Below are 60948 nucleotides of genomic sequence, written 5' to 3' on the forward strand. Positions count from 1 at the left end.
TTATTTGTGTTTAATTCATGGCCTGTTTTATCCTGCAGGATGAATCTTACCAAAGACGGCTATCTGCTTTCTCAAATGGACATCCAGCAATACGTGGCCATCGAAATTATCGCAAACTTCAACGCAGTTAAGAAGTTGACCAATGATATTGAACTTGTTGTCATAGCATTGCGAGGTGTGTGATGGAATGTAAACAGCTTTTTTATCAAATCTTGATTAAATTAGTTGTAAAAAGTGATGTGTGTGCCGTGCTTGCTTGGAGAATAGGATCAATGTCACTGACATTGCTTTCCTTTGATGTTTTCCTTTTAATGAAGATCCTTAAAATTTGACTTTTCTCTCCTTGACACTAGGTTCTTCTATGGTTGAAATTGACGAGAGTGGAGAGAAAGTGCGACCCAAGAAGAAACGAGACACAATTATTCTTCGGGAAAAACCTGACTTCGCTGATGGCTCGCTAACGGATAAAATATTTTTGCATTAACAATTTCCATTGTGGTGAAAAGAGCTGTTTTGAATTTGTGCCATCAAAAGACTCTGTAACAGTTCACATGCATATAAAGTTCAATTAGCCTACTGCACTTTTGATGTAAATTCTTACTTAGAAATGTAAAATTACCTTCGTGGCTCAGTGTGCCCAGTGTTGTCCAGTTAAATTATCAAGTAATTAAACTTCGGATCAATAAATGATAGCTAGCTGCCTTCCCAAGTGATGGCACTAAAAGGAAGCACAAATTTTTGGTAATATATTTATGATGTTAGTTATGATGGTCTAAATTTTTATTAAAAGCTAAAATAACTATTTCTGATATGCACTTGAGAAAAGCTTGAATAACAAGAGGGAAACGATGGTTTTGTCGTTTTTAGAATGTTTCGGGTTTTGAACTTCAACTAAAGTAACATCCCCCTGGTTTACATTGCAACAAACATCGTACTTCTATTGGAATTGCTTTCGCCTTTGATATAACCTAAGAAAGAATGTTCATAGGAAACAGATTAAAGTTCATCTATCCATCTTATTCTTATGCCAATACTGTTGACTCTCGTCCTTAAGAAACTTGTTGTGGATTGTTCCAAAAAAATCGCTTGTAAATCAGAAATTATTTGACATTTTGTTGTGCCTTCAGCAACTACTGATATTATCTTCTAAGATTGGTCATACAACACTGACCATGAAAAGTCTGACTGAGTTGTAAGCTAATAAAATTGTTCTTTTTGTTTTCAGCACGTCATGGGTATATTTGATGGAGGACAAGCTAAGTGTTTATCTTGTGAGTTTACCGGCAACGGCAACTGGTGTATTTTCTTTGAAACAAAGGACGACGCACTTGCAGCGAGTCGATGTTTGCGTGAAAATGTCAGGGAATTCATGGGAAAGCCGATCATGGTGAGTCACAAAACCAATCATAGTGAGTGGCGTAACGGAGCATGGTAAGTCACCTCAGGAACTGTATTGTTACGTAGCTATTCATTGTGAGTGACATAGCCAATCATGGTATACATTACAACATAGCGTAGTTGCAATAATCTGGAATTGATGAGATCGTGTGAGTCGAAGCTGGAATTTACTGCAGCAAAGTGGCCTGTCGATAATCATAGTCATTGTTTTTTCATCATCAACTGGTCATGCAATTGGTGTCAGATGACGCAGCTGATGGTGTGATCATCATTGGTCTGCTTAGAATGTTCGAGAATTTCAAAATAATCTGTTCAGCCCTGAAGAATACACAACTGCAGTAACTAAGAAACTGTGTTATTTTTCCCAGGAGCACATTGAGCTTGAAACTCACCACCTGAACACGTCCGGATACCACCGTCCACAACAGACCCACCAGAACCAAGGCACTCTAAACCCCATCGCTAATCCTTTCACGCTCAACAAAGATGGGTACGTCACACCACACGTCCGTTACATTTTAGTGTTGCAGGCAACTATTGAATTTGCGAATGAATTGTAATGAGCAAGTGAAACGTTGTTTACTGTATTATAAATGTGTGTTTAAGAATACGGTTGCGTTGGGATTGTCTGTGGTGGGCAGTGCAATGAACAACATGTTCTAATTGTGACATGTGTCGCTTAACTGTGGTAAAGAATCTAACAGGTTGTTGAGAGCATAAGAAAAAATTGCAACTCAGTGTTTTGACTATTAGGATGACCTTGTTACCTGTTGTGTTCAAAATGGTGTTGAAAAAAATAATTGCATGTGTTTCTAGAACACTGTCTGCGCAAGAAAGAAAATATCCTGTGGGCGAGAAAGAAGCCTTAGCATGCTTTTGAGCATGTGAAAAGTGGCGTACGTATTTGTGGGGTAGGCATTTTAAACTACAAACTGACCACAAAGCTTTAACACTACTACAGTTTACTGGTTCACACAGAGCATTCATGCGTTTTCAAAGATGGAACGCCCGATTGATCCACTTCGATTACACCATTGAATACAAGGTGATATAGGCTACGATAGAAGACGATATAGATAACATGATCAAACATTTTGCTGAAATTATTTGTGTTTAATTCATGGCCTGTTTTATCCTGCAGGATGAAACTTACCAAAGATGGCTATCTGCTTTCTCAAATGGACATCCAGCAATACGTGGCCATCGAAATTATAGCAAACTTCAACGCAGTTAAGAAGTTGACCAGTGATATTGAACGCGTTGTCATAGCATTGCGAGGTGTGTGATGGAATGTAAACAGCTTTTTTTTATCAAATCTTGATTAAATTAGTTGTAAAAAGTGATGTGTGTGCCGTGCTTGCTTGGAGAATAGGATCAATGTCACTGACATTGCTTTCGTTTGATGTTTTCCTTTTAATGATGATCCTTATAATTTGACTTTTCTCTCCTTGACACTAGGTTCTCCTATGGTTGAAATTGACGAGAGTGGAGAGAAAGTGCAACCCAAGAAGAAACGAGACACAATTATTCTTCGGGAAGTACCTGACTTCGCTGATGGCTCGCTAACGGATAAAATATTTTTGCATTAACAATTTCCATTGTTGTAAAAAGAGCTGTTTTGAATTTGTGCCATCAAAAGACTCTGTAACTGTTCACATGCATATAAAGTTCAATTAGCCTACTGCACTTTTGATGTAAATTCTTACTTAGAAATGTAAAATTACCTTCGTGGACCAGTGTGCCCATTGTTGTCCGGTTAAACTATTAAGTAATTAAACCTCGGATCAATAAAGAATAGCTAACTGCCTTCCCAAGTGATGGCACTGAAAGGAAGCGCAATGTTTTAGTAATATATTTATGATGTTAGTTATGATGCAAACAAAAATAATAGTACACTTCTAAATTTTTATTAAAAGCTAAAATAACTATTTCTGATATGCGCTTGAGTACAGCTTGGATAACAAGAGGGAAACGATAGTTTTGATGCTTTGGGTTTTGAACTTTAACTAGAGCATTCCCTCTTGGTTTACATTGCAACAAACATCGTACTTCTATTGCAATTGCTTTCGTCTCTTTGATATAACCTAAGAAAGAATGTGCATAGGAAACAGATTAAAGTTTATCTATCCAGCTTATTCTTATGCCAATACCGTTGACTCTCGTCCTTAATAAACGTGTTGTGCATTGTTACAAAAAATTCGCTTGTAAATCAGAAATTAATTGACATTTTGTTGTGCCTTCAGCAACTATTGATATTATCTTCTAAGATTGGTCATACAACACTGACCATGAAAAATCTGACTGAGTTGTAAGCTAATAAAATTGTTCTTTTTGTTTTCAGCACGTCATGGGTATATTTGATGGAGGACAAGTTAAGTGTTTATCTTGTGAGTTTACCGGCAACGGCAATTCAATTCAATTCAATTCAATTTATTTTTCTTTGTCAGAACGCAAAAAGAAATGATATTGTAAAAAAGAAATACAGTAACAAAACCAACAAAAGGAAAAGGTGGCAAAACCTTAATGGTTTAAGACGTGCATAAACAGATCGAATATTGCGGTATTTGCATCGATAAGTATAGTGGTGGTGTATTTTCTGGTGTATTTTCTTCGAAACAGAGGACGACGCACTTGCAGCAGCGTGTCGATATTTGAGTGAAAATGTCAGGGAATTCATGGGAAAGCCGATCATGGTGAGTCACAAAATCAATCATAGTGAGTGGCGTAACGGAGCATGGTAAGTTACCTAAGGAACTGTATTGTTACGTAGCTATTCATTGTGAGTGACGTAGCCAATCATGGTATACAATATACATTATAACATAGCGTAGTTGCAATAATCTGGAATTGATGAGATCTTGTGAGTCGAAGCTGGAATTTACTGCAGCAAAGTGGCCTGTCGATAATCATAGTCATTGTTTTTTCATCATCAACTGGTCATGCAATTGGTGTCAGATGGCGCAGCTGATGGTGTGATCATCATTGGTCTACTTAGAATGTTCGAGAATTTAAAAATAATCTGTTCAGCCCTGAAGAATACACAACTGCAGTAAGTAAGAAACTATGTTATTTTTCCCAGGAGCACATTGAGCTTGAAACTCACCACCTGAACACGTCCGGATACCACTTGCCACAACAGACCCACCAGAACCAAGGCACTCTAAACCCCATCGCTAATCTTTTCACCCCCAACAATGGTGGTTACGTCACACCACACGTCCGTTACTTTTTAGTGTTGCAGGCAACTATTGAATTTGTAAATGAGTAATGAGCAAGTGAAACGTTGTTTACTGTATTATAAATGTGTGTTTACGAATACGGCTGCGTTGGGATTGTCTGTGGTGGGCAGTGCAAAGAACAACATGTTCTAATTGTGACATGTGTCGCTTAACTGTGGTAAAGATCCTATCTGGTTGTTGAGAGCATAAGAAAAAATCTAGACTCACACAGTCTTTTGACTATTAGGTTGGCCTTGTTACCTGTTGTGTCCAAAATGGAGCTGAAAAAAATAATTGCATGTGTTTCTAGAACACTGTCTGCGCAAGAAAGAAAATATTCTGTGGGCGAGAAAGAAGCCTTAGCATACGTTTCAGCATGTGAAAAGTGGCGTACGTATTTGTGGGGTAGGCATTTTAAACTACGAACTGACCACAAAGCTTTAACACTACTAAACTTTGCTGGTTCACAAAGAGTAATCATGTGTATTCAAAGATGGAACGCTTGATTGATCCACTTCGATTACACCATTGAATACAAGGTGATATAGGCTACGATAGAAGAAGATATAGATAACATGATCAAACATTTTGTTGAAATTATTTGTGTTTAATTCATGGCCTGTTTTATCCTGCAGGATGAATCTTACCAAAGATGGCTATCTGCTTTCTCAAATGGACAGCCAGCAATACGTGCCCATCGAAATTATAGCAAACTTCAACGCAGTTAAGAAGTTGACCAGTGATATTGAACGTGTTGTCATAGCATTGCGAGGTGTGTGATGGAATGTAAACAGCTTTTTTATCAAATCTTGATTAAATTAGTTGTAAAAAGTGATGTGTGTGCCGTGCTTGCTTGGAGAATAGGATCAATGTCACTGACATTGCTTTCCTTTGATGTTTTTCTTTTAATGATGATCCTTACAATTTGACTTTTCTCTCCTTGACACTAGGTTCTTCTATGGTTGAAATCGACGAGAGTGGAGAGAAAGTGTGACCCAAGAAGAAACGAGACACAATTATTCTTCGGGAAAAACTTGACTTCGCTGATGGCTCGCTAATGGATAAAATATTTTTGCCTTAACAATTTCCATTGTGGTGAAAAGAGCTGTTTTGAATTTGTGCCATCAAAAGACTCTGTAACTGTTCACATGCATATAAAGTTCAATTAGCCTACTGCACTTTTGATGTAAATTCTTACTTAGAAATGGAAAATTACCTTCGTGGCTCAGTGTGCCCATTTTTTTCCGGTTAAACTATCAAGTAATTAAACCTCGGATCAATAAAGGATAGCTAACTGCCTTCCCAAGTGATGGCACTGAAAGGAAGCACAAATTTTTAGTAATATATTTATGATGTTAGTTATGATGCAAACAAAAATAATAGTACATGTCTAAATTTTTATTAAAAGCTAAAACAACTATTTCTGATATGCGCTTGAGAAAAGCTTGGATAACAAGAGGGAAACGATGGTTTTGTCGTTTTTAGAATGTTTCGGGTTTTGAACTTCAACTAAAGTAACATCCCCCTGGTTTACATTGCAACAAACATCGTACTTCTATTGGAATTGCTTTCGCCTTTGATATAACTTAAGAAAGAATGTTCATAGGAAACAGATTAAAGTTCATCTATCCATCTTATTCTTATGCCAATACTGTTGACTCTCGTCCTTAAGAAACTTGTTGTGCATTGTTCCAAAAAATTCGCTTGTAAATCAGAAATTAATTGACATTTTGTTGTGCCTTCAGCAACTATTGATGTTATCTTCTAAGATTGGTCATACAACACTGACCATGAAAAATCTGACTGAGTTGTAAGCTAATAAAATTGTTCTTTTTGTTTTCAGCACGTCATGGGTATATTTGATGGAGGACAAGCTAAGTGTTTATCTTGTGAGTTTACCGGCAACGGCAACTGGTGTATTTTCTTCGAAACAAAGGACGACGCACTTGCAGCGAGTCGATATTTGCGTGAAAATGTCAGGGAATTCATGGGAAAGCCGATCATGGTGAGTCACAAAACTAATCATAGTGAGTTGCGTAACGGAGCATGGTAAGTTACCTAAGGAACTGTATTGTTACGTAGCTATTCATTGTGAGTGACGTAGCCAATCATGGTATACAATATACATTACAACATAGCGTAGTTGCAATAATCTGGAATTGATGAGATCGTGTGAGTCGAAGCTGGAATTTACTGCAGCAAAGTGGCCTGTCGATAATCATAGTCATTGTTTTTTCATCATCAACTGGTCATGCAATTGGTGTCAGATGACGCAGCTGATGGTGTGATCATCATTGGTCTACTTAGAATGTTCGAGAATTTAAAAATATTCTGTTCAGCCCTGAAGAATACACAACTGCAGTAAATAAGAAACTGTGTTATTTTTCCCAGGAGCACATTGAGCTTGAAACTCACCACCTGAACACGTCCGGATACCACCTGCCACAACCGACCCACCAGAACCAAGGCACTCTAAACCCCATCGCTAATCATTTCACGCCCAGCAATGGTGGTTACGTCACACCACAAGTCCGTTACTTTCGATTATACCTTTGAATACAAGGTGATATTGGCTACGATAGAAGACGATATACTGTAGATAACATAATCAAACATTTTGCTGAAATTATTTGTGTTTAATTCATGGCCTGTTTTATCCTGCAGGAAGAATCTTACCAAAGATGGCTATCTGCTTTCTCAAATGGACAGCCAGCAATACGTGCCCATCGAAATTATCGCAAACTTCAACGCAGTTAAGAAGTTGACCAGTGATATTGAACGTGTTGTCATTGCATTGCGAGATGTGTGATGGAATGTAAACAGCTTTTTTATCAAATCTTGATTAAATTAGTTGTAAAATGTGATGCGTGTGCCGTGCTTGCTTGGAGAATAGGATCAATGTCACTGACATTGCTTTCGTTTGATGTTTTCCTTTTAATGATGATCCTTAAAGTTTGACTTTTCTCTCCTTGACACTAGGTTCTCCTATGGTTGAAATTGACGAGAGTGGAGAGAAAGTGCAACCCAAGAAGAAACGAGACACAATTATTCTTCGGGAAGTACCTGACTTCGCTGATGGCTCGCTAATGGATAAAATATTTTAGCATTAACAATTTCCATTGTTGTGAAAAGAACTGTTTTGAATTTGTGCCATCAAAAGACTCTGTAACTGTTCACATGCATATAAAGTTTAAATGGCCTACTGCACTTTTGACGTAAATTCCTACTTAGAAATGTAAAATTACTTTCGTGGCCCAGTGTGCCCATTGTTGTCCGGTTAAACTATCAAGTAATTAAACCTCGGATCAATAAAGGATAGCTAGCTGCCTTCCCAAGTGATGGCACCGAAAGGAAGCACAACTTTAGTAATATATTTAGATTGTTAGTTATGATGCAAACAAAAATAATCGTACAGGTCTAAATTTTTATTAAAAGCTAAAATAACTATTTCTGATATGCGCTTGAGTACAGCTTGGATAACAAGAGGGAAACGATGGTTTTGTCGTTTTTAGAATGTTTCGGGTTTTAAACTTCAACTACAGCATTTCCCCGTGGTTTACATTGCAACAAACATCGTACTTCTGTTGGAATTACTTTCGTCTTTGATATAAGCTAAAAAGAATGTTCATAGGAAACAGATTAAAATTTGTCTATCCAGCTTCTTCTTATGCCAATAGGCCTATAGTTGATTCTCGTCCTTCAAAAACGGACTGTGCATTGTTGCAAAGAATACGCTTGTAGATCTGAAATTAATTGACATTTTGTTGTGCTTTCAGCAACTATTCATATTGTCTTCTAAGATTGGTCATGCAACACTGACCATGAAAAATCTAACTGAGTTGCAAGCTAATAAAATTGTTCTTTTTGTTTTCAGCATGTCATGGGTATATTTGATGGAGGACAAGCTATGTTTATCTTGTGAGTTTGGCGGCAACGGCAACTGGTGTATTTTCTTCGAAACGGAAGATGACGCACTTGCAGCTTGTCGGTATTTGCGTGAGAAAATCATGGAATTCATGGGAAAGCCGATCATGGCAAGTCACAAAGCCAATCACAGTGAGTTATTAGCTTACACCTAGCTTACTTTAGTGTTGCAGGCCACTATTGAATGTGTAAATGGATTGTGATGAGAAACTGAAACGTTGTTTAACGCAAGTTAAATGTGTGTTTAAGCACACGGCTGGGTTGGAATTGTCTGCGTTGGGCAGTGCAAGGAACAACATAGTTATACGGTACTAAGTTTGACATGAGTCGCTAAACTGTGGCAAAGAACCTGTTGGGTTGTTGAGTGCATAAGGAAAGAAGTGAGACTCAGATAGTGGTTTGACTATTAGGTTGACAATTGTTACCATCGCATTGATTGTGTCAATTGGCTTCCTATCTATAAAGCATAAACAAAATTAATTCTGATATCATGGGGCTTAGTTTAGCTTTAAAGTTATTGCAGAGGTAGGCTATTCACTTCTCAAAAAAATGAGTTATTTATTAGTTTTTTAAAACCACGTCTTGATCTGTGTCCATGCAGCAATGAGGTGTGCAGGAATTTAGTGTTTTAGACTTAAACTTGCATTTATTTAGGTAACTATCAAACCGCCGGATTACTTTCATCCTCAAAAAGTTGTGCTCTCCCCCAAGCCCCCATTTAGTAGTACAGCCTATCCGGGCGTTGGCTTTCCCTCATTCTTGACCCAGATGTCCATTCCCAACGTCGCCACAGTGATCTCTAATGGAGAAGCTCCCTATCCAGCAGCAGCCAACACATCATTGAATAGGTTTCCTGCAGCTCCATGGCAAGGAGTCAATTTCTATTCACCACAAGCCCCACAACACCCTTCCACCGTGTGGGTAAGTTATTTGTTAATTTACAAGTTGTTCCGTAATCACACTGATATGAATTACTTTTGCAATTAAGAATACCTTGGTACATTGGAAAACCCCTTCAATATGTTTTACGATTGTTTTAAGTAACCTTAGAATTTTATGCACAATGACGCATGACTTTTGGTCATATATTTTTACTGCTACACTCGAATTTTAATACTTACACATCAACAACTTTAAATATGTATGTATGCGTTTACAAGATTGGTATTGCAGGCTCCACAATTCAACCAACAATCACTCCAGATTCAACATGATACCATTGATCCACCACAGTACCACCGTGGACATGCTGACAACAACAAGTTTGCAAATCCTGCCAAATAATCTGGCGTCAGATTCATCTGATTCAGTCGTTCTAGCAAGCGGACGTATTTTTTTTTCTCTGATAAAGCGACCGCATGGTTTGCTAGCTTCTCTAACAGCACGACAAGGAAAACAATTAGAAAGCTACAAGCATTGTGCCATGTCGCAAAAAAGCAGGAAATTTAACACAGAGCAAGGCTCATTTGAACGTATTTTAAAATGCTGGAGAATTTTGAGAACAAGTTCACCCAAAAACTTGAAGAAATCGAAAGTAGACTATCGGAGCAGGTTAGGATTCAAATGGAGTCTATACTAGAGAAACTGAACAGAACTGCTACTGCCCTAGAAGTTAGAATTTCCGGCCAAGATTCACAAATTAAAGCGTTAGAAAACTCAAATCAAGCTCTAGAACTCGAACTCAATCAATTTAAAGAAAAAAGTAGAAGAAACTTTAGCTAAGGAGCATTACGAAAAACGGCTGAACATATCCACGGAATCGAAGGAGATAAAGGCGGAAAGAAACACCAAACAACAGAAATCGTCAAACAACTTTTAGAAAACACCCTTGATTGTAATAATGTTGAACTGCTGGACTGCCACAGACTGGGCTCTAAACAAACTTCAAGTAAGTCTAACCAACGACCAATCATATTCAAAATTTCTAGTGTGTTGGTAAAAGATAAAATCTTTAAGTCACTAAAAGTTCAAGAGTTATAATCAACTACATAACTGTAAAATATTCTTCACTGACCATCTTCCGAAACAAATATACTTAAAAAAAAAAAAATTGCTCCCACGATTAAAGGAAGCTAAAGAAAATAATGAAAGCTTCAAGTGGGTTACCTCGCCAGGTGATATAAATCTTTATATCAACGGTAAGCTTGTTGATGTTTAGTGTACCTAAGATGTGTGTTTAGTGTATAAGACATGTAACATCCACTCAATTGCATCCCATAGCAAAATTAGTTTGTGAAACTAAGTAAGTGTGTTTCGCCTTGGTTTTGAGAACCCTTCCGGCGCTTGCAAGCACTGATTGTTTCCTTCGGTGCCGTAGGCATTGTTGGATTCCTTCGGTGCTCCGGGCATTAGTTTTCTTTTGGTGTTTGTGGGCACTGGTTGATTCTGTCTTGCTTTAAGTGTAGAAGCAATGAAAATCATTGACATTATGTTTGTAAAATAGTTTCCTTTGAATACTCCGGACATTTCATTCAACGGCCTAGTTTTGTAGACACGAATGTGTAGGCTACTATACTTCTTTATGTTCCATTACCCTGGCATGAATAGCCTATGCATACTTGCCTGCGAACTGTGATTAACGTCTGCTCTCTCTGTGTTGATTTTTGTTACTGGTAACATTTAATTTTTTACAAAACCTTATCATTTGTTTGCTTGTTATTTGTCCAATGTCTTTCACTCATGCATCTGCGTGGATTATTAGTGATAATTCAATTCAACATTTGGCCTTCCGCGATGCCACGTGATGCTATTCTTTTGCGTGCTCTTCATATCTTGAATAAACCCTGCGTGCTGATTACCGCGTCAAACTGTGCTGATCCACATATCTCGTAATTAACTGTACCAATAATGACATTTCAGAGACCCATGTGTCCTCGAGTCGGGCTGCTGCTCTTGATTCAGACGCAGAAAATGCGTTCTACCTATGCGATTCTCTTAATCGGTCACTAACTCGCAACTTCAATAACTGCGAATACCACAACATCAACTCTCCTACTTTTGAGACAATTCGTAGTGCATCATTATTTGTTATTCATGTAAATATCAGGTCATTACAAAAAAAATTTGACTCTTTGTACGATTTTCTTGCTAACTTTGACAAACTTCCTGATGTTATTTGCATAACTGAAACTCGTATTAAAGTCACTCCTCTGTCAAATATTACGCTACCTGGGTACGAGTATAAATACGTTAACTCCATTACTTCTGCAGGCGGAGTTTTTACGCATTAGACAAATATAATATCACACCCTTGAAACCTTTTGAAGTGCCTTGTGTTGACTGTGAAAGCTTATTTGTTAACATGAGTAACACCACAACAAGCGCTAACATGAAAATTGGCGTAGTATACCGTCACCCAAACACCAATATCCAACGTTTTGTTGATGCTCTGGACAGTGTGCTAAGTAACTTAAACAAAATGAATCAAACCTACTATATATTAGGTGATTTCAATATCAATATTTTAAATGACGTTCTCCCTTCACCGGTCACAAATTATCTAAATATGCTAAACAGCAATGGTACTTGCCTTATAATTACTCAGCCTAAAAGAGTTACTGATAAATCGTTAACACTAATTGATCACATTTTATCGAACGATGTTTCTCATTCCGTATTACCTGGAATAATTAAGTCTGACATCTTTGATCATTACCCTACTTTTTGTATAATTTCCCATGTTGAAAACTCGCATCAACACAAACCTCGTTTCTACAGAGACAAGCGTAACCTTGATTCGGTTTCCTTCATTGAGGACTTGAATTCCCAACTAGGCACGTTTCTGTTGGGTACTAAATCATTACAACTTCAGGAACTGGATTATAAATATAGCGAACTATTACAGATTTAAAAAAACGCAATTGACAAATACGCTCCACTGAAAAAAATGTCAAGGAAAATGTGCAAGTTAAAAAGGAAGCCGTGGATTACCAGTGGGTTGTTTACTTCAATTAAAAATAAGCAAAAAATGTACCAATCGCACTACCTGAAAGGGAATCAAACAGACAGGCTAGAGTACAAAAAATACGCATATTAGCTCACTAAATTGAAATACATTTCCAAGCAAAATTATATACATTCGGAAATTGAACTGAACAAATCTTCTCCACGTAAAGTTTGGGAAGTCATTAACTCACTGCTGCCAAATAAACAAAAATCAAAGCAAACAATCAATTCCATTAATATTGATGGAGTGTCATCAAACAAACCCATCGAAATGGCAAACCAATTCAATAAATTCTTCTGCAACGTTGGAAAAGAGATCTCTGACAGCGTTCCACATGCCAACGATAACAATTTCACATCCTACCTTACAAACCACGTTCCTTCTTCTATTTTTTCTTGAACCAACGACTGGCGAAGAAGTACTCAAAGAAATCCGAGCTCTAAAACCCAACAAAGCAACTGGCTACGATGACATTTCAGCATATTTCATACAGATCGCCTCCGTGATTATTGCCCTGCCCTTCTCAAATCTTATTAACTATTCCTTTCAGTTCGGTATTTTCCCTGAGGTAAATAATTATATACCTATCTCCCTTTTATCGTCTTTCGAAAAAATTTTGGAAAAGCTCATATATAAAAGGGTCTCTTCCTTTCTAGACAAACATTCTGTCCTTGCTCCAACGCAATTTGGATTTCGGTCTGGCTCCTCTACTTCATATGCCGCTATTGATATTATTAGTGCCACCTATGAACACGTAAAAAGCAACCTGTACACAGGATTGGTTCTCTTGGATCTCAAAAAAGCCTTTGACACGGTATACCATCCCATTCTACTATACAAACTCAACCACTATGGAATCCGAGGTACAGCAAACGATTTATTCTCCTCCTACCTAAAAGACAGAATGCAGTATGTCGCGATTAATGAACAGGAATCTGAACAGAGATGCATAACACACGGTGTACCTCAGGGTTCAACGCTGGGTCCACTACTGTTTTTATTGTACGTAAACGACTTACCAAACTGCACGTCTTCTGTTCCAAGACTTTTCGCAGACGATACCTGCCTGGTAATTAACGCTCCTAATCCAACCTACTTAGAAAAGGAAATATCGTCTGAATTACTTATCAAGAACTGGATTAATGCCAATAAATTAGTTATCAATCCTTCCAAATCAAATGTCATTGTGATCCCTCCTAAAAAATGCAGCTACCCAGAAGATATCAATGTACTTTATAATTGTGCTCAGATCGAACAAGTTAAGTTTGCCAAATACCTTGGCATTATTTTTGACAATGGTCTAAATTTTGAACCTCATATTAATATGCTCCACAAGAAACTTTCTATATCTGTAGGGATATTGTCGAAACTCAAATACATTCTTCCAAATAAAGCATTATTACAATTATACTACGCACTGGTACATTCTCATATCGTATATGGGATAACGATTTGGGGTTCATGCTGCAAGACACAAATGAACAAGCTTAGCACCTTACAAAATAAGGCTGTCAGAATAGTAGCAGGTGGCAGGTTGTCTGATCATATCACACCTTTCTATAAGAAACTTAACATACTTAAACTTAAAGATTTTCACGAACACGAAATTGCTAAATTCATGTATAAATTTGATACGGATGTATTGCCTCTGCCTTTCGCACACTACTTTGAAAAAACCAAACTCATGTATAATGCACGTCTTAGTAGACACTCTTCCAATGATTGTTATTTTGTCCCACGTTACGCCTCATCCCTACTCCAGCGCAGCATTAAATATGCCGGAGTGAAAGTCTGGAACTCCTTACCAACGAGCTTGCGCAAATTGTCATTTTATTCTTTTAAAAAACATCACAAAAATTCACTTATCGCCAAATATTAGCACGATTAATTTTGTATTACCTCCATGCTACCGATGGACTACTAAACATATTTCTCTGTGACTATTATCTAACTCCTTGACTCAATTTTCGTTATTGAATTATTCTTATCGCAATTTTAGAACTTCTATTAGAATCTGGGGTATCTGCTTGACTCGAAGACCCATGGTCTCTTCGCAGATTCGCGTTGCTGAAAATTCCTTTTTTTATTGCTGTATTTATTGTATTATATTTACCTACAACGAAATAAAATCAATCAATCAATCAATGTTCTACGGTTGAAATTGACGAGAGTGGAGAGAAAGTGCGACCCAAGAAGAAACGAGACACAATTATTCTTCGGGAAGTACCTGACTTCGCTAATGGCTCGGTAACGGATAAAATATTTTTGCATTAACAATTTCCATTGTTGTAAAAAGAGCTGTTTTGAATTTGTGCCATCAAAGACTCTGTAACTGTTCACATGCATATAAAGTTCAATTAGCCTACTGCACTTTTGATGTAAATTCTTACTTAGAAATGTAAAATTACCTTCGTGGCCTAGTGTGCCCATTGTTGTCCGGTTAAACTATCAAGCAATTAAACCTCGGATCAATAAAGGATAGCTAACTGCCTTCCCAAGTGATGGCACAGAAAGGAAGCACAATTTTTTAGTAATATATTAGTAGAGTTGAGTGAAAAATTTGTTTTCTTTCAAATCAAAAAGTCTAGTTTACCAAAATTTGGTGTTGACCCCGAAAACACCTTCAAACACAATTTTGGGTCGGTGCCCCCCAGGGGGTGCAGGCACACCTTGTGTTCAGCAATGAGAAAAAATTTGATGTCCAGCATCATTTTAACAGTCAGAATGATCGTGTTTGATCAAGAGATGGTGACGTTGATCCTCGGGTAGTCACTCGAAGACAAAGGGACGGCATCAGTGCTGGCGTGGGCGCAGTCAACGAATCAAGAAGGAGTCTATGGATTTTGTGACCAAGAAGTGAAATTGAACCAAGAAAATTACCGAAATGATATTCTTGAGGGTTCGTTGTTGCCTTGGGCAAAGAAACACTTCAATAAACGGAATTGGTCATTTCAACAAGATTCTGCCCCTTCACGGAGCAAAGAGAACACAAAACTGGCTTTCAGTCAATGTGCGGTACTTCATTTCCAAAGAAGAATGGCCTCCTTCATCCCTAGACCTGAACCCCTTAAACTTTGACATCTGGTCTTACTTGGAGAGCAAGGTTTTGACTAAACACCACCAAAGTAGACCAACCACCTGTTGTGTTGAAAATGTTAGGAAAATTTCTGTTTTATCAATTGACACCCAGAAACTTGTTTGGACAAATAGGCCTTTGAAATCGCTTTTTGATATTACCAGTAAATGTTCTCCAGCTATTTTAATTGGTACACCTGGTGATTGGAAATCATTCAAAAACAATCAAATGACAAAAGAAAGGCTAATTGGGTTTGTGAAAAAATGCCTATAGGAAAAGGTGGTTAATAGTGAAGATTCCATGGATAATGAAAAGATACTGAAAATAGACAATGTTGTTAGAGCATTTGCGACAAGCATGACAGCTTCGTTGAAGGTGATTAAATACGATTTGATTTGTCTTTTGATTAATATTGGATGTTTTGTTGGTTCTTTTTCTCGGACATGTTGTTTTGTGCAAATTAAACATATCTGCTACCTTAATATTCATTTTACTTTAGATATCACCGTTTGCATTTTATGGTAAAAGGTTGTTAAATTATGAGTTTTTGAAATACTTTATGCCTTTAAATTTAGGCCAAGGAAGCTAGGAAGATGTCAATTTAGTTATTTTTAATAACCAGACAAACTTAAAACTCTCTTACACATATACAACTGTTCAACAAAGACCTTACCAAAAACAACAGTATGAATAGGTCGCGCGACGTTTTATAGCTAAAAATGTGAATATTTTCAAGTTAAGTGTGGAACCTCAAAAATTAATTTATTGTCAAAAATCTTTAGAGCCTTTTAGTATCACCATTTCCATCTGTAGAACATATTATTGCCATACTTTTGGAAAAACGTTACACCCTAGTACGCATTTACACCGTACTAATAAAATATCAACTGAAAATACAAAAATCGACCAAATTTAAAGTAAATTTACGACTAAAATTACATTATTGCAAATATGACCACTTTATAGTGCTTTTAGTGAAAATACTTCTCTTAAAGGTAATATCAACTTGTATCTTCTGATGATTTTGAGTTATTAACCGAATTTCTATCGTCTGTGGTTAATGAGATATTAACTTTTTTATAAAATTGGGGTTTTTTGAACTTTAATGCCTGCACCCCCTGGGGGTTGCAGGCATTGACAATTGACATTTTGTTGTGCCTTTAGCAACTACTGATATTATCTTCTAAGATTGGTCATACAACACTGACCATGAAAAATCTGACTGAATTGTAAGCGAATAAAATTGTTCTTTTTGTTTTCAGCATGTCATGGGTATATTTAATGGAGGACCAGCTAAGTGTTTATCTTGTGAGTTTACCGGCAACGGCAACTGGTGTATTTTCTTCGAAACAGAGGACGACGCACTTGCAGCGTGTCGATATTTGCGTGAAAATGTCAGGGAAATCATGGGAAAGCCGATCATGGTGAGTCACAAAACCAATCATAGTGAGTTGCGTAACGGAGCATGGTAAGTTACCTAAGGAACTGTATTGTTACGTAGCTATTCATTGTGAGTGACATAGCCAATCATGGTACACAATATACATTACAACATAGCGTAGTTACAAAATCTCATCTATTCCAGATTATTGCGAGTCGAAACTGGAATTTACTGCAGCTAAATGGCCTGTCGATAATCATAGTCATTGTTTTTTCATCATCAACTGGTCATGCAATTGGCATCAGATGACGCAGCTGATGGTGTGATCATCATTGGTCTACTTAGAATGTTCGAGAATTTCAAAATAATCTGTTCAGCTCTGACGAATACACAACTGTAGTAACTAAGAAACTGTGTTATTTTTCCCAGGAGCACATTGAGCTTGAAACTCACCACCTGAACACGTCCGGATACCACCTGCCACAACAGACCCGCCAGAACCAAGGCACTCTAAACCCCATCGCTAATCGTTTCACGCCCAACAACGGTGGTTACGTCACACCGCAAGTCCGTTACTTTTTAGTGTTGCAGGCAACTATTGAATTTGAAAATGAATTGTAATGAGCAAGTGAAACGTTGTATACCGTATTATAAATGTGTGTTTAAGAATACGGCTGCGTTGGGATTGTCTGTGGTGGGCAGTGCAAGGAACAACATATTCTAATTGTGACATGTGTCGCTTAACTGTGGTAAAGAACCTATCAGTTTGTTGAGAGGATAATGAAAGAATTGCGACTCAGTGTTTTGACTATTAGGTTGGCCTTGTTACCAGTTGTGTCCAAAATGGAGTTGAAAAAAACAATTGCATGTGTTTCTAGAACACTGTCTGCGCAAGAAAGAAAATATCCTGTGGGCGAGAAAGAAGCCTTAGCATGCGTTTGGGCATGTGAAAAGTGGCGTACGTATTTGTGGGGTAGGCATTTTAAACTACGAACTGACCACAAAGCTTTAAGACTACTAAACTTTGCTGGTTCACACAGAGCATCCATGTGTATTCAAAGATGGAACGCCCGATTGATCCACTACGATTACACCATTGAATACAAGGTGATATAGGCTACAATAGAAGACGATATAGATAACATGATCAAGCATTTGCTGAAATTATTTGTGTTTAATTCATGGCCTGTTTTATCCTGCAGGAAGAATCTCATCAAAGATGGGTATCTGCTTTCTCAAATGGACATCCAGCTATACGTGCCCATCGAAATTATCGCAAACTTCAACGCAGTTAAGAAGTTGACCAGTGATATTGAACGTGTTGTCATAGCATTGCGAGATGTGTGATGGAATGTAAACAGCTTTTTTATCAAATCTTGATTAAATTAGTTGTAAAAAGTGATGTGTGTGCCGTGCTTGCTTGGAGAATAGGATCAATGTCACTGACATTGCTTTCCTTTGATGTTTTCCTTTTAATGATGATCCTTAAAGTTTGACATTTCTCTCCTTGACACTAGGTTCTTCTATGGTTGAAATTGACGAGAGTGGAGAGAAAGTGCAACCCAAGAAGAAACGAGACACAATTATTCTTCGGGAAGTACCTGACTTCGCTGATGGCTCGGTAATGGATAAAATATTTTAGCATTAACAATTTCCATTGTTGTAAAAAGAGCTGTTCTGAATTTGTGCCATCAAAAGACTTTGTAACTGTTCACATGCATATAAAGTTTAATTAGCCTACTGCACTTTTGATGTAAATTCTTACTTAGAAATGTAAAATTACCTTCGTGGCCCAGTGTGCCCATTGTTGTCCGGTTAAACTATCAAGTAATTAAACCTCGGATCAATAAAGGATAGCTAACTGCCTTCCCAAGTGATGGCACTGAAAGGAAGCACAACGTTTTAGTAATATAATTATGATGTTAGTTATAATGCAAAGAAATCGTACACTTCTAAATTTTTATTAAAAGCTATAATAACTAATTCTGATATGCGCTTGAGTACAGCTTGGATAACAAGATTAGTCTTTTGATATGTCTTTTGATTAAGTCTTTTGACTATTAAGTTGGCCTTGTTACCTGTTGTGTCCAAAATGGAGTTGAAAAAAATAATTGCATGTGTTTCTAGAACACTGTCTGCACAAGAAAATATCCTGTGGGCGAGAAAGAAGCCTTAGCATGCGTTTGGGCATGTGAAAAGTGGCGTAGGCCTACGTATTTGTGGTGTAGGCATTTTAAATTACAAACTGACCACAAAGCTTTAACACTACTACAGTTTACTGGTTCACACAGAGCATCCATGCGTATTCAAAGATGGAACGCCCGATTGATCCACTACGATTACACCATTGAATACCAGCCAGTAGTGTAGACCTTGTTGGTGCAGCACTATATGAACTGCGTATATAAACTCTATATCCTTGTGTTGTGTTTATTGCTGTGCATTTCATGTATTACTGTATTGTTGATTAATGTCTTAGGCTCTTTTAACAAATGGGGAATGTTGTGTCGTGCTTCACTGCACACGTGTTTTTTGATGATTCACGCTCTCCTCGATTGCCTTCAGGACGCATGCAAGCCTGCATGGCGGACGATGGCAATCGACTAGAAGGTGACACAGACTGAATGAAGATTGTTGAGCAGCGGTCACGTTTGGTAGAACGTACATTACATTACCATCGCACTGATTATGCCAAAGAACTCTCAACCACGTTATCTTGTCTAAATTGAAATCTTTCATTCCTCCGAAAACCGGAGTTCAATTATATCACTCGCTTGTGCATCCCCACATACAACTGTCAACATGCAATATTGTATGCATTATTGCATTGCAATAACAATATGGGGTTCCACTTTTAAGACATATGTCGATAAACTCCAAGCATTCCAAAACAAAGCAATACAAATAGTTGCAGGAGATAGATGGTCGGATCAAGTGACTCCACATTTCAAGCAACTAAATATTCTAATAAAGGTTTGTTCAAACTCGGAACTTCAAAATTAATGCATAAATATGAAAGCAATTCACTATCATGTACGTTTTCTAATTATTTAAAAAAGCAATTATGTTCATTCGCGAGTATGCTTTGAACTATGCTAAAGCTTTGAGTATGAATGCTCCTTTGTAGATGCATAAAACAACAGCTGGTATGTTGGGACATGGAGGTTTTTGCTATTCCACTTTTAGTGTAACTTCCGCTTCAATATTTTCGTTTTAATTACATTTCCAGAAACATGCAGAACCAGCACACAGCACCCCCTGAAATTTATCAATGAATTTATCCACTGAGAATGTACCACTGAGGCGTTTCCAAAAAGAGAGAAAAGTCACCAGACAGATATGGTGACTTGGTGGTTTATTGAGTTGAACTCCTGGCTCATTGAATGCTGAGCGTACAAAACTGGTACATTGTGTTTCATTTGTGGTACCCTGCGTGGTGTATATTTCGTAAGCCCTTGTAATAGTTTAAGATACTGCTGCGGTAATGCTACAGCATTCCTTCTTATTTCATTCATCATCATTCTTTTAATCCTCATTTTTTGGAAGGGCGAATGTGATGTATTTGAACTGCTGTCTTGTGGAAGGCCTGCTAAATTGCTTACGTCATAATTGTATGTGCGTGTGTGCCTTTGATAGTTCTGTCGCACTACTGGTTTCATTTTCATGCTAAGTTATAGCGTTTAATTCTGCAATAATTATGTTTATGAAAGTTCAATTAATATTCTATTCAAATTTAGACATAGCAATGGTTCAATGAATTAAAACCTTCTTAACCCATTTACGGCCGGTGTCTTTTTCAAAGGACATCGTTTTGAATGCATCAGTATTGCATCATCTTATTTTGATTAAAACATTTTGGACTTGCTAGTAGTTGTTTAGGGTCTGTTTTGGAAGGTGTTGATAAATATTTGCGAACAACGTACTTTTTCTGAATTTTGTAAAAGTTTGAAAATTGTTGAAAAATGTTTGAAAAAAACAGTTCAGAAGCCACCATATTGCAACACTGCCTTCGCTGGACAGGGCATGTCATGAGAAGGGACAATGAGGAAGAACAACCAGAGACAGGAAACCCCCCATCCCAGAAGACCAAAAATGAGATACAAAGATCAGCTGAAAGTCTCCCTCAACCATGCAAACATTAATCTGGATTCGTGGGAAAACCTTGCTAATGACAGATTACTCTGGAGAAAAATATCTTACGAAGGCATGGAAATTTTCGAAAAAAAAGGATACAAATAGCCCAAGAAAAACGAACACTAGAAAAGCTAAAACCACGTCCCTCCCTCCATACAATCCATAGCCCTCATACAATGTTACTTTTGCCCACGTCTTTTCCATCATACACTGGCTTCCAAACCCATATATGACATCACCATCTAAAGCCAAATTCGATTTGATGACGAAACCAATGCTAGGTCACGAGCTGGAGCCGACGACTGTCAGTGGCGTATCGCTATGGTTTGTGCTGCCCGCGGCGGGCCATGATTTTGCACCCCCCTCAACGCATGAAGTAGGAGCCATCAAATAGAATTCGAGCCAAATCCGTTTCAAAAAATATTTTTACTATGCTTTTTCGCTTAGGTTTAAAAATATTCTGCCGCCACAAGCTTCCGACCGGGGGGGGGAGTGCTTAATGGGGGGGCACCCTCCCACTAGCTTCGCGGATGGTTATCGTGAATATAATATGTTCAGACAATAACTTTGAAACGTCCTTCAAGAAAGATCTGACAAATTTCTACCAAATCAAACACCTTCTTATGTTAAGGTATCGCGAGATTTACATTTGACTATGTGGCCGGTGTCCTTTTAAAAGGCGAACAAAAAAATGCATCAAAAAAGCAAAAATCATCAAATTTTTTTAAACTAATTCAAAAGTTATGACAATACAACTTTGTGGCTGAAATATTTCCTAAAAAGAGCAATGGGAACTTGTGGCGGCTTTTAATGGGTTAAATAAGCGTGCGGCCTGCGGTTTTCACCCAGTTATTTATAACTGGCCCTCCTGTAATAAAGGTTGCGCACCCTTGGTTTGATCCATAGATGGAACAGAAGCTGAAGTGGGGAGACATGGGAGTTTTTGCTATTTAGCTTTTAGAAGCGTAACTTCCGCTTTAAAACTTTTGTTTAATTATATTTCTAGAAACATGCAGAACCAACACAAAGCACTCCCTTGGCGCCAAATGGGTCTCCAATGCCCAGGTTGGACGATCGATTTACAGGTCGGTATCGCTACGGCTCTCAACCAGGATATTATCCGGCTTCAACTCCACTTAACAATCCCACTTCTGTTACGGCCTTGCCACAAGGAAACATGCAAAACCGAAGTGCAACAAGACCAGTCCAAACCATGCACTGTGGCAACAACCCACGCACTCTCCCAGCTAGTTTTCAGGTGAAAGGAAATTAAATTTCCAATTGTTTTAGGATGCGACAGGAAAACTCCACGTAGGGTGCAATGTAGTTGGAATGGTGTGCTTGAATTTCTTAACTTTCTTTGAAATAGTCATTCACTTTATTTTCAATTCAGGTTCGTGTCAAAATTTTGTTGCATAAATATCTTCAATTTGTGGTGATATCGTTTATTTTTTTAATTGAGCTCTGAATTATGTTTTTGAGTATGCGGTAAGGCAAGGTAGCCAATCATAGTTGTCATCTTCAAGTAGGTTATATTGTATTTTGCAAGGATGACCACTCATTTTGAACCGATAGCAGGCTTATGACCCATTGACCCAATGATCATAGGTCAATCAATCTCACCACCCCATCACGGAGCTTTCTTTGACTATCCCACACACACTCAAGCTATCCGTTTTGACAGAGATGCAACATATTTAAGGAGTTAAGAAAATGTCAAAACTTAATTTACTTGCAGAGTGTTACCTTTAGCAGTGTCACAAGAGCTTGAACACCTTATTCATGATATTTTAGCAATTTCTTGGCATTGAAGCCAAAAAGTTAAACCGTTGTTTCGTTCTACTTTTCTTTCTGAGAGGGACCAACGCATTCTTAGGAGACCGACAACCGCTCCGCGCCGACGCGCATTGGCCTTTCAGCTGTTCATATCAAAGCGAAATCAATCCCTGTTCTCTACGGAAAGGTATATGTTTTTAAAAAGTCATAATATTCTAAAATGAGCCACATTGTTAGTTCGTTGTCGTCTGTGTGGCCGAGTGGTGAGAACGTTTGCGTGACGTTCACAAGACGTCGGTTCGACACCGCTACAGAGCACATGGTTGTTTCTCTGTGAATATACAATTGCATGCTAAAATAAGGATAACAGCTGACTTGAACACTATACAATACGTCCGATCGTTGTTTCTTGTGGTGTTGCATGTGTGATCACATTATTGCTGTCTTAGGCACAAAATGAACAGATTGCTACCACCTTTTGTGTTTGTTCGTCAGTTGTTGCTTGTTCGCAGGTCTGTGCAGTTTTATTGAATTTCAGTCATTTCTTATTAACATTTCACGAATAATTGTTTTGTTTAGATCAGGGGTCGGCAACCTTTCTTCAGTCGCGGGCCAAAACAAAACTGCGCAGATGTCAACGGGCCGTACAAGTTTTCCATTTGCACTTCCGTTTTCTTTACTTTTCATAATATTGTTAAAATTGGCGTTCTTATCAGAGTATCTCCATATTTAGCTACTATAGGCTTATATAGATTAATATAAAGAAAATTAGTAACAATTGGTAACGAAAAACACCAAGTACTTTATTTATTGACAGCACAACATTAATGTGATATTTGATGTTGTTTCCTGCCAGAAAGTTTCTGAAGGTCAGGTGATAGGTTGGATGAGGCAAGAATCATAACATCTTGCAAGTGGTCATCAGTAAGTTGTGTTCTCAACTTGCCGTTAAATATACGGTTAATTGACTATTACTAACGCAACTCATGTAGCCTGCAACTAGCATGCAGTAAATAGGCTAATATAACCGGACTTCAAGGTGAAACTGCCAAGTACCTTGATGCTACCTTCTGCAAGTTTAAGCTAAATTTTGCCCCAAACCTAGTTTACTATAACAAAGCGACCCGTGATCGATAGGTCGCGGGTACAAAGGCGCTTTGTGATAATTTCCTATGCTTGGTGGATTCTAACAAGCAGCAAATTCTTCAAAGACAAGAATCACTTGTTGAAAAAAACGGAAAAATGGAACTGGGAGTAAATTATAACTCTAAAAAATAAAGTAATTTAAAAGTCTGGACCGGCTGTCACTAAAAAGGCCAATTCCTGCTTCCTAAGCTACACATATTTCTAAATTATCAACCTTCAAACAAACTAATTCTTAAAACTTCAAATCTATCAAACTATCTGTCAGGCCTGCAACGTCGCTCTCTCTAAAATGCAGTTCGCAGAGAAAGAATATCAAGGAAATTCAAAATGGCGACAATGCCCTAACTAAGCATTGTTGCGGCATAAGTACACAGGCTACGTGATTACAAGTGAGTGTTACGGATAAATATGGAAAAGTAAAAATTGCGAAAGTTTTACATAACATTTAGTAATCTTAATTCGGTTATGTAAAACCAAATGGCAGCATAAAATAATGGGATGTTCGTTTTGGCCCGCCAACTACAATTTGCAAAAATGCTGCGGGCCGGATAATTTTGCTTGGCGGGCCGGATCCGGCCCGCGGGCCGTAGGTTGCCGACCCCTGGTTTAGATGAATTAAGTTATTTTCCTGAAGAGGGCAGAACGTTTTGCCGAAAACGTTTGAAATTATGTATCTATTTCATTTCTGTATTAATTTTGAATTATGCAATTCAATGTTATTAAGTTGTTATCGATTGTCTGTCTATAGTTTTTGAAAAGTACCTCTGTACCAAAGCTATGAAATAAAACATGATTATGATTGTCATGGGCACATTTTAGCGCTTGGTGAGCTGCTCATCTCTTATTACATCATATAGTGATTTAGAAGTGAAAGATTGCATTTTAATTAAAGAAATGACTTGTTTGCATGACGCGAACTGAACATACATTGGTATGTCCACGCAGCATTTGGCCGCAAGACTGAGGTAACACTTAGATTTAACTAATTTGGCATGCCCTGCCTATCTGCTTAACGTCTTTTCTTAATTTGTCACATGTTGCGCTTTTTTCCTTGTGGAATTAACCGCCATGTGATGTGCCTTTCTACCCTGCTTTGCCCTTTCATTCTGATGCATTTCGTTTTTCAATTTGTGTAGATTAGTTATTTATTTTCAATGAATAAGAAGCTACTATACCTTATTGCATAATTTAATATTTGCCAGATAAGGATATATCACTAAGTTTCTACAAGCTTGCATCTAACTACCCCTTGATTATTATAAACTATTATGTTCGTTCAGAGGATCGCTTGACTTTTCGTAAGATTACTGTTTAGGTTTGTTTAGAAAAGATGCTTGAAACAACTCAGACACTACAACCTTCAACGGCACTACCGAAGAGTCTCCACCTCTCATTAGCGATACCAAAAACACTCCATCCCTCACTGACGCTATAAAAAAATGATTCAACTCTTATTGGTAGTACCAAAAACACGCTGCTATATCATCATGCTTCTTATGCTCTTACATGTGCAGGAAATTAATTTAAAACAAAGCTTTTTTAATTATTTTATCTTGATAATGAGCTGTCATATTGTGTATTTTTCTGCAATCTATAAGCTACGTAATATCGTTGCTGCGAACACTTTATCTCTGTGGAAAATCTGTAAATAGTCCTTGTTTTGATAGTCCGTTACCTTATTACAATATGTGTGTGTGTGTATTAGTTTGTGTTTGTGATGTTGTTGGGTTCAGTCGTGTTCTCATTGCTTTAAGAATTGGCGCTCCAGTTGTTTCTGTAACGAGGAGGCGACTGCTTCTTAACTAATTCATCTACTTGTTTTAAAATATCAGGTTTGGTGGCCGTGCTTAACTATATTTATCGATGCATATACTTCAACATTAGATCTTTTCATGCACGTCTTAAACCGTTATGGTTTTGCCACCTTTTCCTTTTGTTGGTTTTGTTACTGTATTTATTTTTCATGATATCATTTCTTTTGCATTCTGACAAAGGAAAATAAATTGAAACGACATATTGTATAGTGTTCAAGTCAGCTGCTATCCTAATTTTAGCATGCAATTGTATATTCACAGAGAAACAACCACGTGCTCTGGAGTGGTGTTAAACCGACGTCTTGCGAACGTCACGCAAACGTTCTCACCACTCGGCCCCACAGCCGACAACGAACAAACAATGAGGCTCATTTTAGAATTTTTTATGACTTTTTGAATAACATAATTATATACCTTTAAGAAAACGGGTATTGATATGAACGACTGGAAGGCATGTCGGCGCGTAGCGGTCTCCTGAGAATGTGTTGGTCATCCTCTGAAAGAAAAGAAAACAACCGTTTAACTTTTTGCTTCAATACCAGGAAACTGCTAAAACATCATGAATAAGGTGCTCAAGCCATTTTTATGCTGCAAAGTTGACACTGCTAAAGGTAACAACTTTGCAATTACATCAAGCTTTGACATTTTCTGAACTCCTTAAAAATGTTGCAACTTTTGTCAAAACGGATAGCTTGTGTGTGAGTGGGATAGTCAAGGAATTGAAGGAAAGCTCCATGATCGGGTGGTGAGATTGATTGACCTATGATCAACGGGTCATAGGCCTGCTACCTGCTCAAAGTGGGTGGTTGACCTTGCAAAGTACAATATAACATACTTGAAGATGGCGACTGTGATTGCGGTAAGGCAAGGTAGCCATACTTAAAAGCATAATTCAGAGCTCAATTAAAACGCAAGCGATATCGACCACAAATTGAAGATATTTATGCAACAAAATTTTGATACGAATCTGAACTGAAAATAAAACGAATAACTAATTAAACGAAATTAAGTTTTTGGCAGCCGATTGTAGCATCGAATAGACAGCGATAGACACGTGTTTCGCCCATGAGGCTGGGCTCATCAGTATCGCACCGTATGTGTTGAATTGTTTTATTCGCAAGAGTACAAACAAACATAGCCAGGTCGAAGACTTTAAGAAACCGGCCTGCCACACCTCGCGGCGGCGGGGAGCGGCGTGATGTATGGGGTGACGATGCACCCGGAGGGTTAAGTCCACCAGCTTATGTCGCGAGGGCCAGGCTGGGGAGTCGAGGTACCTGTGGAGGGAGAGTGTGGATCGAAACACTATATGGCCCGTCCGCAAATCTAGAATGGCGGAGCGGGCCAGGGAGACAGGCTCTTTCTGCATAGCCCAGAATGAAGCCCTGCGACGGACCGGGCAACCCGTCGCGTGTGGACGCTGGAACCGGCAGTAATTGACCGCCGGGCAGCGCCCACGTCTCCTTCACGCGTCCTCGCGCAGGTACTTTGACTCTTATACCCGGTCTGCCAGTAGGCATGCTTCATACCCGTATCATGCTTCTACATTAGGCGAGGCATCCGACAAGGATGCCCTCTGAGCATGCTCTATTTTATAATATGCGCCGATGTACTCACACGCCGCATAGAGAGCAATGCATCAATAAAAGGCTTCTCCAAAAATAAAAAAGCAATAAAAATCGAACAATACGCAGACGACACAACGTTTATCACAAATAACCTTAATTCTATTACTGAAATACTTAAAGAATTAAAACTTTACCAACAAATCTCAGGACAAAAAATTAACGAAAATAAAACACAAATGCTTGTATCACAACCTGAGTTACAAAGTGAAGTACAGCAACATTACCCACATATTCACATTCAAAATGAAATAAAAATCCTTGGAATTTGGTTAGGAAACAACAAAAAACTAGACACTCTTAACTGGGAAAAAGTCATAACAAACTAAAACGACTGCCAACATTCATAAATTTCGACCACTCTCCCTTCTAGGAAAAATCACCATAATAAATACTCTCCTCGTGCCTATATCTCTTCACATGGGAAGGGTTCTTTACCCACAAAAAAAGCATATCCAATCCTTAAACAAAATCTTATACAATTTTCTATGGTATCCATCTCCAATTGAGCAATTAAGCAGAACAAAAATCATTGCAGAAATTAAAAACGGAGGATTAAAAAGTGAGTGACATGGAAACAAAATTTCAAACCAGTAGAGCTGACAGAATTAGACACCTGTCCACACTCGATAAAGCTACAGAACTATGGCATGAGTGGGCAAAGTACAATCTAAACTATAAAATAAGGCACATCAACCAAAAATTATATAACCTAAGTGAACCACACTCTGATTGCCCAAATTCGTTTTATTCTGATATATTCCGCACTTTTCTCCAACTCCGAAAACACAATCTTGACTGGACTGATATATCATATAATACAATATACACAACCCTAAAAACACAAAAAGAAACTAAAACTGAAATTAAGAGCCAAAACAATGAACCAATAAACTGGTCAGAAATGCTCCTTAAGAAAAATATCAAACCATACTTTTCAAACTCTGACATATCGATCTGTTATCGAATAGCCACATTCAGCTTTTAAATGGGGCGATTTTTACAAACAATCTAACTCATGGCGTTGCAGCCAGAACAAAATTACTCAGTGCAAATTTTGCAAAATGGCTGTTGACAATATAAAACACCTGTTAACTGAATGTACCTTCACGAAATCAATTTGGACAAAAATAGAAAAGCTATATCATTCAATAACAAAACAAAAGATTAAACTTACAACTGATATAATCCTATACAACCATTTTCCAAGCAGACAGGCAGACAACCTACTGATTCTGCTGATCCTAAATACAGTTAAGAGTACCATAATTAAAAAGAAAATTTCACTAGACATTGGAGATAAATATATGTGGGACAACAAAAAGTTTACCAAAACAACCCTCTGGGTTATTAAAACAAAAAATTAAAGAATATCTTCAAAATGACACCTCTGTAATACCGACGCCCCTTACAAACTCCCCACACTGTAGCATAAGTCGAACATGACAACCAAGAACCCACTGTTCTCGAAAGAATTCTGCTATTAATTGTTATCATTTGCAGTGTATGTACCTGACTTGTGAATTTTATGAAATGCGCCATAGTAAATGATACTAATTCACACATACCATCTGCATGTAGCATCATTGCACTACAAGAGAGCAATGAGGCAACATTCAGATCCTTCTTCGTTTATGCAATTGCATGCATTACATTATATTCCTACTTATTGATTTGTTTATTTTTTGACTACAAATGTGCGTTGTGGGACGCACAGTAACATAGACACTTTTATTATGACTGGTAATGTGTTACCTACCTGCCTGCGCAATGCATCTGATTTAATGTCGAACACAACAACGCCTTTTGGCATATGCATGATAAGAATATCTTTTGGGCTACTATTGTATGAACGTATTTGTTAGATGACCGTTATTGTGGAGATAAAACACTAGCCTCAAATATAAAAGTGATATCATAGCTACAATGAATTTCCAAATCTATCGCATGCCTTTGATCTCTTAATTCAGGTATAACATATACTGTGCAACAGATTGGTATCAATAATATGAGTGCATTCACCAATTGCTTCTTTTGTATTGTTTACTGTACAACTGTTTTTACTTTTCAATAAAAAAAATAAATAAAAAAAAACAGCCTCATGGGCGAAACACTTGTCTATCGCTGTCTATTCGATGCTACAATCGGCTGCCAAAAACTTAAACGTTTATTGGAGGTCTCAATGGCTAGCGTGGAAGCTACACCGTTCTGGTTAGCGAAGCGTTACTGCTGCTCGCTGTGCTAGTGAGTAATCAGCCTTGTGCTGATAGCCAGGAAGAACGCCTTTCTTCATAATTAAACGAAAGTTAAGAAATTCAAACACACCATTCTAACTACATTGCACCCTACATGGAGTTTTCCTGTCACATCCTAAAACGATTAGAAATTTAATTTCCTCTCACCTGATGACCAGCTCGGCGAGTGCGTGTGTTGTTGCCACACTGCATGGTTTGGACTGGTCTTGTTGCGCTTCGGTTCTGCATGTTTCCTTTTGGCAAGGCCGTAACAGAAGTGGGATTGTTAGGTGGAGCCAAAGTCGGCGAAAATCCTGGTTGAGAGCCGTAGCGATACTGACCTGTAAACCTGGGCACAGGATTTGGTGGCAACCATTTGAGTTGGTGGCAGAGACAAAGTGGGGTATGCGATACCCCGACATTAGGGAAACCACTAGAAACAAAGAAAAATATTGTGAACATTATGAGCAAATATCAATGTACATGGTTAAACCAAAATAAATTCAATGCGCAAGAAAGTATGGTTTGCAGATGTTGTCAAGGCTGTTAGAAATGCTGTTGAAACCTACAGAAAACCTCCATTGATAACAACGTATGAACTCATATAGTATACATACGACGGGCAATGATGGATTGCGATTGGACATGGTGTGGAGGGTCATCAAATTTTGGATGGACTCGATCGGTGCTGGGTATGTAAGGTGGCCGGTAATCGAGTTGTGAGGGAGCTGTACTTGGAGCCCAGGGGGTGCTTTGTGCTGGTTTTACATGTTCCTAGAAATATAATTAAACAAATTTGTTAAAGCGGAAGCTGCACATCTAAAAGTTGAATAGCAAAAACTCCCATTCTCACCACAATAGCTGCTGTTCAATCCATCGATTAAACGATTAGAAATTTAATTTCCTTTCACCGGATGACTAGCTGGGAGAGTGCGTGGGTTGTTGCCACACTGCATGGTTTGGACTGGTCTTGTTGCGCTTCGGTTTTGCATGTTTCCTTGTGGCAAGGCCGCAACAGAAATGAAATAGTTAGGTAGAGCCGAAGCCGGAGAAAATCCTGGTTGAGAGCCGCAGCGATGCTGACGTGTAAACCTGGGTTTTGCATGTTTCCTTGTGGCAAGGCGGTTGGATCATTAGTCGGAGCCGAAGCTGGAGGAATCTCTGATTGAGCTATAGCGTTACTGATGCTCAAATTGATCGTCCACCCCGTGCAAAGGAGACCCACTTGGGTTGATGGCAGAAACGTATTGGGGTATGCGATACCCCGACTTTGGGGAACCACTAGAAACAAAAGTTAGTAAACATTATGAACAAATATCAATGTACATTTTGAAAACAAAAAAACTATTCTAATGCGCAAGAAAGTATAGCTTCTGAACTGTTGGAAACACTATTGAAACCTCCAGGAGATTGATAGCAACAACGTATGTATATTAGTATAGCCTACGTACGACGGTCAGTGATGGGTTGCGATTGCACGTAGTAAGGAAGAACATCAAATTTTGGATGGACTCGATAGGTGCTGGGTATGCAAGGTGGCCGGGTCATCGAGCTGCGAGGGAGCTATAGTTGGAGCCCAGGGGGTGCTTTGTACTGGTTCTGCATCTTTCTGGAAATGTAATTAAAACGAAAATATTGAAGCGGAAGTTACACTAAAAGTGGAATAGCAAAAACCTCCATGTCCCAACATACCAGCTGTTGTTTTATGCATCTACAAAGGAGCATTCGTACTCAAAGTTTTAGCTTAGTTTAAAGCATACTCGAGAATGAACATAATTGCTTTTTAAAATAATTAGAAAACGTACATGATAGTGAATTGCTTTTGTATTTATGCATTAATTTTGAAGTTCCGAGTTTGAACAAACCTCTATTTTAAGAACATTTAGTTGCTTGAAATGTGGAGTCACGTGATCCGACCATCTATCTTCTGCAACTATTTTTATTGCTTTGTTTTGGAATGCCTGGAGTTTGTCGACATATGTCTTTAAAAGTGGAACCCCATATTGTTATTGCATATTTGTATGTGGGGATGCACAAGCGTGTGATATAACTGAAGTCTGGTTTTCAGAGGAAGGAAAGATTTCAATTTAGACAAGATAACGTGGTTGAGAGTTCTTTGGCACAATCGATGTTCCCAACAGGTATTTGTCGCAGTTTAGCGACACATTTCAAAATTGGTACATCTTGTTTCTTGCACTGTCCAACGCAGACAGTTCTAACACAGCCGTATGCTTAAACACATGATTTAAAATACGATAAACAACGTTTCACCTTCTCATCACAATTCATTTACAAATTCAATAAAGGCCTGCAACACTAAAGTGACTGACCTGTGGTGTGACGTAACCACCATTGTCAGGCGTGATAGGATTAGCGATGGCGTTAAGAGTGCCTTGGTTCTGGTGGGTCGGTTGTGGCAGGTGGTATCTGTACGCGTTCAGGTGGTGAGTTTCAATCCCAATGTATTCCTGGTAAAAATAACACAGTTTCTTATTTACTGTAGTCGTGTATTCTTCAGGACTGAACAGATTATTTTTACATTTTTGAACATTTTAAGTAAACCACTAATGAAATGCAGATCACACCATCAGCTGCGTCATATTGCATGACTGGTTGGTGATGAAATAACAATGACCATGATGGTAGTCAACTCACTGCATTTGTTAGCTCAGCATTTCGACTTTGCTGCAGTCGTTGATTCCAGCTTCGACCTATACAATCTCAACATCTCCAGACTATTGCAGCTACACTATGTTGTAATGTAGGCCATGATTGGCTGCTAATTCACCATGATTAGCAACGTAACGCACCATGATTAACTACGTAACTCACCAATAACATGATTAAATAGGCAACTCATGATTAGCAACGTAACTCACTATGATTGGTTCTGTGACTCACCATGATCTGTTCCTCCATGAAGTCACAGCCAATCTGTTTCGAAGAAAATATATGATTGTTATTGTGACTCACCATGGTCTGCTTTTCCATGAATGTCCCGCCAATCTCACGCAAATACGACAAACTGCACGCGCGTCGTCCTCCGGATCGAATAAAATGTACCATTTGCGTTGCTGGCAAATTCAAAAGGTGAACACTTGACTGGTCCTCCATCAAATATACCCATGATGAGCTGAACAAAAAACAATTTTATTAGCTTACAACTCAGATTTTTGATGGTCAGTGTTGTATGACCAATCTTATGATAATATCAAAGCTTAAGGTAATATCAATAGTTGATGAAGGCATAACAAAATGTTAATGAATTTCAGATTAACAAGGGTAATATTTGTAACAATGCACAATAGGGTCAGTCGTTTTTAACCTATTTTTTCGAAATTCAAAAAAGGCTAGTCATAAAAAGTGGCATATACATAAAAAAGTTCCGTGTATATTTTTTATCAGTTTGGAGGTGCATCTTCTGCCGCCGCAGGGTGGTCAAACTTTCTATTTTTCAAAAAGAGGGAAATTTCACCTTCTATTTTAACTCGCTTGTTTTTTGAGCAATGACAAATTGCATCTCAAATTGGTGAAAATTCAGCATTTTGGTCGTCGATGCGGGGGCAGTAAACCGCTTCAAATATGCCTTTTTACATAGGAAAGTTCTGGGTACATCCCACTTACAATTTAAGTTATAACTAGCCAGAAGAAAAATAATAAAAAAATTATCTTAAAACGGAAAGTGAAATTTTCTTTTTGGATCAAAAATGTCCCACCCTATTGCACTTTTTGCACTTACTGCTTTTTTTGTTGTAGCTTATAGCGGTTGCACAAGCCAACTTGACACCACGCAACGAAAGAGAGCAAGACTGGTCTGTCGAAATTAAGCCTTATTCAAATAGAAAACTGATTGCTTATCAATCTTGAAACTGAAACCCATCACGAGAGTTTCTACAGTTGGAGCACACTGATCATCTTGATAAGTATTGAAACTGCTTTACTAAGTCCGACTGCACGTTGAAACTTCATGAAACATGTAACAAACTTATATATTGAAAACCAACTCATTCCATAACTTATCGAAAGTTGCATACTCAGCGTTAAGACTCCCACTAGTTTTTCCTCTGGAAGTGAGACGCTTGCCGTCGCAATTTAAGAACCAGCTTTTAGATTACAAACATGGCTCTGACTTGTTGATTACACACAGCACAAAACAGACCAACAAAGCAGATAGACATAAAATCATGTCAATGTAACGTAATGCGAGAGAGCAAGTAATCTGTGAGAGCGTTCTGTGAAATTTCAGCCTGAGGATTTGCAAGCAACGCAGAGAAAAAACATTGAGCCTGTAATTCCGCCGATTGCAGAACCAATTATTTATGAAAAGACCTAACCAACTCAGTTGCCGAGCGGTTTCGCCTTCGGCTCTGGTTATGGTAGATCTGAGATCGATTCCAGGTCGGGTCAAACCGAAGACTTTAAAACGGTACCGATTGTGTTCTATACTGCATAGCGCAGTGAGAATGAGTCGGGTGATAATGTGATAACGTCGTAAACCTGATGTAACTTAAAAATGAGCCTTGTCGCTAAAAGACAGCTGTTGTAAAGCAACAATAAATAAAACCTTTACATTATTATTATTATTATGAAAAGACGTGTGCAGTGGCCGCAGGAGCTACAAATCTATTCTTTGGCGAGTCTCTTACAAGTCACCAGTTTATTATTATTTGTGAACTGAGCAAATGGCCTTTGAGCAAGGGACAACTGATCTAGCAACATTTCATGAAGTTGTAACATGTACCATGGCTGAAGTTGGTTAATTAAATTCAACGCAAATCAATTTTATTTTTTATTGCTGGCGAGAACAAGTAGCCTAGAGAACGTTAAGGTGAACACAAGAATGATGAGTCTTAGCAAGTCGAAACTTTGCATGTCACAAGTTAGCGAATTCAATTTAGCAATTGATAAGCAAGCAAGTCCACACTAAACAAGAAAATCTATTGTTCTGAGTTGCCAGCAGCTGAAATGTAATTGCTGAGCTGAAGCACTAGCTGAGTTGTCGTATGCTAAGTGGTCTGACGACCTCCTTTGAAAGCAAACATGAACCAGCAGCCCTTTAGATTGTTGTGCCTCACAAATTTCTTAATACTACACCAGGCTACGCAATACGCATCCTGAAATAAAGAAGCAAGCGTCCATGTGGAAGTAATCTTCTTTTACAGTAGAATAGTATGGTGCAAGGCTACTCAACTGGCGGACCGCGGACCAAATCCGGACTTTCTGGGTGTTGATGGTGGACTTTGAGCTTTTGGAAGAAAAAGCTCATTGCCACGTTTCATGGATTCTTTAAACAGACTTTTACTAGGAGGAAGCAATTTTTACTGTAATTATCCTAGTTGCTGGGGTGCTTCGACTCCCAGATTCTCCAACACTTTCTCAGAATTCAATTCGAGTTACATTTACTTAAAAAAGTAGTTTGGTAGAAATAGTTTAACATTCGTGGTTGCGTGTTAAATAATTTATTCACCAGACTGCTCAAAGTATTCAACTTGTCAAGCTGGACCTTTGTTAAGATTAGTTGAGCAACCCTGGTATAGTGCATAGTAGTATAATGATAGGTAGCCACTTTAACAAGTCGAAATTCTGCCACTGAAATTGACTAGAATGAAACCGTCAACCAATCATAAGCTACGGTTTAAGTGACGTAAAAAATGGCGAAAAGAAGATGATAGAACGCAAATTAAGTGATGGATTTTTTGTCAGCTGGTTGGCTTAGGGCAGGGGTTCCCAACCTTTTTATGTTCTCGTACCACTTAGCCACCACGGATTGTCAACACGTACCACTATTTTCAAAACAACTAATTCGATCCAATATTAAATTATTTGCAAGATGGTGAATCTGGATGTAAAGTCAGCGAAAGTAGCAAAGTTACCAACAAAACATCACAGAGTCCATTACGCCACACAGCACAGAACGCATCAGAATTACAAAGAAAAAGACACAACTAAACACAAACACAATACAACTAAATTTAATGAGGTTTTTGTTTTTGTTTATCTTTCACCAGTTGATCGATGCGTGGCGTAACTTTGCTAATAGCACATCTGAAGTCATGTCCACTGTCCAGGGGCATTTAGTCGGTTTCGACTTTTTGATTTGATGTTCATAAGAATAGAAAATCCCTGCTCGCATTCCCAAGTAGCCTAGAAGGAAAAATCAGTAGGAACAGGGTGGGAAGCTAGCGTTGGGTATGAAGAAGCCATACTAAGGCAGAAGTTTATTGCAGAACATTCTTTGCGTTGTTTTTTTGCTGTCTGATCCTTCTGCATGTCTATCAGTTCCTCTTGTTCCCCTGTACCGACAGGTAGGTCGGCTGGGTCCACTGAGAAAGGATCTGTGATGTATGGGAAGCTTGTGGTATCTGGAAAGTAGTGCTGCAATTCAGCAGTTAGCAGCGAGAGGTGCTGGGTAATTTCTCTGGAAAATTCATCACTGATTTCCATTTCAAGGGCTGACAGAAATTTAAACATACCATAGCGCTTGTTTTCCACATTTTTCCTCCATAATTCCAGCTTTCGGATAAAAGCTCCCAGTTTCGAAACAACGTCTACGACAGTGCAGTTTTGCCCTTGCAATAACAGATTTAAATGATTGAACGCTTCAAATCATGGCGACCTTTATACACAGGCCATGGCAACGTGCAGCTTAAAATTTGACTGAAGGCCGATCTGTTAGTAGCTAAAATCGCGAGTATAAGTTGATGGTTTGAGTATTAGTTGATAAATAGAGTCTTTGTCTATATTTTGTGAGAGTTTGAGTTACTTTTGTAGCCTACTGTTTTTACCATTCAAATAACGGAATAGATTTTGGCACTTGTACTGGAAATCCAAAAAGCGTCTGTCAACACCAGTATTTCGGAAAATATTGTCATTTTTTCAACATAATTTTAGGAGTTTTGCAGTGATTTGGGATTCAGTGATCACACTTTGGCAATTTAAATTGTTTAAATTGTCATTTAAAAGGAATATAAAGTGAATTTAGCTTAAACTTCAAAATTGAAAATACATCGGCCTTCAGTCAGCCTTCCAGTTCGTACGTTGTCAAGGCCTGTGTATACAGATTGCCATGCTTCAAATATATCTGACAAATAAGCCAATCTTGCAATGAATTCCTCCTCCGTCCTCCAGATCGTTTTGAAATTTATGGTTTTTCTGTTGGAAAAATAAAAGTAATTCATTTCTCATTTCCAAAAGACGCTTAGTTGTATTTCCTCGAGAGAGCCAGCGCACTTCTGTGTGATAGAGGAGACAAGTGTGGTCTGAGCCGAGATCTTCACAAAGAACCTTAAACAATCGAGTATTTAAAGCTGATGTTTTAACAAAATTTACGATTTTGACTACTCTGTTCAAGCACATTAACAACTTTGCAGGAAGAACCTTTGTGCAAAGAGCAAACCTGTGTATGAAACAGTGAACGCTTATGACGCGAGGTGACACAGCTTTGACATGGGCTTGAAATCCAGACTTTCTACCGAGCATAGAGGGAGCTCCATCTGTCGTACATCCGACAAGATTTCCCCAATCCAGTTCATTTTTCTTGAAAAAGTTATCCAAAGAGTTGAAAATATCTTTTTCTTTTGATGTAGTGGACACCTCATGATTCAACAATAGGCTAATTCCATTTTTACAGCATCGTTCTGTGTAAAGCGGACGTAGACAAGCAGTTTGTGACATCTGTGGATTCATCAATTTGTCAGGCAAATCCAAACTTCGCATCTCTTACTCCTGCGATCACTTGGTCAGTGATATCAACTGACATTTCCTCGATGCGTCGTTTCACAGTATTGTTAGAAAGCGATACACTATCCAACTTTGCCACTGAATCTTCTCCAATCAAATTTCTGACTAATATCTTTGCTGCTGCCAAAACAAGTGACTCTGCAATGACATGAGCTGTTTTGTTTTGGGCCACCAGAAGAGATACTTCATAGGATATCTTCACAATTCCGGGATTATTTCGGTAAAACTGGCCTGTGTGATCCATGCGCTGTCGCTTCACATTCTCCCCAAGTCGCTCAAAATAACTCTTATCTCGATTCATCTTATCTGCATGATTGGACTCAAGATGCCGCTTAAGCAAACTTGGTTTCAAAGCTGCATTTGAAAGGGTTTTCATGCAGATCACGCACTGAGATATCTCCACGATGTTGAACAGCAATGAAGCCATACTTAATATAATCTGCCCTGTACTTTCGCTTCGACATTTTCAAATATTTAGACAAAAATGTAATGCTGTTCAGGATTCAGCCATTAGGCCTACACGTCGGAAAACCAACATCAGAATAAACGCAATTCTGCAATTGCACAGACCACATTGCACACGTAATAGTTCGTCACAGACACCATTCACATTGCACACATAATAGTTTCGTCACATACACCATTAAGTTCGCAAAGCAGCGTTGTATTAATAACAATGACAGCAGGGAGCAAGATCGACAAAAATAGCTTACTGAGTGCAGAGAATTTAGTACGGAAAGAAATAAAAGTGTTGTTCGCATATTTTAGAAACTCAAAATTAAGTAATTGTTGTAATAGGCCTACTTTATTTGACAGTACTACTACATATCGCATGCAAAGGAGAGCTGCTCGCGTACCACCTGAAAAGTTCCCGCGTACCACTAGTGGTACGCGTACCACCGGTTGGGAACCCCTGGCTTAGGGGTTAGGGTTAGGGCTAGAAATAGTCATTTCATTGACGCGTGTTCGATTCTCACCACTGCTATTGCTCTTTTTCTTCTGTAATTACCAAATAAAGTTCAAAACAAGCATTAACTCTCTGGATGAGTGCTAGAAGGGTCACAATTGGACGGTAGCCTCTTATAACACGTTCTGATTGGTTGGCGGTTGCATTGTAGTCAATTTCAGTGGCAAAATTTCGACTTGTTAAAGTGGCTACAATAATGATATGGAGTATAGACAAATAAAACCTAACAACCATACGGCATTTCACATCTTAAAGTAACATGAGAATAAACTAAAAATGCCAAACGTTTTCGGTCATATTCATGTTAGCCCTTTTGAAGTAACCAAATAACTGATGTCCTACATGAATGCAAATTTCAAAACTGATCTACATTAACAAAATCAAAAATAGAAACGCATAAGAATGCAGCGGCAATGCAGAGGAGAGGCAAAATCACATGGCGCTTAATTACGCAAGATAAAACACACATCAATGACACAAAATTACGTGAATACCTATAGCAGATAAGAGGCGTCTTCGGCAAACAACTGCCCATTGAGGCGAGGGTTGCAAGATTTTATGAGCTAAGCCTCATGGATTTTAGTATCAAATTCGATAATGCATTTACGTAAAATTATAAAAGACTCCAGAGATTGTTTATTGGCTGAATGAATCAACTTGAATTTTAATTTTGAATTGTTGAATATTTTTGAATTACTTTGACTCGGTATGTTATTTTGATATAATTTTAGCATTTTATATTTTTTTTACATTAGAAAACTCTGCTACATCCATTGCTATTATTCTATTCCAGTAGGTTAGTTTGAATTTTTTAATTTTATATATTTTTAGCGTTTTATAAATTTTTTTACATTTTAAATAATTAAAAAAAAAACTCTGCTTAATCAATGCGCAGTAACCTATTTACAAAACATCAGGTTTTAAAAGGCAACTTTTCCCGAATCTTGATGATGCTTTTCATAATATTGCATTTTGGGCTGATATTCTCAACAACATGACTAGCTTAAGGTGTTGCGACAGTGCCATATTTTAATTTGAAGTTGTATTAAAAAAATGTCAAGTTTGTAAAACTTCTCGTTTAAACCTCCAATAAGGCAATCCTGTTTGTCGTGCAAGATGAGGCCTAGCGTTTGGCTTCTTGTCCTGTTGTCCAGATGCTATAATAGCGACGTCCACGCATCTGTATCACCTAGGTGCCACGTATGCTATAAAACAACATCAACATTGTAATGTTGTTAGATCCTTTGAGGATTAACTCAAGGATAAATTAATTCGATAAATTCCTGACTTTTCCACACTCACACATCCAAGAAATAACACAATTAGTGTCGCTATAAAGTGATTGGTTTAACCAGACCAGGAGTGAAATTAATAATAAATGCGCTTGCTTGTCTTAAAGTTATGAGGAGAACCTCTGGCATGTTTTATCAGTGATTTTAATAGTTTTGATCCAACTAGTGTGGATTAAAGCTAAGTGCTCAAGGATAAATTCTTAAGTTTGCAAAGCAACGTGGTTTGTTCTAATTATTTTAGCATTTTTTAACATTGGAATAATGTGGAAAGTTGTGTGGCAAATACTGAGATATTATGTTGCTTCAAGGAATATATGTTAGCAGAACAGGTAAGAAGTTTAGTGATTTGCAGGACTCGCCAACTCCACTGTTCAGAATACACCAGGCCAGATATCAAGTTGGTTAGGTTATCACACGCGTTGTTGGTGCATTGAGACACAGGGAAAGGAGCGACCTTTGAACACAGCACAGACTGTATGATCTTATTTCGATGAGTGAGATAGCCTATGAGGCGAGGATGAACGTTTTAAATATGACCACTTTAATATATATGAGTCTCGTATTCCACTGATGCTTTGACTGTTGCAGAAATACAGTTGTAATCAATGCAACGTACGATGGAAATAAAAGACCTATGAGACGTAGAGCATAACCTTGATTAGTTTGGATGTTTCCGTGACTGTGCTTCATCAAATGAAAATACGGAATCATTCATGTTTTGATCAAAGCAGAGTGTCAACATGTTAAGTTTAATTTTTTAAAGCTTTGCGTTGTAAGTATGATGGTAAAGGTTTTCTGTGTTTGTCTAGTACCGACTAAAACTATTCTAGAAATGGAAAGAACTATCCTATAGCCATGCCTCATGAATATGTAGTTACAAGGATAACGTATTTAGGCTACGTCAATTAGACTAGCGCTTTAAAAGTGTTCTAAAAAATTCCTCATAAAACATATAATTCACTGCGATCCTAGTTATGCGAATTGTAAGTGCTTATCGTGTTTTAAATAATTTTGTTTTTCCATCCACAAAAAAAAGATCTAAAAACACACAAGGCAAGTGTTAAGGTTCATCCTTCCTTAACATACCTTTAAAAATGTATCTCATATTTTGAACACGATAGTGTTGATAATGTACATAACATCAGTACTGATTATGTGTCACTAAGCATCATAATCACCTGTGCTCTATCATTGTTGTAGTTTCTGCCAGTGCCAGTAATACCGTCATATGAAGTTGCATTCACGCGTCATTTTGTATCATGCAGACAGTAACGTAACTGCAAAAATTTTTTAATTTATTGAACAAACACAAGGATTTTTATCACTGAAGTTTTAAAATGCCAAGAAAAAGAGGCAGGGGGAAGAAATCTGGTGAGTTTTGTATTTTGGCAATGAAGTGTCACACTTAACAATGTTGTTACTCGGTTTTGTTTGTCGTATCCAGGATTACACCCGGTGGTTGAAGATTTAGATTAAGTGGACGGGAAGGCAAGGAAGCCAATCTTCGTGTCCACCTTCAGGCATACCTTTAAGTGTCCTGCCAAAGACACAGCCGCGTGCTCTTGAGTGGTGTCGAACCGGCGTCCTGTCGAACGTAGTTCCAAGGTTCTCACCACTCACCAAGGTTACTCGGTTGATGAACAATAAAGCGAAGCCATTCTCTGCTGTGAAAGATCTATGCTCCCTCGAAAGAGCACTTTCCTCAACTGCGGTAAAATCGTCCACTAGTATCCCTTGCTAACTTTCTCATATAGTGAAAGTGACCAATAAATACCTTTGCAGTTATTTGAGCTAAAGATAAATCAAAAGATTGCGATCTTTCATCTCTTACAACACCGACATCACTCAGTTGGCAAGCCTCTACAGGTGTGGCTATGGCTTAACCGACTTAGCATTAGCATTGAATTTTCCCCTTAGCCGTTCACCATTTGAAGTGTCATTTTTATTTCTTGCGAGCATTGTGTTGAGAAAGACATCACAAACCATATCATCAACGACTGACTGGATTGTTATCTTTTGCCCACTCAATAGAGCAGAAGATTTCTATGATCAGATGATATGACCAAAAACCGGCTGTTCTCCAGTGGCTAATGCAGTTAAAAAAAAGTAGCGAATCTGAGTGGTAAAACAGACTCATTCGGAGAAGTAGACCTTGGTTGGATGGTTTTTGAATCTTTATCCTCGGACTGACAAAGCCTTGATTGGGTATTCCTGGTAGTGTTGCATACTTTGTAGGGGCTCTTAAGTCTTGACTCAGGGCCGGTTACCGAGATTGACAGAGTGAAGTTTTCGATTGTTGAAGTCTTGTTGCCGGGGAAATATTCCATTCATTAGGTGCCGCTGAATGGAGAGCAGTCCTGAAAGTGCGTTGCTCAAGCGCATACACCGAGAGTCGAACTTGCGTAGCGTGAGCTTGAACCGGGCGCGTAACTACTGAGCTAAACCGAGTGAACCTCTACGCATGGTGTGCTTTAGATTCGATTTGCAAAATTTTATTTTTATTTTTGTAGTTCTTTAATGTGCTGTCATTGTGATATGCCATTAACCTGTTTCATTACGTCACTAGCAAACCGGGCATGTGAGCAGGTTTTTTAGCATTTCTGAAGTTTTATTTAGGCTGTTGTAGGCTAGTGCTTCATTATGAGATTAGACTAATTAACTGTAATTCACAACGAAAGCAAAACTTGACTAACAAATGTTTGTTTCGAATCGAATCTCTTGATCATTACAGATTATTTGCATAATCTTTGCAGAAAGTACTTCAATTATTGCAATGTTGGTAGCTACAAAATGTGATGCATTGGTTCGTCAGTTGCACCCAAGGAAGATATCTTCAGATCAAATTGGCCAGGTAGACCGATCTACCCTCTTCTGAACTCAATACATAGAATAGTGTAATAGTGAAAATGCCCTTTACAACCACATAACACCAACATTTATTTTCATTCGACAATGTTCTGTAATTGCATTGCATGTAGGAAGTATCTTAACAAAATGCAAATGGGTATAAATTGCAAAATGAAATCGTTTTTGATGTTTTTCTAATAGCCTACCTAAATGCGCGGACAAAACAATGTTTGATGTTTACGTTTATATTTCGGATGTTTTCAAGGCTGACTGACCTCGTTTGTTGAGCAATTTTTGTAATTATTCTGCAACGTTGAAAGTCGAAAAGCACTGATTTTATAAGTGGAGAAATGTTGAGTTGATGTGTGAGTAATACAGCACCTGTAATGTCAAATCAATATGCTCAATGTGTTTCAGACGCTCCCTGAGACCGAACGGCTAAGATCTATTCTGGCTTTGGGAAAGCATTTGTATGTTTTCACGACTTATGGCAATTTGGAAGAGCCTATGGAATTCCATCGAATGCATCTGTCAGAGGGTGATCAAACATGGAACCAACTGACACCGATGCCGACACCGAGAAATCAGTTTGCTGCTGCAGCTTGGAACGGTAAGCAGAATAAAGTCTCATGGTGATTTTATTATTCAGATATAATATGTAACCTAATCCGAATCCATTACATCCAAATTGGTTAAGGAACAATTGATAGTGAGATATCACAGTCTGTTGTAGGCTACTGTTGTTTGTAGCATTACAACAGTTCGATTGGGTAGCAAATCAACTACTTTTTTTCACGAAAGAATCATGGCGGCTGCATCAGTATTAACACAGTGGGTTTCAGTACCGGTGAGTATTGTAAAAGTCACTAATCACTAATTTTAAAGGAAAAATATATTTCGTCGGCGGAATGAACGAAGAAGAAGTAGCGAACACGGTCGAACGTTATTGTCCAGACAACGGTAAATGGGAAACAATCGAATCGTTGCTGGCACCGAGATGTTTCTCAAATCTTGTGTTTTGTCAAGGTATTGTTGCGCTTCGAAGTTGGACGTGATAAAAATATTTACTGATCTCTACATCATGAATGTGTGAAGTGATGTACAGTGTTCAATTTACTTGTTCCAAGTATTTGAAATGTTTGGAAATCGTGCAGCGCACAACGACACAATTTAAATGCTTGTGAGAGTATAATGTTCACAAATTTTCATCAATATTGAATACTCTATGACTATTGAAAACTACACACAAAAGCCTCATCAATGGACACGCTTCGAATTTAATTAGATGCCGATCTCGTTATCAGTCACAATCTTGATGCAAGGGTATAGTCTGTGTACGGTGTGTACTGTGTAGTGCATTATAATATTTTATATTCTTACTCAATTAGAAAATAGTCATCACAGGAAATTGAGCCTTGTGATAAAAAAAAACTAAAAGAATTGCTTTAGTGACAAACTTTACTAGAATTGAGCTTAATCTTGACTAGCCTAGCCGTTGCATACAAGGTTCAATTGATTTTGAGATGCTCTAGCATTTCCGATAACCTGTTGAATAACCTAACTCTACAGCTAACACTTCTACATTCTTAGCTCATCGTTGCTCTGAGAAATAAAAACTAACTTTAAAAAGTCTGTAAAGTTATTCGGTTAGGTGGGGCTGTTTTCCTTGCAGCCCCAACAGATTCAAAAATTGCTTTAAAATACCAAAAGAGGTGGAGCTTCAAAGATAATTTTTAGCCAATCAGAGCGCATTAAATCCAGAATCTCGGGCTGCAAAGAAGTTTTCCTAAAATCGGTTTTGCCAAACGAAACCTTTAACATTTTAATTTTCGATCCGCAATTCTTAAGTGAAAAAAGTAACCGGGTCGGACAAACACAGAGGAAGACATATTTTCTCTCTTCTCTTTCTTTAAGGTGGGGCTGCAGCCCCATGACACGAGCCGCCAATGGCTGATAGCATTAAAAAAAAAATTTGTTGTTAAATTTTGAAAACATTTTCCATTTCATATTTTCATATAGAAAAGCTAATAAAATATACTCTTTTTCAATGTGATATTTTTTAAAACATAGAGGTTATGAGGTATGTTCTTATTACAGATCGCTTGTATTGTTTGGGTGGTTTATGTCCACGCTATGATACTGTAAAGTCCGTTCAAATGTTTGACCCTAAGAAGTACCTGAAAAAGAAGGACCCTGAAAAGAACTATGATCGTGTTTGGGAGCACAAGAAGAGCATGATATGCGAGAGATTCCACTTCGCAGCTGTTGCGATTGAAGGGAACATATACGCACTTGGTAAAAACTCACTGAAGGAATCATATAAACAAATTAATGTGCAAGTTTTCTTTTTAAAGTAAGACATATATACAATGTAAATTAAATTCACTGGTTGTGATAGTTTCATCAATTTGTAAATATTTGATTCAAGATTTGTGTTTTGGTTAAAGGAGGGTTACCGGACAATGCTCAATGTTCGTTGGAAACTATTGAAGTGTACAAAGCCGATGAAGATTCCTGGACTTGGTTCGGGAAGTTGACTGTTCCGAGGGATCACTTCAGCGCTTGCGTTTGGCGCGGGAAGATTGACATAGCTGGAGGGTGAGTTAATAGTAGTTTATTTCGTTGTACAACAAACAAACAAAAATGGGTGAAATAGATTGAATAAATCACAAGATGATCACATTGTTCATGTATCGGTAACTTAAAGGATAACAAATGTCGATTAGATGGATTTCATGATTAACTTCGTTAGTTTGCTGTAGCTTTCTATGTGTGTTAAAGATAGCAAATACAGCAAACTTAGCAAATTTAGCATGCAGGTTAATATCAGGCGATTTTGATTAGCCTTCAAAGCAAATCAGTTGGCGATCTTTACGACTCGTCCTTACTAACTTCTTAAACTTAACAATCATTTTGATTTTTTGACTTTTAAAAACAGTTTCATTGTGAAGTTTTACGGTATTTACTAACCTGTGTAGTCTGTACAACAACTTTTCTGGGAATTGAATACCTGCTTGTTAATTTGTATTTTGCAGCATCCATAACAGGCCCAACCTGGACAAGAAAAGCAATCTCAGGTTCAATCACCAACTGCAGAAGTGGTTTGATGTCCCAAGGCGGAAGTCGAAAGTTGAACCAGAAATACTTTTTAGTAAAGTAACTTGTGTGGAGATGTACGATTTTAAAAAAGGAGCCTGGGAACAAATTTGCTCAACTTCCAGTTCGTCTATGACGTCAGCACACAATATGCTTGTCGTTTTGTAAATCTTTTAGACTCCACTCTGGATTAATCCGTTTGTAAACGGAAATAAACAACAGATAAATATTTTTTAGTTAAACTATGATTTGCTATTCTGTGTTTGATTGACAGGATAAACTCGATTTTCAATTGTCATAAACTTTTTCACAATTAAATGTCATGATGCAAAAATCCAATGTTGCCCTTTTACTCTGCGATATTCAGGTTTTACCTGGCGAGAATTGTTGTAAAGCGTTTTGTGTTTTGTTCTTTGGCCGTTAATAAAAGTTATGTTTGCGCAACAAAGTTGAACTACATAAAGTGCAACAAAGTTGAACTACATAAAGCGCAACAAAGTTGAACTACATAAAGCGCAACAAAGTTGAACTACATAAAGCGCAACAAAGTTGAACTACATAAAGTGCAACAAAGTTGAACTACATAAAGCGCAACAAAGTTGAACTACATAAAGTGCAACAAACTTGAACTACATAAAGTGCAACAAAGTTGAACTACATAAAGCGCAACAAAGTTGAACTACATAAAGTGCAACAAAGTTGAACTACATAAAGTGCAACAAAGTTGAACTACATAAAGCGCAACAAAGTTGAACTACATAAAGTGCAACAAAGTTGAACTACATAAAGCGCAACAAAGTTGAACTACATAAAGTGCAACAAAGTTGAACTACATAAAGCGCAACAAAGTTGAACTACATAAAGTGCAACAAAGTTGAACTACATAAAGCGCAACAAAGTTGAACTACATAAAGTGCAACAAAGTTGAACTACATAAAGCGCAACAAACTTGAACTACATAAAGTGCAACAAAGTTGAACTACATAAAGTGCAACAAAGTTGAACTACATAAAGCGCAACAAAGTTGAACTACATAAAGCGCAACAAAGTTGAACTACATAAAGCGCAACAAAGTTGAACTACATAAAGTGCAACAAAGTTGAACTACATAAAGCGCAACAAAGTTGAACTACATAAAGTGCAACAAAGTTGAACTACATAAAGTGCAACAAAGTTGAACTACATAAAGCGCAACAAAGTTGAACTACATAAAGTGCAACAAAGTTGAACTACATAAAGCGCAACAAAGTTGAACTACATAAAGCGCAACAAAGTTGAACTACATAAAGTGCAACAAAGTTGAACTACATAAAGCGCAACAAAGTTGAACTACATAAAGTGCAACAAAGTTGAACTACATAAAGCGCAACAAAGTTGAACTACATAAAGTGCAACAAAGTTGAACTACATAAAGCGCAACAAAGTTGAACTACATAAAGTGCAACAAAGTTGAACTACATAAAGCGCAACAAACTTGAACTACATAAAGTGCAACAAAGTTGAACTCCATAAAGCGCAACAAAGTTGAACTACATAAAGTGCAACAAAGTTGAACTACATAAAGCGCAACAAAGTTGAACTACATAAAGCGCAACAAAGTTGAACTACATAAAGCGCAACAAAGTTGAACTACATAAAGCGCAACAAAGTTGAACTACATAAAGCGCAACAAAGTTGAACTACATAAAGTGCAACAAACTTGAACTACATAAAGTGCAACAAAGTTGAACTACATAAAGCGCAACAGCAAAAGGAGATGCTAGTTATTGGTTGCTGCGATCTTCGTCGTGTGTGACACAGCTGTAGCCAAGAAGATGACGCACGGTCTTGTTCTATCGTTAACTCGATAAATCCTGTTCAAGCACTTTGCTTTTTGAATTTTACTTTTAAATCCAAACTATACGGGAAGGTGGGGACAACAGTCCACAACGTTCCTTTCTGGATTGACATCCGATAATAATCTAAACTTGAACGTCTTGACCAAGCGCGTTGGGCTCGCAGTCGAGAGCCTGCATGTTCGACTCCAGCCACCCGCACTTGCTGTTGTTTCTCTGGGCAAGAAACTTCACGATAATTGCCTCTACCCAGTGATCGATTTCGAGTAATGGGTAGTACCAAATTTAAGTCATAAGTAGAGTAGACAACCGGAAACAGACATTGCCGTCGGCTGCAGCGTGGATCAGGTGTACGTCGGAAGGCGTACACCGATGCATAGCGCTCAAGTCCGCTTTCCCGCAATGCAGGATAAAGATAAAACAAACAAACAAAGTTAAACTGTTTTAAAAAGCTAAACATTGCTTTTTTGTTTTAAAAAGCAAATTAATTTTGACATTGTAAAACAAGCGTCTAAAAAGAAAACAACGTTGTCCTTTCTCAAGAAAACAGTTTCAATTTTGCCTTTATCCGTTTGTGCGCCAACGTTCCCGTTACGGGAACATGAGTTTTTGGAATTTTGTTTGAATTGTTTCTCCTTAGGGTTTATGATCAGCACTAACACTGAGAGATTTAAGTTAGTTTCAACTTCATAATTAAGATTTAGTGCAACATGTTTTTCAGAACAGTTTGCAAGCATGCGCAGAATTCAAACGACATCCAACTTTTCCGCCCACGTTTTTGGTGTTAGTCATATTGCGCAAGGGTGTTGTAATAGAATAGTATAACATGCAAGTTTACATGCATATAGGCAATGGGTGAAATGAAGAGATTGAAATTCCTCTTTCGACTTTTTCGCCTCATCAGCACTGTGTTTATTTATCTTCCTTTATGCTAAAAAATGTCTAACGACCCTGATGCAATGTCATTTAAGACGTTGTGATCACAATAAAAGGAACCGCTTTTGTCGAAATCAAGCCATGATCTGTCCAATTAATCCATGGCAACCTTAATCCTTTGTCCGGCTGAAAACTTCATCTTTTTCATTGATTTACGTCTGCAAATGTCCGATCAAAGAAAAAACAGCAGATTGTGCTGACCTACTTATACCAAGCAAGGTGTGAAATTCGGAGAGTCAATTCTTGGCCTCCTTGGACACCATTAAAATCGTTTGTAAACAATTTTACCTTGATGATATTTGTGTAAGAAATGTTTATACTTGTGATAAATACGATTTTATTTTGTTTTTCCAAATTTCTGTCCGCGATTCCTAGTTACGTCATCGACGTGTATCATATGGAAGCGTCATAATACAAATCTTTGGAATTCAACTCATGAGACAGTTTGCTGAGTTTGCTTAAAAATATTTTTTGATTTAATCGCGTGGTTCAGCCATATGCGTTATTAGTTTTTGGAGTACATCCATCTACTTTGTATTCCTAGTCTAAGTTTGGATCATGTGATAGATTTTGGATAGTTTAACAAAACAATTCTTAACTTTGGACATATTTGGATGCCACACACATTTATCTTTACCCAAGATAATCTAAATCGAGTGTGTGTAAATCTTGCTAGTTTCATGTATGAGGGAAACTTAACTTGTTTCTTTATTCTCATTTGGACTAAACTATTTTTGAAAGGCGTGTTGGCTTATTCTATCCACTGTTCTTTTTTATCGTAATTTTTAATACACAAACACTCTGAGGTTTTATTTCTCCCAAAGTCAAAAAGAGATTATCGTCAAATTGATTGAAATTTTAAGTGGACACACATACTTTACATGTTTTTAACAAAAGTAGTCACCTTTTTTTTAATTTTATGGTGTTTGAGCCATAATCTCAGTGAAAATGCTTAATTCTACACCAACGGCGCGGTCCAGGAATGGATGCAATACGAAATGGTCAGTGGTCGTATTGGTCGGACAGTAAATATATGAAACAAAGGACAATGCAATTTTTTTTTTTAAACTTGCTTGCCTAAAATAATTAATTTTTCTAGAAATCCAGCACAAAACATCTCATCAAATCAATATTATGACTTCAGATGCATCTGATGTTTAACATTGAACATTAATTACCGCGCTTATTTACGGTTGAACTTTTAGTGTATGCAGAGTAGTTGGGTTTAGTGATTTTTTCCTTGGGAAACTACTTTGGGGGTTTTCATACTAACACGCTCACCATTCCATTATTTATGTGAAGTTGCCAAATGAAGCCAATCTGCTTTGTACACAAAACCAAATATCCAATATGAAAGTGTGCAGTTAAAAATCACACAAAGGATTTTTCTAGCAGTTTGGTTTTATCCTCGCTTCACAATCACGTGCAAATATGTTTTATATTTTTGAAACAGTGTATTTGAAGCATTTGCTTTGTTAAAACTTGTTTCAAACTTAAAGTATAGATTAGTGTGATAACAAGGGCAAAAAATTAAACTAAGGAACTTGTAATAAAAGAACTAATACTAATGTTATGATTTATTTATTGGCGCTTTACAACAGCTAAGGCATGGAAATAATGTGTAATAATCTGTAAAACTAAACGTGTACGTTTTGCTGGTACTGGTTTTCATTGGAGTGGCATCAAGCTCAGTATTTTGAAAATTATATTCCACTTTTTTTGGTGGCTGAGGTCTTTTATCAACAGTTAGCACAAACTTCGTTGCACTGAACAATTAGAAACAATTTAAATTTTTCCAGCATTGTTATAGCACAGACAAACAAAGAAACAATTAGTTACACAATGTACATGACATAGCGATGTTTGCATAGCTTGCGTTCTTTTATCACCTAGCCTAATTTTATGTGGGATTTCTGTACGAAATAAGTTCGCGGAGGATTTTGCAACAATGTACTATTTAATCAACCTGCTGTTCCTGTACAGGACAATGAAAAGAATGAGGTTTCAAGCTTTCTGAAACAAAGAGGAATGCACTGATCTCAATTTGTGTTTTGCATAGTTTGAGTTTGCAATTTCGTGAAACTTTTTTTTTCATTTCTTACAACAGGTTACAACTCTGCTTGAATTAAAAAAACATTTATAATCGAAGTCTGTGGAATGCAAAATCATATGTCAGACAACCTGCCAGCGTAAGGCATCGTTGCCATGTAGTGAAACAGGATGCCAAGTTTATATATTCTAATGAAACTTAGAAGTCTTTAGTGGCAAGCTTTTTCCTACTGGAAACAAAATTTTATTGAAATCTTGCACAATTTTTTAAATTCCGATAGTTTGAAGTTTGAATATCACCATAAGCATCAAAGTAGTGTAGTTTGGCTTGGACAGAATAGAATGGATATTATATTTATGTTTATTATCAGTATTTGAATGGGAGCTAAAATAGTAAACAAATTAATGCAGCGACGTTGTGTAAAAATCTGGTAATAGGGTGACGTAATACGTTACATTAAGTGACGTAATAGATTACATTAAGTAACGTAAAATAAAATATAAAACATAGAAGTTTACCAACACCACTGACCTTTCATTTTTGTTTGTGGTTATTTACTACTTCATATTATGGATATCTTGTTGCCAATTGGTCAACATTTTTCATTGGAATGCCAGTAATAAAATATTTTGTTGAATACATTTTTACACTAAAAATAAAAACTACGTTGATTAAAGTAAAAGTAATATGTTTTCTGGTTAAAATCTCTAAGTATTTGATCCTAATTACGATTACAACTACAATCAATGTTTGTGACAAAACATGTGTTGCATCTATTTATTTCAGTTTAGTCTTGCACGTTAAAAACTCTTGATATTTTTAGCCAAAATTATTTTGTTTTGATTTCTATTGATATTTTAAATATTCAACTTTCATAAAAGACGATCGCCCCAGGTAAGCTATACAATGCAATCTAAAGTTAATGAAGTGAATTTGATCAGTGCTACAGTGAGTTCACAGTGTGTGTTGAAAAGTGCTACAAGAGTGTGTCGAAAGTCTGGAAATTTGTTGCAGCTGCAGTGCAAAGCTACGAAGTGTCAAAATTATTTAGAAGAAAGCATTTGCTTTCATGTTACAATGATCTACCACAATTTGCAGACAATTAACTGCGTAAATCGCTTGATTATAAAGGTTTGCAAAAATAAGATGAACTCCTAAACGTCTGAACCAGTTGGTCGACAGTATACCGACTATTAGGCTACTTGCAGTGCAAATCCACGTGGACATTGCGTTTCCACTTTGCCATCACTGCTCACAGTCACATTGTAGCGAAACTTAAGGAATTTACTAGTAAAAGGTAAAGGTGAGTGCCATACTTCATCCAAGCATCGGGAATGAGAAGATTAGGTTCTCATTGCACGAAACCGTCGGCACTAACGAGAGTGGGGTGGCCAGTTCCTTGCTCTCGGCGCTTTGTTGTCAGCAATTATTGTATGTCCATTGTCCACCCAATTTATTACAACCTGGGTAGTGGTGACTGGTGTTTTTCAACAACCAGCTGAAGCCAGGATTGCAGGATTGGAAAACGAATGCCTTATCCGCTGCGCCATCCCACTGCTCACTTGTATACATTGTTTAAAATAAAGCTTAAGTAAGTTATATCATTTATAGTTTGTTCAACGTGCACTCTTTGATCAAAACGTTGATGAAAGGCAATATTTCTTTGACGTTTAAAAACAATGTGCTGCGGTGGATTCCGAAATTGTTTGGTGTGCCGTAGATTAAAGAGTTTGACAACCTCTGGTCTAGCATTGGTGACATATGATTATAACTATAAAATGCTGACAAAGATGAACTTGATAAAATTTTGTTAGAGAAAACACAATTTTCACGAGATTATTTTAATCATACTGTTTACAATGCCAGTCTACTTGTTGTGATTCTTGCAATGAAGCAGAGCGGAAGATTTTATTTGATTGACCTGTTTTCTTCTGATAGTTGCTGGCGCAAGGTCCAGCGGCAAAGTTAATTCCTCTATAATTTTACGATAATTACTTTTTTACCAGTTTTGCAGAAACTTTTAAGAGTATGTTGTTAAAGTAGCATGTAACTAAAAAAGTTTGCATCACAGAAATATCATTTTATAAAGATGAATAATTTTAAAATGAAGTCATAAAATTTATGTTAATTTAAGGTAAAAGTGGTCCCATACTTGATTCATGGGCCGGTTATGAGAAGATAAGGCTCTCATTGTAGGTGAAGACGGGGCAAGTTGAGCAGGTTTTTTTTTTTTAAATCTATTTTTTTATTTTTTTATTTACTTTTTCGAAGACTCAAGTATTGCATTTTAAAAACATGCTATTAAGCCAAGTTTTAAGACAAAAACTGGTTGGTTTTATTTATTATTTTGCACTGTATTCAAGTTTAAGTAACGATTGCACAACTTGCTCCGGATTATTTTTCCGGGGCAAGTTGTGCAGCACCATGGTGGGCAAGCTGTGTAGCACCATGGGGTAAATTGAGCAACACTAAGCAACATATTATGGCCAGCAAAAGTACAGAAAATCTAACAAATCAGCTATTTTTACATTCATTCACTATCTCCAGACTTTGAAACTATGTAAAAATGGATAATAGGCTACAACATTTGTAAATTAACTAAGGCGGTTTACAAGTATATTCCATCAGCAGGTTTACAGGAACAGTTGCGCAACTTGCCCCGTCATCAATTGCACAACTTGCCCCATTTATACTATTTTTAAAGAACACAAAATTTCAAGAAAACTAACAAATGTACGAACAAATTTTACCTGCGAAAATACAACTACATCATAATATGTCTACTGACCCCTACTGCTAAAGTTTGACTAGCTCTACTGTGCATCCAAAAAACAAAATTTCGTTTGCATCCGAGTTTAGATCCTAAGACCTAAGCACCTTATACCGTTGATCAAGCCTAACCTGCCCAAAAAACTGATAACTGCAATTCACGTGCTTCAAAGGCATTATATGTAAAATATAATAATGGCGTTAAAGATTCATTACGCTCTTTATTTCCTTTCAAACGGGGACTTGCACATTGCACAACTTGCCCCGTTGCACAATTTGCCCGCCTTCCCCTACTAAGCCATTGGCATTAAGAAGATTAGGGTGGCCAGCTCCTTTCTCTCGACCGCCTTTCCTTCACAATTATGCAATTAATGCAATAACTTATGATAACTATAATATTATAATAATTATAATATTAATTCTAATATTATAACAATAATAGAAGTGAGCGGTGTTTTTAACAACCAGGTTAGCCAGAAGTCGAACCTGGTTTGCATTACTGGAATGCCAACGCCTTATCCGCTGAGCAATGCTACCGCCTAATTTAAGTTGGTAGTTTTGTGCTGTGCTTGCTTTTCCGTTCACCGTTGGTCCAAATAGGGTTAAAAATTGTTTTTGAACCATTGCTGCGCAGGTAGATTGTGAGCATAATGTTTAATTTGCAAGTTGTTCTCTGTTTACAGTTTCAATGGAGATGTTCAGCAAAACTATACTAGACTCTGCGAAGGTCGCTACCCAAGCCGTCAACTCTGCTCATGAAGATGATCTTGCAAAAAGTACAGTTTGGCTTGAAATTTATTCTTTGCATTTAGCCGTTTGAAAGTTTGTTATTTCTATTTTATGAAAAAAAAAAATATTACATTCATAAATGAATAAACAATGATAATGTTTCTGTGCTTTGATGTTACAAGGCACCTGACTGTGTGTGGTTCCACAATTTTCGTGGTCTATGATATTTATATTTGTAACAGATGATATTTGTACAATAATTAAATATCTTTTTGTTGCATAACCAATTGAGATACTTTCACTCGTGCGTGTAAGAGCAACAAAACAATGATTAGTTGATTATTGAAATTTGTCTCCTTTCACAGGACAATCACCTGCAAATTTCAATCTGAAATTGCTAGCAGCAACCGAGCTGCTTCTAAAGAAAATGAACTTGCAACTCCAGGGAGCAGAGCTTATGGAAGCACTCCAGAGCCAATTGGAATATTACTTCTCAAGGTGACTTTGAGTATTAACCTTGTATTCTTGAGATGAAAGCTATATTTACGAGTTTGAAGTTTCTGTTTGTTGTAAAGCATGTTGTTAGTAAACTTTTTGCGTTTTATTTGAACTGTACTGTCAGAGGCCAGTACGTCACCTCTTACAACGTTGCATGTGTCCTGCTTTACTTGAAACAATACTAAATAAGCATTTTTTTGCTCAGTCTTGTTTTGTGTACCTGTATACTGCAAAGCTTGCTCTAGTGTATGTATATTTCCACCAAAATATTAAGTTGTATCTATGACATGGCGTCAACGTATGCACCCTTTGTTTTGTGATAAAAAAGATTCGATTTGTTTCGATCGAAATTTTGCATCTTTACTGTGTAATTGCGTAAGGTAGCTTGCACCACAGAAAGACAATATACTATAAATGATCAAACATTTTGTAAAAACTATTGTTGTTTAATTTTCTTGCAGGAAGAATCTTGCCAATGACACTTATCTGCTCTCTCAGATGGACAGCCAGCAATACGTGGCCATCAATATTATTGCAAAATTCAACGCAATTAAAAAGTTGACATGTGATATTGACCTTGTTGTCATAGCATTGCGATGTATGTGATGGAACGGAAAAAGTTATTTTCTACCATTTTAGCTTCTTGTTACAAGTATTGTTGATGAGTGTGCCATACTTGCTTGGAAGATGACACCAATCTTACTGGCAGTGCTTTGAGATCACGTAGCCTCACGAGAAAACTTTGAGTTATTATATTAATCAACTACTGTATCATAACTGTTATAAAAATCATTTTCATTATAAATAAAAAGTTTTTCTTGAAAGTAAAAAAACTACTTCTACTAACTCACTATTATTTGTTATTGTAATTACATAGATTCATAATTTTGAAGTTGAGTTCACTAAAACCTCTTTGAATCGCTTGAATAATGATGATCCTTAAAATCTGACTTTTCTCTCATTGACAACAGGTTCCTCCAAGGTTGAAGTTGACCAGAGTGGTAAGAAAGTTCGACCGAAGAAAAGACGATACATTGTTATTCTTCGTGAAATTCCTGACATTGCTGATGGCTCGGTAACTTGTTGATAAAAAGTTATATTGTATTTGTGCCGTCATAAGAGGCGCTGAAAATAGGATCGGGTTGACCGCGTTAAAGCGAGTGTTCATCAAAACCTAAAAGATCAGACATTTCCTCATCGAAATACCGTTGACTTGTTTTAATAATGATTTTTGTTGTGGTTCACATGCATGTACAGTTTAATTAATTTCGGTCTAAATTCCTTTTTGTTACTTAGGGTACGAAAATAGTTATCTTGGTGGACCTGTTTCGCATTGCTACAAAAAATTCGCTTGTAATTCTGAAATTAATTGACATTTTGTTATGTCTTCAGCAACTACTGATATTATCTTCTAAGATTGGTCGTAGACAGTACCATGAAAACTCTGACTGAATTGTAAGCGAATAAAATTGTTCTTTTTGTTCTCAGCATGTCATGGGTATATTTAATAGAGGGCCAGCTAAATTTTTATCGTGTGAATTTGCTGGCAACGGTAGCTGGTATATTTTTTTCGAATCGGAGGACGACGCACGCGCAGCTTGTCGATATTTGCGTGAGAAAATCATGGAATTCATGGGAAAGCCGATCAAGGTAAATCACAAAACCAATCACTGTGAGTTACCTAGCTAATCATAAAGTGTTACCTCAACAGAATGCGCGTCGCGTGTATTTGCAATATTATTGATTGCATTGTTGCCAAATCCGAAGTACGATTTGTGCAATTTGGTAAGATTTCTATTAGGTAATTCGGTAAGATTCTATTCGGTAATCGCGTAACGATGACAGGTTCGTCACTGCTACGCTATGAATGCAACCATTTCAGGGTGGTAAATGTAATGAAAGTGCCATTGGCCAGACTGGTCTGTAATGTGATGCCGTAGTTTACACCTTACCACCATCACAAGGTTGGATGCATTTGTAAAAAGTTGACTGTGTATGATAGAGACAATTAACCGTAAAGAGCAGTGGTCAAACTACCTCATTACATAGTTGCAATAGTCTGAAATTAAAGAGATCATGTGGGTCGAAGCTGATATCTGACGATTGCAGTACAGTGGGCTGTCGGTATGCTGTGCTGTCTGGAGAATGTAGTGAGCTGTCGACATGACTTGTTATATCCTCATCAGCGGTCATGCAATCGCCGGCAGATGACGCTGTCATTGATTCACGAAACCTGAAGAAGTTCGAGAATTTCAGACTAATCTGCTCAATCTTGAATGACACCCAACTAACTAATTTGTTTTACTTAATCAGGCGCGCGTGAAGCTTGAGACTTACCACCAGAAACCGTACTGCTACCACCTGTTGCAAAAAAAGCTTCAGGAGGAAGGAAATCTCAACCCCATGACTAATATTTTCACGCCCAACAATGGTGGTTACATCACACCACAGGTCAGTCACTTTTTAGTGTTGCAGGCCACTATTGAATTTGTAAATGAATTGTGATGATAAGCAAGTGAAACGTTGTTTAACGTATTTTAAATGTGTGTTTAAGCACACGTCTGCGTTGGAATTGTTTGCTTTGGGCAGTGCAAGAAACAACATCTACTAATTATGACATATGTCGCTAAACTGTGGCAAAAACCTATGTGGTAGTTGATTCAGCCTACTCAGGGCTTCCCGATTGGGGGTGCTCGCACCCCCTGGGGGTGCGAGTAGCTGTTGCTGGGGGTGCGAGAATCCACGGAGGAAGAAGAGCTATACCGTATATAGAGATGGATTTTGTTTAACGAGGGAGGTGGTGATTATTTCTCAGAGCATTCTATGTTGGCCTATACAGCACAATGCACAAGAAAACACCACCCGACGAGTTGCTGATAACAAAAAGGCTGTGATCTGAACGCCACGTGATTGGTGGCGGGATAATGCGATAATATTTTGTTAGCAATTTGCTCATTGTTGGCAATTTTTTATCGTACCTACAGTACATATTGGAAAAAAACGCGTTTTAAGTGAAAACGAAGTTTTTCACGTTGTAGACTTTGGACTGACTTACGAAAAGGACAGTGTCAGCTTACGAAAAGGACAGAGCCTAAAAACAGAACTGATATTTGCCTGACTAGCAACTGGATTGGTTTTTCTGTCGATTTGAGTGAGCTAAGTTGGGCTGATTGGCCATTGGCATTGCACGCCGGTGGCCCTTGCAATATAGGACGACTAGTTTGCAATAAAGGACGATTAGCTTTTCACGACTAGTTAACTGACCCTTTTGGAGATGCTAATGAAGTCAGGAATCCGTCGGTCCAGGCTGTTTGTTGTTGATAATGGGCATTGTTTCTATTGTCTTTACAATTGGCTTGTAGTGGCTCGAAACTTTCTGGTTCAGCGTTCAAACTGGGTATCCAACTCTGGCTAAGAAAGCATTGCATGTTTGGGTTCCATTTACTACCACTTGGCTGTGTGAATCGAGATTTTCATCTCTACTTTACATAAAGAATAAATACCGCAACGCCCTGGAGCCCGAAAATGATCTGCGCATTGCATTGTCCCACAAGGTTCCACGTTTCGAACAGATAATTGCAAAGAAGAGGCAAGAGATTGGTCAAAGATCTTGATTAACGCCATTATGTTTTCAGTTTGTGTTATTTCTTTATTTATTCGCTTTTGCATTTGGTCTGATTGCGTTGTTAAAGGCTGCCTTTTTTCTCATTCGTTAGCCATATAAAGGCCGGTGAGCTGCATTTCTGCGTTTTTTTCGTGTGTAGCCTATTTTGAATTTTTTTCTCAGAACCACTCCGCTTCAAAACAGGGGGTGCGAGATCGGCTTCATCAATCCCATGGGGTGTGGGGTGATAAACGAATCGGGAAGCCCTGCCTTAGGCTCTGGTGCTGGTAGATCTGAGATCGATTCCAGGTCGGGTCAAACCGAAAACCTTAAAAACGGTACCGATTGTGTTAAACAAAACCATAACATTATTATTTATTATTATTATTTGGTAGTTGAGAGCATAAGGAAAGAATTGTGACCCACACAGTGTTTTGACCATCAGGTTGACCTTGTTAGCCTACCATCGCATTGATTGTGTCACTGAACTCTCAACCATCACTTAACTCAGACGATCGGCTTCCAATCATTGTGAAGCATAAACAAAATTAATTCTAATAACATTGAGTTTAGTTTAGCTGTTAATGCGAAGATATTCATGTCTTAAAAAGTTGCGTTACTTTTTTAGTTGTCAAGCCACATCTCGATCTTTGTCCATCCAACAGTGCCGTGTTCAGGCGTGCTTGGGATTTAAACTTGCATTTATTTAGGTAACTTCCACGCCTCTGGAATACTTACATCCTCAAAAAGTTTTGCTCTCCCCCCAGCCCCCATTTAGTAGTACAGCCTATCCGGGCGTTGGCTTTCCCTCATTCTTGACCCAGATGACCATTCCCAACGTCGCCACAGTGACCTCTAATGGAGCAGCTCCCCATCCAGCAGCCAACACATCATTTAATAGGTTTCCTGTAGCCCCATGGCAAGGAGCAAACTTCTACCCACCACAAGACTCACAACACCCCTCTACCATAACCACTCCACTCACCTATCTTCCTCCACAAGTCACCCGACAACCGCTTCAGCTTCAACATGATTCCATTCATCCAACACAGTACCACCGTGGACATGCTGACAACAACAAGTTTGCAAATCCTGCTATCAACAGGTGACGATGCTAATTGTTTTTTTATCAAGTACTCTTTATCTGCTTTGAGATGGTTGTTTCATTTCTGTAGTTCTTTCCGTGCTCTCATACTGCAGCTGATTAGATTATACAGAAATGTTCAATCGTTGTTTTGTGATGTGTTGCATCTACGATCGCATTATTACCAAAATAGAAACAAATTAAAACATTTTTATTTTGTTCATGGGTACGTTCAAGTGCATTGTGGGCTTCATGTCATCTGTATTGAAAATAAGACTCCACAACCTTAATAAAAACGGACATAAGAATGTAAAGTGAAATTTCATGAGACTATGTCTGACAAAAATGTGTTTTATGTCGTTTGCACTGGAAGTACTGCTCATCACTTGGAACATCATATAATAATGATGTAGAAGTGGGAGGTGCACCCCAATGAAAGAAATTAAAATAGCCGGATTTGCTGATTGAAGTTTTCCCAATCTTATTTTAAGTAAAAATTATTGTGTTTTCTGTAGGTAATGGTGGAGATGATCAATATCCAGCCACCCACCCATCAAGCTCTTCAACATCAAAACTTGGAAGGGCGCTGGTTCGACACCAGTAAAGAACGTGCAGTTGTGTCTATGATATTTTATTTAGCTTTCCTGTTTTCGGCTTTTCCAATCACTCTGCGCATGCTAGCACTACAAAATAATATTTCACGGTGCCTCGTGTGCTATGAAAAACAACATCAACATTGTAATGTTGCTAAATGCTTTGAAGATTAAAACTAAGCGCTCGACGATAAATTAACTTATTTAAATTCCTGACTCATCGACATTCCCACATGCAAGAAACAACATAAATGGTGCCACTGATAATGTGATGTAGAACATGTGAAGAAAGACCATGTGAATGTGATTTATATAATTTTACTGAACAAAAGCTGAAGCACTCAACGCGTATTTGTTTTTAAATTTTGGATGTTTTTGCATCGTATCCACAGCGGCAATTAATTAAATTCCTGACTTATCAACATTCCCACATGCAAGAAACAACATCGATAGTGGCGCTACAAAATGATTGGCTTACTCAGACTTGGGGTGAAAGAGCACCAGGCGTGTTTAAGTTGACACTTTTGATCCAACTCTTGTGGATTTAAACTAAGCGCTCAAGGATGAGCCCCTTGGTCAGCAGACCAATGTGTTTCAAGTTTTTTTTGACGCATAAATAATGTGAAATATTATGTCGTAACTGCTGAGACATAATAATTGTGTTTGTAAATACGTTTTCACAGTTGCTTGTTTCAATTGACATTTGTAAGAGTTCAGCAATCCAGATATCAAGTGGTTAGGTTATTGCATTGTTGGTACACTGCAGCGAGATTCAGTCAGCGAAGTTACCTTTGTACAAATGGACAGCTTACAAATATTTGGCTGAACTTTTTGTCTTGAAGACAAAGCAAAAATACTGTTCGTTGTTTTTGAATCTTAATCTTCGGACTGACAAAGGTTTGATAGGTTATTTCTGATAGTTTCGCATACTTGTAGAGTAGAGGTTCAGGGTTCGATCGAACCCATGGGGGTTTGACGAAGCTGTTTCAAGGGTTCGGCGCGAACTTCCTCTGAAACATTAACACATGGCCTACTGAATGGTATTTTTGGAAAATGTTATTCAGCCGAAACTTGGTTGCTGCTTACGTGATTAGCGCCCGCAAAAGTCAATAAAGTCAACATTTTTTAAGGACCTCGTCTGTCCACGAATCAAAGAATAAAGTTGTTTTCAGCACCTAGGGGACTGTTTCTAAAAAGTTTATAGATAAAAATAAAGTCAAAATTTACAATAAAGTC

At 37.8% G+C, this 60948-nt stretch overlaps 1 protein-coding gene across 1 annotated transcript; it reads right to left on the reverse strand.

Annotated features, from left to right (window-relative positions):
- Positions 1-35816: 35816 nt before the first annotated feature.
- Positions 35817-37839, reverse strand: LOC145774483 (zinc finger BED domain-containing protein 5-like). Its single transcript, XM_082585739.1, has 4 exons — positions 37396-37839; positions 37069-37208; positions 36679-36824; positions 35817-36241 (listed from the first exon to the last, which is right to left on the reverse strand). The coding sequence occupies exons 1-4, from the start codon at positions 37837-37839 to the stop codon at positions 35817-35819; spliced, it is 1155 nt and encodes a 384-aa protein (XP_082441865.1).
- Positions 37840-60948: the final 23109 nt, after the last annotated feature.

Source organism: Aplidium turbinatum, chromosome 7, assembly GCF_918807975.1.
Source record: "Aplidium turbinatum chromosome 7, kaAplTurb1.1, whole genome shotgun sequence".
NCBI classification, from domain to species: domain Eukaryota; kingdom Metazoa; phylum Chordata; class Ascidiacea; order Aplousobranchia; family Polyclinidae; genus Aplidium; species Aplidium turbinatum.

Coding starts and splice junctions, on each gene's coding strand:
- LOC145774483 (XM_082585739.1), bottom strand. CDS start 37,839: ATGGCTTCATTGCTGTTCAACATCGTGGAGATATCTCAGTGCGTGATC. Junction 37,209..37,395: donor CTGACCAAGTGATCGCAGGA/GTAAGAGATGCG, acceptor AACTTTTTCAAG/AAAAATGAACTGGATTGGGG. Junction 36,825..37,068: donor GTTCACTGTTTCATACACAG/GTTTGCTCTTTG, acceptor TTTTTCCAACAG/AAAAACCATAAATTTCAAAA.